The sequence below is a fragment of the Lactuca saligna genome, chromosome 7 (genome assembly GCF_052625555.1).
Source record: "Lactuca saligna cultivar CGN05327 chromosome 7, ASM5262555v1, whole genome shotgun sequence".
NCBI classification, from domain to species: Eukaryota; Viridiplantae; Streptophyta; class Magnoliopsida; order Asterales; family Asteraceae; genus Lactuca; species Lactuca saligna.
In genome coordinates, this window is record NC_136423.1 from 91652103 (window position 1) to 91724191 (window position 72089).

A 72089-nucleotide genomic window follows, 5' to 3' on the forward strand; every position below is an offset into this window, starting at 1 on the left:
GACCGAGTAGCATAAATTAGCCTGATTTGGAAGGAACGATAGGTATAGATCGGATCATTAAGGCCTACTCAAGATCATAGAGGCTTAAGACAACATGCAACAACATGCTTCTAGGGACCCTTAACTAGTTCATGTTGAAATTAAATCATATCTGCCTTAGATCCACAGTCGGTTGTCCTTGTTACCCATTTAGCCTAAGAAAAATAAAGGGAAACACCAAACAAACGATCGAGATAGATAAAGTAATATTAAAACAAAAAAATATAAAATGTTTTTGGATTTTTAAAATTTTCTGAAAAAGAATAAAAACAGAAAGATAAAATATTTTTGGATTTTTGAAATTTTCTGAAAAAGAGTAAAAACAGAAAAATAAAATAGTTTTGGATTTTTGAAATTTTCTGAAAAAGAGTAAAAACAGAAAAATAAAATATATAAAGTTCAAAGCAAACAAAAGATATGCACAAAATATACAACCGAAACCTTATCTGAGAGAAGCGAAATAGATCGACTACTCGGTTCATTTTTTTTACAGAAAATCACGGAGCAGAGATAGACAGAGCGTTCTATCCATTTCTGTTCCCTAAAATTCGATAGCAGAAATAGACCGAGCGGTCTGTCCATTTCGGTTGTCTAATTTTTAATGAGAGATTTGAAGATTCGGTACCGACTCTCCTTCCATCATTCCCAAGCCTTGTAAGATTTTGTTAAAGGTTGCTTCGAGTAAGGCTTTAGTAAAGATGTCAGCCAGTTGATCAGCAGATCGAACAAAGTGAACTTCCACGTTTCCGTCTTCTACATGATCCGTGATGAAATGATACCTAAGTGCAATGTTCTTAGTTTTTGAGTGTTGCACTGGATTATGACAAATCCTTGTTGCACTTTCAGATTCACAGTAAAGAGGAATCTTTTTCATACTTAATCCATAGTCCCTTAATTGACTTTGAATCCAAACCACTTGTGAGGTACAAGATGCAGAAGCGATGTATTCAGCTTCGGTTGTGGACAATGAAACAAAGGTTTGTTTCTTGGATTGCCAACTCACAAGTTTTCCATCAAGAAATTGGCATCCACCTGTAGTACTTTTTTTGTCCAGTCCACATCCTCCTAAATCAGCATCAGAAAAGGCTTGAATGATGAATCCTGATTTAGCAGGGTATCAGAGACTGAGAGATGAAGTTTTCTTCAGATATCGAAAAATGTTCTTCACAACGAGCATATGAGGTTCTCTTGGACTGGCTTGAAACCTGGCACAGTAACAAACAGAAAACATAATATCTGGTCTACTAGTTGTTAGATACATAAGAGACCCTATCATTTGTCGATAAAGTGTTATGTCCACATCAGGTTTCTCCAGAGATGGGGTTAGTTTAGTGCCGAATGCCATAGGAACCTTCACTTTTGAATCACCCTTCATTCCAAATTTAGTTAGTAAGTTCTTGGTGTATGCCACGTGGTTTATAAAAATACCTTTTGGTCCTTGTCTAATATTTAAACCAAGGAAAAAGTTAATTGGACCCATTGCGCTCATTTCAAATTTAGTCTCCATCAACTTCCTAAATTCAGCTGCTAAGCTAGGATTCGTGGAGCCGAAGATGATATCATCAACATAAATCTGAACAATCATCAAATGTTCGCCTTCCTTCTTACGAAATAAGGTTGGGTCAACCGAACCTTGTTTAAATTTTGACATTTTTAAGAAGCGAGTTAGTGTTTCATAGCAGGCTCTCGGTGCTTGTTTTAGCCCATAGACAGCTTTATCCAACACATAGCAGTGATCGAGGTGTCTTTCATTCACAAAACCAGGCGGTTGTTCAACATAGACAGTTTCTTCTAATTCTCCATTCAAGAAAGTGAATTTGACATCCATTTGGAAGACTTTGAAGTTCTTGTGAGCAACATATGCAAGAAAGATTCTAACAGATTCCAACCTTGCTACTGGAGCAAAGGTTTCTTCATAATCTATCCCTTCTTCTTGACAATAACCTTTTACTACCAACCAAGCCTTGTTACGAATGACATTCCCCTCCTTGTCCAACTGATTTCTAAACACCCATTTTAGGCCGACAACAGAGGCATCTTTCGGTATGGGAATCAACCTCCAAACTCTGTTGCGTTCGAACTCATTGAGCTCATCCTGCATTGCTTGAACCCAATCAGAATGATCAACTGCAACATTTACAGTTTTCGGCTCTATCTTGGAGATAAACGAATTAAACATACAAAATTCCATTTTAGAGAATAATGCAGTTTGTTTCGTCTTCAGTTGAGACCGAGTAAGAACATTTTGGGAAGTTTCACCAATAATTTGCTCTTTGGGATGGTCCTTTGTCCATTTTACTAATGGAGGATAGCTTGGATCATATTCTGGATGTAATTCAGCTTCTACTTCTATTTCAACATCTGATGGATCACCTTCGCCTTCGTCAGTAGAACTATCACTTACTTTTTCCTTCTCCCCCTCGACTGGCGAAGTGAAGTCTCTATCATCATCAGAGTTTGTATTGCTTGTTGAAGTGGGTGTCTCCCCCTCGATGGGATTTTCACTTGTGAGTTCTGGATCGGTTGTATCTTTATTATTGATACTTTTAGATGTTGGGGATGAACTTGGATTCTCCCCCTCAACAGAAACTTCAGTTGTCTTTGGAGTAGTTGAGCTCTCCCCTGGAACGTTGCAGCTTTAATTGGAGAGCCTTTGGGTGACTTAGGACTTGGTGGTTTGCTTTCCATCCCTTTAGTGTCTTCGTCTATAACCTTCTTGAGATTATCTACTTTGCTGTCTGCTGTTGTTGCCTCCGAATGAATTGCGTTTTCTGGTTCATCGAACAGCCAAATGTATTCCTCAAACAGGTTGGATATTGGAACTGAGACCTGCCTAGATTCTGGGAATATGTCTCCTGAAGCAATGTCAGTCCTTTGAACATTCTTCATATAATTGTCATCAAAAGTAACATAATAAGTTTCTTCAATTTTTCTTGACCTCTTATTCAGCACCCTATATGCTTTTGATGACAGAGACTAACCCAGAAATATGCCTTCATTAGCTTTAACATCAAACTTATTTTGGTTCTCTTTAGAGTTAAAAATAAAGCATCGTGAACCGAAAATATGGAAAATTTTGACGTTCGGTTTCCTGTTATTTAAGATCTCATAAGGAGTTATGGAGAATCTTTTGTTGAGCATAGACCGATTCTGAGTATAACAAGCAGCAACGATGGCATCAGCCCAAAAGTATAAGGGTAGAGAAGCGTAACTGAGCATGGTTCTGGCTGCTTCACATAGAGAACGGTTTCGTCTTTCAATGATCCCATTCTGCTGTGGTGTATAGGGGGCCGAAAAATTGTGAGTTATCCCCTTATCAGCCAGAAAGTCTTCAAATTCCTTGTTCTTGAATTCTAGTCCATTATCACTTCTGATGTTTCTGGCTATCTTCCTTAATTGCACTTCCACTTGCTTAATGAACACCTTCAGCTTGGGAGTTGCATCTGATTTCTGTTTAAGAAAGAAAACCCAAGTGAAGCGGGAAAAGTCATCTACAATAACAAGAATGTACTTACTTCCACCGATGCTCTCTATAGCAGAAGGTCCACACAAATCAATGTGTAACATTTCAAGTGCTTCCACTATCTTAGTATTGATGCATGTTGGGTGGCTTTTTCGGCTTTGCTTACCCATTTCACATACTGCGCATAAATGCTCCTTATCGAACCTGAGAAGAGGAAGACCTCGAACATGATCTCCAATCACCAATTTGTTGATATCTTTGAAATTCAAGTGTGATAGTCGTCGATGCCATAACCAGCTTTCATCAGTGTTTGCCTTTGACAGAAGACAGATAGCTGGTGTCCATCGTATTGGATTAATATTTAAAGGGTACATCTCTCCCTTTCGCGCAGATTTCAGCAGAACCTTCTTTGATTGTTTTTCAATTGTCTCCGATCCCTCATCATCGAATGATACCTTTAAACCTGTGCCCACCACTAATTGCGATACACTGATGAGATTGTGCTGCAATCCTTCCACATAAGTCACCTTTCTGATTGAGAAATCTCCATTAGTTATCATGTTGTATCCTTTGATTGTCCCATAGGAATTGTTTCCAAACTTCACAGACCCACCATCTTTCAGAGACCGAAACTCCCTTAGCTCCTCCTTCCTTCCTGTTATGTGACGCGAGCAGCCACTATCTATATACCATTCTTCGTCAAACTGCTCATCACTGATTACCTTTTTTATTTATCTTCTTTAAATTTTAGTGTATCATTTGGTGTTGCTTTTGATGGTTTAGTGTGTTTCGTTTGATTCCTAGGTTTAGTAGAGGGTATCTTATTTTCCTTCTCAGAATCTGATACCAACTTTCCTTTTCCTTTGATGTCCTTCAAAGAATTTGTTTTATCTTAGGACTTGGAGGTTCCATAACTTGGATTAGAATCGAATCTGGTTTTAGGACTGAATCTGGATCGAGGACCAAAAGTGGGTCGAGGACCGAAAGTGGGTTCAGGACCGAGACTAGACTTTCTTTTTTTGGATTTAGAATAATAGGAACTTGGACTAAAGTTTTCCTTCATCGTTTCCTTTCCCTTTTCCATGGATTCTTTCCTGGGAATCTCATAGTTGGGATTTTGAGAATTCCAATGTCTTTTACGTTCATTCAGATTCGTGGCGTATCTTCGATTTCTCAAGCGTTTCTGTTCAGCTAGCTCCTTCTGAGATTTGTGAATATTGAAGCTTGTCTTTTCTTTCTGTTTCTGGTGGGTTGCAGGTGACTTAGTTTGAACTTTCGGTGCTTCCTCTCTCTTGAGCAGAACTTTCGGTTCTTCCCTCTTGATAGGAACATCAGGTTCAACCATCGGTTCTTTAGGAACATCTTTGGTTCCACTTGTGCTTGGAATATCGAAACTGGAGGGTTTGTTGAGAGGTTCTGGTATGTATCGACCCTTGACTCTCCATGTGGTTTTCTCCGATAGTCCCACAGTTTCGTCTGCATTATCAATAGGAGCAGCCCAGAAATAGTCTTCGCAACCTAACATTATCTTCATCAACCATTGTTCTTAATTCTGCCATCTGCTTTTGAGTGACTCCAGTCGTAGCATAGACCTGATTTGGCACGGTCTGGACGTTTTGATAAACCAAAGCTTTTTCCTTGAGTTTTGGTTTCTGTTCTTTTGACAGACGAGCAAACTCAACCGAATTTTATGATATTAGAGGTTTTTCACTCTCGGTTTCATTTTTCATAAATTTAGAACAATCAACCTCATCTTCTACTGAGATTTCACTCATCTCGCTTTCCACATCAAATTCAGACGAATTATCTAAGTTTATTTTATTATCCTTAACAATTTTAGCATTTGACAAGTCGAATGTATGTATAGTTTCAGTTTTAATCTTTAGCCTATCATTTTCATCTAAGATATCTTTTAACATACTTTTATGTTCCTTAGAACCGATGAAAGTTTCTATCTTATCCAAACCTAGCCTATACGACATTAACGTTTCTTCAGAGGACACTTCTGATTCACATTCTGCTATAACTTCATCTTCTTTAAATTCAAGAAAGGGCAAAATCATCTTATGAATTTTCTTACCAATTTTACAATTTAAATGTAATTGAGCAATATTAGTATAAAGATGCTTAGCAATCAAACAAAAAACATTTCTTTGTTTTAATAACTTTAAGTTGTCTCTTTGCAAATAAATACTTTCATCTCTAGCCCTAACTAACTCTGCTTCCTTCAGCTCAATCCAGATTCTCCTCTCTTCACTTTTTGAAGACACCCTGCCGAGTTTGTTAGTTAGGTTAGAATTTGCTAAGCGGGTTTGCATGAGGCTACTACTTAGGTTAGAGAATTTAGAGTTTAATTCATTTAATTCTTCTGGATAATTAGTTTTTGAAATTTTAAGAGACTCGAGAATAGAATGTACCTTTTTGATCAATCGATCACAGTCGTTGATCTTCTCACTCACTGGCTTGGCCGCAAAATACTTATTTTCAGTCAGGCTCGGTTCCGAATCTGCACTCTCGGTTGATGGAACAGCAGTGATGATAAAACATTTTCCACCCGAACCTTCATTCTTTGCCACATTTGCCTTTCCATGAGTGGGTCTTCTAACCTCTTCGTCTTCAGAGTCGGTTGACCATACTTCTACGCCACCGAACTCATCTTCCTCAGCGTTCTCCTGTACGATTAAGGCATTCATTGAGCTGTTGGATGCCTTTTTCTTGTTGACTTCTTCTAATTTGCGCATATAATACGCTTCGTCATCTTCACCCTCTCTCTTCTCAACCATCTTTCTCAACATGCAATCTTTGGCAAAATGGTTTTTGCCATGACAACATTTGCAGTCGTATCCAGAGTCTCCTGCAAGTGTCTTCTCCTTTTTCTCTTCATCCTTTTAAGAGGAGACTTTCGGTTCATCCTTCATCTTCTCAGAACTGTAGCTCCCCTGCCAGTTTCGGTTCTTGTTGGTAGGAAATTTTCTCCTTGAGAATTTCTTTGGATTTGTGATCATCAAGGCATATTCCTCACTTGTGAGCTCACACTCTGACATGTCTGACTCTTCTTCTTCTTTTTTAGCAGTACTTTTTCCTTTAGGAACAAGAGCCAACGATCCGATACCAGATTCCACTTTCACTTCCTTAGTTACAAAACTTTCATGGGACTTCAGTATCCCTACTAGTTTTGCCAGCGAGTACGATTTGAACTGTTCATGCGCCTTCACAGTGGAAACCACCGCCATCCATTCTGGTCTCAGCCCATTCATGAACGTTACTTTCTGCTCGATCAGCTTCCTCTCTATCCCATGCTTGATCATCTTACTTAAGAGATGATTGAACCGATCAAAGGTCTGTACAAGCTTCTCTTCAGGTTTCTGTTCGAAACTCCAAATTCTGATAGCAACAGAGTTTGAATGGAGTGTTCCAGATCTTCATCAGTTGAGTAAAGTTCCTTCAGCCTATCCCAAATTTCTTTAGCAGTTGTGCATGAACCTACAAGCCGAAAGGTGTCAGATTGCAGGGTGAATCTTATCATCAGCATTGCTTTTACGTTACACAAGATTTTGTCCTTCTCATCCTGTGGCATCTTTTGAACATCTGTCACCAACTTGTTGTAATCTTTTTGCATCTTAACGATTGTGTTTGTCTCCGAATGTACAAACGGTCCAAGAGTGATAGCTTCTCAGATGAGATAGCCATTGTCTTCCGATCCAACCACGTAATCTTCAAAGTGATGAGCCCATACTTCGTAGTCTTGAGTATAGAGTATGGGTACTCTTGTTGTTGATCCAATGTTGTTTGAGATGTTAATTGGGTTTGTATGTGAATCTTCTTGAGACATGGTGAGCTGCTCAGAATCAAACCTGTAAACTTGAGATTAGGGTTTTATCAAAAATAGAGTTATCGTCGATATGAAGACGACGGATTCTATTTATATGATAAAAGCGGAAACCCTAAAGAACTACATATACAGAAGGAATGTGTATTGATCACACAGTCTCCTGCTCTGATACCAATTGTTAGAACAAAGTTCTATTAGGATCGTATGATTCTAAGCAAGATATAAAATAAGAACGTAATAAGAACACAAGTATTGCGTTGAATGTGTCGAATGATTAATGCAAATAACACCTCAGAAGAGCTCGATAAAGAACTTCAATCTGTAGAGGCGTTTAGGGTTACAAAAATCAACGTAATGAAAAGCTTATCAATATACACATACATGCATGCAGATATATACTATAACCCTAGCAATCAATCTAGATAAATACGTAACTAATCTAGATAGACACGGATTGACAGGCCCAATCCGGATGACAAAACACTTAGCCCAAGACACAACACAAATATACGCTACATAAATGCTTTATGGGGGGGGGGGAATACAAGTTGAATCATGCTAGTAATTATATCAATCACATGTGATTAATAACTAGCATACAGATGGATTTACTATACTGTTACCTGTTTTACGAAACAGATTACTTCAAACGACTTTCTAAAACGTATTCACATGTTAAAACTCTTTACCAAACTGCTTTACATATTGTATGTTTCCTTTCAAACTCTGTTACAATTATGTTTCAAACAAAGGTTTTCCTTATACTTAAAACTATCTTATCAAACAAACTACTTTCAAATCGTTTTATAAACTGACATCAAGTCATCATTTCTTAGTTATTAAACTTTTCAAAGGTTTTACAAACTTCTTTTATACTTTTATATTTTCCAATGCATGCCTAGATATGTATAGTTATATAAGTAATGTTTAAAAGACTTAGGATGACTAGCTCACTTTATTTCCTTTTCCTCGTTGGGATGTGGCCTTAGGGCATCGGTTACTCGTCCGAATGTTGTCTAAATATTAGTTATATGTCATGTATACATATACAGACATAAAAGTTCCAGCAGTCATGTCACACCCTAAAACCGGAACGGCGGAAACGTTCTGAGGTGGATGACGTCATGTTAAGTATCATAACATATGTAGTATAGTAATTAAAGTACAACAACCATTGCATTAATAGTAATAGTTTTACATAGTTTACATTTCATAGCAATATCAAAGTAATACAAGAAATAATATAGATGCAGCTCTGTTCTTGGCTGACTTCGCAAAAGCTCCCGAGATGTACCTGTCTATTGTTGACCTGAGAATACAAGTTATTTTGAAAGCGAGTATCAGCATTTTATAATGCTGGTGAGTTCATAAGTATTTAGTGTCATTTGTATAAATACGGATTTTTATTCAAAATAACTTTATGTAAAATAGTAGTTTAGAATCTACGGTGTATTAGCGTCTTTTCCAGAAAGTCCTATATTTTCTAAATAAAAGCAGTCTACTACCAAGACCCGACGGATTTACGTTTTAAGGAGTAATTTTCCCCAAAAATACTATCATTATCAGAATACAGTATTTACTTTAAAGAAATAATGAGAAAATCACAAGTAAATATACCAGGGGAAAAATAACATAAGCCTCAGCAGTAATACTGCTGACTAAGGCAAAAGAAATCATAGACTCCAGGAGAATATCGAATGAATGATATGCCTGGCTCAGTCTAACAAAAGGAAGCACAGACTCCAGATAGTATCGAATGAACGATACAGCTAGCAAATTCTAAAACAAGAGAATACAGACTCCAGACAGTATCAAATGAACGATACAGCTACCAAAGTCTAAAACAAGAGAATACAGACTCCAGACAGTATCAAATGAACGATACAGCTAGCAAAGTCTAAAACAAGGAAATACAGTGAAAATTCTTGTTACCTTAAGGCCATGAATTATAAAGTAAACATGGAGATACTCGTAACCATACTGATTCACAATAGAGTATTCGACGCCCTGCAAGCGTCGGAATGAATGTGACATTTTTCACCACTTGGCTTGGTTGGCCGTGGATTGTAGCTAGCAGTCAGGGTGCGGGAGTGTCAGTCTCGTATAGATCTATACACATAATGCCCGCTCTCCCTCCAGGAGACTTTGGTTACCAACTTGACAACGGGGAAATCCGTGTCCAGAGGATGCATCTCGTGATTTTGAATTCTATTTTTAAGTATTGGAATAATGATATAGACTCGCGTATGAACTGAATCTTTTGGAATTCTCGTACAAGAAAGAGTAAATAGAATCTCCTAACTATTCTTATAATAGTTACTAGTGTTTCTAGTCTATGAATGATGACTGGAAGGATGCCCTTGCTATCCTAAGGGTGATGAACTGGTCGATGGAAACCTTTATGTCTATATGTGTATACACGATATATAATTAATGTTTAAATGACCTTCAGACGGATAACCGATACCCACCAGACCACATCCCAATGAGGAAAAGGAAATAAGGCGAACTAGCCTTCCTAAGTCTTTTAAACATTGTTTATATAACTATACAAATACAGGCATGCGTTTAACGAAAGATCTATGAATGATGAATGGAAGGTTGCCCTTGTTACCCAAGGGAGATGAACTGGTCGATGGAAACCTTTATGTCTATATATGTATACATAATATATAACTGATGTTTAAACGACCTTCGGACGGATAACCGATACCCACCAGACCACATCCCAACAAGGAAAAGGAAATAGGGCGAGCGTGTCACAAATAGAAATTTTATGTCTTGTAATCACTATACTCAAGTAAATGTTGAAATCAAAAACTCAAAAGCATGTATGATGCTTACTCAATGGAAAACTAAACCCCAATTCACTACATCAAGCAATTGGAAAACCCTAGAAGTTCTTGTTAAGTCCATTTTGGACTAGAACTTCCTTATTGGATCCAAATGGACCAATAAGCTTCCAATTGGACTATCATGGGCTTAGAACCCTAATTGGGCTCTAATTGGACCCACATTCATTTATTTCAATATTATGGGCCATATTGGGCCTAGAATGAAATAAATTGAAAGCTTTGATCCATGATTAACCCAATCTAGCTTATTAAAACATAAAACTCACAATTTTATTTTATAAGGCCAATAAATACCTAAGACTAACTCTAATATTGGGCTTAGGAGCAAAAAGCCCAAACTTTTCCTTTCTCCTTCCATGTCCTCGGCCCAAAGCAAGCCCAAGAGAAGGTTTTGACTTTCTTGTGCCACATCATTATTACCTAATGGACATCCATGCAACATCTCATACTTCCATGTATGCACATCACTTCAAAAATCACTCTCTCCTCTCCTCCCTCTCACTCTCGGCCGAACACAACACACACACACTCACAAAATCCATCCCATTCTCTCTAGATCATTCAAGACCACTCCTTCCTCCTCACTCCAAAAATCTCGAAAATTAGGAGCTTTCAAGAGGATCTTGCAAGTTAGTCATCATCTTAGGTAAGTTTTTACTCAATTCTATGATCTAGCTTCCTTGATCTATCAAATATCTCTTCTTAATTCATGAGAAATCATGATCTTGTATCTTAGAAACACCTCAAGGCCGAGATCTTCATCAAGGGGTGCTAAGGCCGAAAATCACCAAACTTTCTTCCATCTTTTCTTCCAAAAACCGAAAGCTTCAAACAAGGTGAGTTTCATACCCCCTTATTTTCGGTTTTTATAAGTTTTTGTGGGGGAGAATACAAGCAAAGGTGTAGATCCATCATTATGTGTATGTTGTGGTTGATTTCTATGCTTATATGTATGTTTTGTATGATTTTGATGCTAGATCTAGTTATGAAATGCTAAAAACCGAGATATGTATTTCATTATAGCATAAAATATACTACTACATGCAAAGTATACTAAGAAAAATAGCCAAATGGCTTGACAACACTTAATTTGGACTAAAAACTCATTTTTTTGACATAAAATGTTGAAAATACAAAGTTGAAGGGCCTAAAATGAAATATTTCGAAATCTGATGGGTGAGATGAGTCAAAACAGTTTACATAATGTGTTTTCTGAAAATATACTATTTGGAGGGTTAAAAACATAAATTCCAAGCTTATTGGGCTAAAGATGACATTTTCGGCCCAATGAGGCCCAATATGCGAAATTCTCTATTTTGGAGGACCAAAACTGCATTTCTCTGTAAAACAGTGGACTATAAGTGTTCCATGTACTTTTCAAAGGTTTAAAATGCTTTTCAAATTTAAAAAGGACCAAAGTTGCAAAAATTTCCCAAATTGGGCCAAAAATGTAAAAATTGCGAAAAAGAGGGGTTATAACCGAGAAAACTGCAATTTCAAGGACTTAAGCTGTTTTCTATGAAAAATATGCTGGAAAATACTTATTTCAATAATTTTTGGTATTAAAATGTCAAGAAAATTGATTTAAGGACCAAACCGGAAAGTTTTTAAATAAAGGGGTGAAAAGGGTAAATTTTACAAACAAGGAGGGACTGAAAACAGAAAATTCTCAAGGCTAGTTCAATACATGCAATTTGACCAAATGATGGTACCACGCCTATCGACGAAATACAATACATTACAATACCAAAAGTCGTTGTCAAACGAATTGGTTCGGTCTCGAACCAATAAAAATCCGAAACTACTAACACGACGACACTATGACATTACGACATTACGATTCATAACTAATAACGATTGGGAAGTCACTATAGATGCGAGTGTGCACAAACGTCTACGCACCATCTTTGGGCCCCAAAAGTGTAAAATCTTGTTTGTTGAGCCTAGCTAGCCCAATGACCTGATCTTAAGGCCCGAAGACCTCTCTCTTACGAAGTGTTGGGTTTTACCGATCCGACATAACGTAAAAGGACTTTCAATGGCAAACATGCTGCTGGTCCCCAAGGGTCCTTCAGTGCTGCTAGTAAAGTCTGTAACTCACGATTGCGGGTTGGGCTTCGGGCCCTTCGCAATTGCAATGGTCTTGAACGACGCGGGGAAATACCGAGGGTTTCGCACCTTCTCTTCTTCCCTCCGGTCGTGGGACTACACAAGTCCGGGAGGATTGAGTTGTGTGAAGGATTACAAGTGACGCCTAAGGGATCGCTTGTAAGGTTGTCGATTGGACGTTTTCATTAACGCACGTCACAACACTTCACCACCCACTGTATTCTCAATGCCTCCGGAGCTCAACGGTTTCCTCTAACGCAATGAAACAACGGTACACAAACTAAGTAAAGCAAAGTGATAGGAAAACATCGGGTTTTCCTAGGGTTTTCAACAAGTACAATTATGAATTACCGGTCGAATTTCACAACTCTTACGCTTGCATCTATAGAATTCAAACAAGCATACTCATGGATCATCACATATTTTTACACTATTCTATTTTTAGAAAATATCGGATTTTCTGATGGTTTTCAAACAATACATTGGATTTCAAACACTACTTATGAACTCACCAACATTTCATATGTTGACGTTTTCAAAATACTTGTATTCTCAGATAACAGATAAGGTGAAGGATGATTTGTACTCTATGACGCTTTGCTGTGGTTTAAGTAGTATCAAACAGTTATTTTTTTTGAGAATGTAATGTTTTGAACAATGTAATGAATGTAAACGCTACCAGTTGTATCATTCCAAATGTTGGTGATGTATAATGTTATGTTTCATGTATATGCATTGTGATGGTATTCAATGAGTCACGATAGCCCTCGGACGTTTCCGCCGTCTGGTTCGGGGGTGTGACAGAGCGAGCCTTCCTAAGTCTTTTAAACATTATTTATATAACTATAAAAATACAGGCATGCATTTAATGAAATAAAAGCATAGAAGAAAACTATGATGAAAACTTTGGAAAAACCTTTACACATAAGAAATTTACGACTTGATGTCAGTTCGTAAAACAAGTTTTGAAAACCTTTGGGATCCTTTGAAAAACCTTTCATAACAGCTTTGAAAGTGATTCTTAGAAAACAAATTAAGTGAAGAAGAGCTTTGGAAAACCTTTCGAATACTTATGATAATCTAAAAGAGAAATTTATACTTTAACAAGAGTTGAAAGCGAGATTGGAACATCTTAAGCTGGATAAAACAGTTATCATGCAAAAATCTATTTTGCTATACTGTTATTAATCACATGTTATTTAACTAATAACTGTACAATTCAACTTGTATCCCTCCCCCCTATAAAAGCAGTTAAAATCATTTAAAAGGTCAATTCAGGGGTATGAACTCACCTGTTGTAAGTGGATCGGATGGAGGTGCCGTTTGGGTGCTCAGTGTCAAGTAAAGACTTGAACACACTTAGTGACTTATTAACATATGATGGCATATGTTTACATACAATTAGTAATTATAATACTAATTAAACACGTATAAGCATCCTAATGTGCGGAAAACACTTTGTTCAAGTTCTAAGAGGCTATTGGGTTGCAATAAGGGAGTGTATGGCCTAGTTAGGGAGTTTACTCTTCAAGAGTAAACTCTTAGAGGAGATTTTGGCCCAATGGCCATATCCCCATGAGTTTATGGCCGTAAACTCATGGGTGGTGTGTTTTTGGATGCTAAAAGGTCTTATATCACTTGTAGAGTTAGGCTAGGTTCAAATCTAGGGCATAGGAAAGGATTAAGGCTCCAAATGCACCCTTTAAGGGAGTTCACGGCTGTAACCCTAGAGTTTATGGCCGTAAACTCTCACTTGGTCATTCCCTTCATGAATTAAGGTCTTAAATGAAAGGGTATAAGGTTCTAAGCATTTTTCCAAGTCAAATGGGGAAGTTAGGGCATCATTTGGCTTCATTAAGGGAGTTTACAGCCCATGGACCAATCCTTGGGGGGTTTACGGCTGTAAACTCCTAGGTCCTTGGTTTCTTTGATGTTTAAAGGCCCTACTTCAATTGTGGTTGATTCTAGACATTTACCGAAGCCTTAGGAGGTGTTTAAGGGAAAATTTAACACCTTAAATGGTGTTCACGGTCCATGAAGAGGGGTTTACGGTCCAAGAGTGTTCTTGGGCCATAAACTCATGTTTACTCTCCATATGACATGATTTTGGGGTTCTAAGCTCATACATGCAAGTCTACAAGTCATATCTAAGCCTTAGGAGTGATTTAGAAGGGTTTTGGGGCTTCAAAATCCCACTTATGGGTGTTTGCGGTCCAAGAGTGTTCTTGGGCCGTAAACACATGATATTGCCACTTTTGGATGTCTTAAACATGAATTTGCATGTTAAATGAGCTAAACAACAAGTTAGGGTGGATTACTTACGATTATGGAGCTCGAAAGAGGCGTTTTTGGATCAAAATCGGATTTGTAGAGAGAGAGAGTAGAGAGATGGTGGAAAGGTTTCAAATGAGGCTCTCTCACCCTTATATAGGGTTTGAGCTTGTGGCTCGATGGAAATCTACCCGATACTGACGTTAAACGAGGCTTTTGGTCGCACCCGATTAAATGGTCGTAATTGACTTGGTTGTAACTAAAATTTTTCAAGGTAATAATGAGGGTGTTTCTAATTTGTTCCAACCCTTATGAAGTCATATTAAAAGTTCCATTTTAATTAACCTAATCCAAAAGGTTAACGGACAACTTAATAACGCGAGTTTTATCAACGGAAGAAGAGGTTAAAATGACGGCATAAATTTTGGGTTGTCACAAGTCAGTTCAGTACCTTTGGATAGCAAAGGCATACTTTCGGTTATACATGTACATTACTAGTAACTATAATAGGTATAGTTAGGAGATATTACTTACTATTCCGAGTACAAGGAATCACACAAGAGTCAGTTCATTCATGAGTCTATACTAATACATTACAAACTATATGAATAGATATGTTTACATAGATACGTTTACATGAATACGTTTACATAGATACGCTTACATGAATATGTTTACATAGATACGTTTACAGAGATACGATTACATGAATACGTTTACATGAATACGCTTATAGAAATACGTTTACATAGATACGCTTACATGAATACGCTTACATGAATACGTTTACATCGATACGCTTACATGAACACGTTTATATTAATACGTTTAATAGATACTATTACATAGAATCTGTTACAAACGTTTCGGGACTTACCATTCCACCCCCAAGGCTGTTAGCTACAGTAGGGAAAATGATCATCGACGGGTGTCTATGGTTGTACTTTTCGGCGAGTTTCCACGCCGTGAATATCCTAGTGGAAATGGATACAATTTTAGTTATTATATTATTTTCCTTCCTTTACTTTGTGACACATTCACATGAGCGACGAGGTATGATATATTTGATATAGATAGACTATTTTCCTTAGTACCTTTATATTGTGACACATACACATAAGCGATGAGGTAGACTATAGTGTTATAATAATAGTTACACAGGAGAAAAACTGTCACATTTACAGTGATGCTTACTTATAAAACAGTTGGGTCTTGGTAGAGGGATACTTTCAAACAATCAGGTCTTGGTAGAAGGCTTCTTTCAAAATAGTCGAGTCTTGATAGAAGACTACTTTTTATACTAGTAGGAAATATGGGATTTTCTAGGGTTTTTCAAATGATTACAATTACTTACAAACATGTTCATTGACACAAACTTATCTTCAAACATTTACAAGTCTTTCTTTATAGTTTACAAATTAAAGACACATAAATACTTATGAATTCACCAGCTTTATTGCTGATACTCGCTTTCAAAAGAACTTGTATTCTCAGGTCACAAATAGATAGGTATGATGACCAGGTTTTGTGAAGAGGGAGTAGTCAAGACTAGTCTTTTATTTTGAGTATTCATTATGTTGTTTTATACCATGAAAGAACACACTTGTATTTAAAATTATACTATTAATGCAATGGATGATGTTGTTTCTTGTTTGCTACTTTGCATTGTTGTGATACATTACATGACGTCCTCCGCCCCAGAACGTTTCCACCGTTCTCGGTTTTGGGGTGTGACAATAAACACCTTAAATCAGCCTCCCTTGTCCCTAACACTCCCCTAAAGATGCATATTGAAACCCTAGCCGTTTGTGTGTGTGTGTTAAGGCCATTTTGGTGTTCTTGGTTGGTTTGTGGAGCTTGGAAGGAAGGAGGAAGCTTGGGATTTCGAGTTGGGACGTGTAGATCCAGAGATCTTACCCCATTTTCAGCTTCATCAAGGGAGTGAGGAGTCGAGGAGAGTCGATCTTCACGTAGAATACAGTTCAGACACTATGCGACATCGAGGTGAGTTACATTCCAGTAGGGGTGGGTCTACGGCCATAATGTCGGCCCGCCAACAGGGGTATTTGGTAGATGATTGTCTTTGTGATAATTATCTTGGTATGGTTACATGTTTTGGTCATGAGATATGCATGCGTGATATGCTATGTGGGACTATGCACTCACCTGATAATGCGGTGACTCGGTACTCAGACGGTACTTCGTTTACTTTAAACAACTCCTTTGACAGAACCTAGTACCATCACCACTAGAGTTTAGTCTAATGCTCGACGAGACTAATTAATAGTCTAACTATTATTACTATTATATAAGCATTAACATAATATTTTTCACCCATTACGTACAGACAGGGGCCAGACATGGAACATTGGAGGGCAGGATCATTTTGGCATATAGCACTTCTGAAATCTAACAATCCAAGCGGTCCTCCAAACCAGATTACCCGTACTGCTAGTGGTTAAAAAGATATTATAACGAAACTTATATAACTTATAATAATAGTCCAAATATTTATTATAAGGTTCTAATAACATTATTATATTTAAATAAAAACTATATTTAAAATAGCGTAGGTGTATCTTACCTGCGAGGGGGTTTGGCTAAAAGCCGGACTCTGCAGGGGCAGAACTTCTGAGCCGATAGCTCTTCTTCTTGGAGCCGTCGAGCGCTCAGGGGCTTTCTTCTAGCGCTAGGGGAGTTTTGGGAGGTTTAGAGAGAGTGTAGAAAGAAGAAAGAATGGGAAATGTGTGAACAAAATGAGGGTGGGAGAGGTTCTATTTATAGGGTGAAATATGGCTGAACTTGGTGCCACATGTCACCATATGGTGGCAAGACTTGGGGAGAAAGCAATGGCCAAGATTGTGCCACGTCACCCATTTTCGCACTGCACACTTCCGACTTCTAAAATCTTGAACTTTCGCATACAAGCTCCATTTTTGACATTCTTTATATCCACGCGTAGGTAAAAATAAGGTCTACAACTTTCATTTTGACTCTGTTGGCTAATTCTCGACCGATCTTAAATTTAATAGTAGGAAGAGATTATACTGTTAACTGACTGCGAAAAATTCGTAACTCTTTCATACGGACTCCGTTTTCGTCTGTCTTTTTATCATTGACTTCCTATTAATGAGATCTTCAACTCTCATTTAGATCGCGTAGGCCAAAAACCGCTCGATCTACAATTCGAGTTTCAAGCTGTGCACCGCTATGCTAAACCTTAGAAAATTCATAACTTCCTCATACGAAGTCATATTCAGGCGTTATTTTTATGCACGTTATCAGTTTAACGATTACTAAAACTTTTTTTTAGATCACTATGGCCAAAAATTCCTCTGTCGTAAATTCACTATTTACGTCTCCTGGTGTTGTGCCGGTTTTGCCATAAAACTTTGACGAGCCATAACTTCTTCGTTATAACTCGGATTTCGGTGTTCTTTATATGTACGGAACCCTTGTAACACATACTACCACTTGTTTAAGATTAGTCATTCTAAATAATATTTCATCAATAACTCATTTTTTATGCTTATTGTCTCTAAATTGACTTGCCCAAATCTGCGGGCATTACAGATTACCTAATTCGATCACTCCACGCTCCTTTATTGGATGTTTATCTTCTTTCTCCAGCCGTAGTGTATTCATCATGAAGATCTTTGTATCTCTCCTACATCGATCTAGTTTGATGACCACTTCTTCTCCTTCCTCCACATCGAATGTCTATAAGAGTTTATCTTAAATTTGTATATGTTTTCAACTTTTTTGTTTCAAAACAGATTTTAGTTAGTTTAGCCTGTATTTTTCGTAGCTAAGGTATTTGTTTATTGATTTCTGATTTCTATTTGTTTTGAGTTTTTGATCTCATTAAGGTATGTGTTCATGAGTCTATTATAGAATATATTGCCATGTATTAAAGTATTCCAGAAGTTATTTCATCACAATATTGTTATTCTAGTTTCTAAATCTAATGAATGATTAAAGATGTCAACTATTCAAAATGTGTAATGTAATCAAACTATTCTTGTTTCCTTTTTCAGTTTGTTTTCATCTACTAGGGTAAAAAATCTAGTTAACAATGTCAAAGCAACTTCAAATTCCACCTCGGTGGCCAATCTCAAAGACAAATTTCCCAAATTCTGATCCTAGCAATCAGCCACGGCTGCTATAAACTGTATCATAAAGCTTGTTTTTGGGAGAACATCTAGGCTGGCTAGATGATTTGTTAGGTGATTGTGAACCAGGTTTAAAATTTAAGTCTCATCGTAGGGCCTCTAGTGATTCTAGAACTATTTTGGATGGACTTGTTGAGTTTAAAAAAGATGATAATAATGGAAGTCCTTCTTTTTCTTCTTCTTCATTAGAATCTGGTTGCATATATAGACCTAACTCACCTAGGAGCAAAGACAAGGTATCATCCATTCAAGAAACTGATGAACTTAATATGGAGGCTAAACCATTTAAAAGGTTAGAATCATTACTTTGTGAATTCTTTTTTCATTGTCTTAGCAAATTATTTATATTGTTAAGCTAAGTTTCTAGTATTGATTATTTTAGGCACTCTGCGCAAAGGTCATGAGTACGTAAACTTTTGTAAAAGTAAAACCATCATTTAGAATCTCTTTTCTTTCAACATTTTTATATTTATCTTATAATATGTTATGCTACAGAACATCGTGTCAGAATTGGGTATTAGAGTTGATTCTCTTGTAAAACAACAAGCCTATTGTCAGGGAGAACAAGCAACTAAAGCACAAGTTTTCCAGAGTGCAAAAAGAAAATTTTCCCATGGAACATAAGTTGTTCATCTTTCATAATTCATGCTTCATCAGTTCATCCTTCATATTTTGTTATGTACATTTTGTCCCTATATCTTGTACTATTTGGCTTTTCTTCAGTGGACTTTCCATCCTTTCATATTCAAAAGCAAAAAAGTCTACACATTTCGAATTTGGGTTAGAGTCCTCACGTTTCTAGTTGTTAGTGGCATTATGTACATTCATATTATCACATTTTACTCTACTATACGGGATGACCCAAACAACCATTTTTGTGAAGTATTTATTATTTAACTTGTATTTTATTTACTTTATTTGTTACGAAATAATAATCATCCAAATATCTAAAAATACAGTCAAATTAAGTATTAATTTCACTCATATGGTCGAAATTTTCTTGCACAATTCCAGGGCTCATGTCATGAGGTACTGCCTCGTCCAAATAATCTTCTTGAAGTTTTCGTAATTAGTAAGTTTTATTATTTCTCTTTTTTTTTTTTTTTTTTTTTTTTTTGCAAAAGTATATATAATTTTTTTTATAAATATCATCTAAACTTGTAGTTCTTCGGGGTGTTCTTTTATGGTTGTTGTGATTTGATATTCTCATCTTACATGATCTATTCTCATGTATTTATTAGAACATAAAGACTTACCACTTCTTTGTTATGTATAACGGTTAACTTGAATTACATTGGTTCACACCATAACAACTTTCTAGCATTTGAATTACATGTGATTCACATGTAAATCACAAGTTAATCACATATAAATTCCATGTGATATTCTAGTTTTTTTATAAACAGTTCAACGTTGTAATTACATGTGATTCACATGTAAATCACATATTATATGTGAATCACATGTGATACACATGTAATTCATATATATATATATATATATATATATATATATATATATATATATATATATATATATATATATATATATATATATATATATATATATATATATATATATGAAGTACATGTAATTCACATGTAAATCACATATGAATTACATGTGATTCACATATGTATTTTTGTAAGTGTTTTTGCATCAATGAATTTCTTTTTAATTTTTTTTGTAATTTTAAAGAAATTGTGGTGAATAATGAAGAGCTGAAAATTAATAAATTGAAGAAAATATGGAAATATTGACGCAAAGAAAACGTTTTAAATTTTGTAGCATTTTTTTGTTTTATATTTTATTTTGTATCGAATAAAGGACTTATTGTATTGTATTTTATAGATTAGTAAATAAAATGAGTTTTCTTATGATTTCTTTACAAATATTATAGTATAAAAAATATGCATATACGCATTTGAAAAAATATACATATATGCAATTAAAATGTTGATTTTCTTAGTTAAAAAAATTAGAGTTTTTTTTTTTAAATATTCTAGTTTTTTTTTTTTTATTTTTTTTTTTTAAATTATTGATTTTTAAATATTTACTTTTTTTTAAATGCAGTTTTTTTAAAAAAAAAAGTTGCGGTTTTTTATGAAAAATTTGCAGTTTTTTTTTTTTTTTAAATTGCAGTTTTTTTTTTAAATGTTGTTTCTTTTTTCAAGTTGCAGTTTTTTTTTAAAAAAAAAATCAATTTTTTTAAAAAATTCATGTTTTCTGCAAAAAGTAAAAAAAATCTTCTTTTTTTTTTTTTTTTAAATATGATATTTGATTTATTATGTTTATTTATAGAACATTTTCTTAATATTTCCAATAAAAAAAATTAAACATTGAATGAGATCGGTAATATGACGATCATGTCCTTAATTAGTTAATTTTGATCTAACGTTCCACCTTTAGTTTTCGGGTTCTCATGAAACTATGAATTCTCAACCGATCTCGCCCATATATATATATATATATATATATATATATATATATATATATATATATATATATATATATATATATATATATATATATATATATATATATATATATATATATATGAGAGAGAGAGAGAGAGTTTATTTGAGATGAATATAATTTTGTAAGATTATAAGACCAATTTTTTTTAGTGAAATACTATAATATTCTAGTTTTCATAAAAATATAATATATATATAATATTCTAACATTATATGTTTCTAGAATATTTCAATTTAAAAATATTGTCTTAGAATTATATTTTTTTTTAAATAACAGAATAATACAATATTTCACTACAGAAAATGATTTCAGTCTCCTAACAGAATAGTATAATATTTCACCAGAGAAAATGATTTCAAGATCCCAAAATTAGATCCGTACATATCATTAAATTAAATTCTATCACTCTCCTTTTGGTCCCAACTCCCAATCTGTGTCTTGGTTCCATACTCTTTATTCACATTAACTTATAACTTACATGAATCATGAATGTGCACATTAAATCGAACACATTCCACTAAAACACCCAAAGGATTACACGACTACAACGGTGAGGATAACGAGGTTGAATTTTATTTTATTTTTTTGTAAAGGATGTTAAAAATACAGAGATGAATCACAATATCTTCTTAATATTAGGACAAAAAAAAAAAAAAAACAACTAAAATTAATTTTTTGGTAAGTTATTTTTTCTCCGGGAGCTTCTCGATCAACTCAGGTATTATTTCAAAAAGATCACCTACAAGTCCATAATCAGCAACCTACACTTGAAAAATAAATTATCATCAGTATTACAAATTTACAATTCAATAACAAACAAAAATAGAAAAACATAATAACAAAAACAATTAAAAAAATAGTAAAACATAAATAGTATATATTTTTTGTTTTCAGGAAAAATAACTAATCCCAGTGTCTTCAACTTGCCAACAAACCGATTTATCAGCAACTTGAAAACATGGCTCAAAAGCGTAAAATTGAAAAACGATCCATTTTTTTTAAGTTGCCAACGAAATCAGTTTGTTGGCAAGACACCAGGATTAATTACTTTTCGGAAAAAAAAAAAAAAAAGTTGAGTTGAGGGGTGACCTGAAATATTGGGGCATCAGCATCTTTGTTTACTGCAACAATGACTTTGGAATCTCTCATTCCAGCAATGTGTTGGATGGCTCCAGACACACCAAAAGCCATATAAAGTTCTGGAGCAACAATCTTCCCCGTTTGCCCAACCTATACAACACAATAAACATCCCACATAAACTAACTACTTAACATCATTCATCCAGATTAATGACACGTGACTTTTTTACCTGAAGCTCATTTGGAACATATCCCGCATCAACAGCAGCTCGAGTAGCACCAACTACGCAACCAACACAACACAACACAAGAGATGACACCAAAAACTACAATAACAGAGTAACAAATTTCATAACATATAACATTAACAATTTAACATACCTGCTGCACCAAGTTTTTCAGCAAGTTTTTCAACCATTTTAAAATTTTCAGCACTTTTAAGTGCTCTCCCCCCTGTGATCACAACACGTGCGCTTCCAAGATCCGGCCTTTCCGATTCCTGGCTGCTTTGCTTCACATATCTACAACTCCCCTCTATCAAAATAATATCAATTACATTCTTTGCAAAATAAAATGAATCACTTGGATTAAAGTTAAACAACAAACCTTCACCAAAACTTGATAGATCAACCTGGTGTATTGGTGCAGCATTGGGTTTAGAATCAGCTGAAGCGGAAGCTGGAAACGAGGTGGATCTGATGGTCAACATGCAGGGATTTGACCCAGTGTAGCGGATAGTACATAGAGCATTGCCAGCATATATCGGCCTACATATATATGAAAAGAAAAAAAAATAAATAAATAAAAATAAGGAAAGAGAATACTACTGAAGAAAAGAAAAGTACCTGACAAATGTTCGAGGCTCTGATATTTCAATAACATCGGTGATCGGTGAGACATCAAGAAGGGCAGCTGCCCGAGGTAATATATTTTTCCCAAAAGAACTTGAAGCAGTAATTATATGCGAGTATTCATGTTTTTGTTGCACCAAATGGATTAATTTGGCCCATGGTTCTGCTAAAGTGTGTTTGAATTTATCGGAATCGGCCACAAGCACCTAAAAACATTAAGACAATTACATCATTAAAACAATGAATTTAATTTAATAAATAATAATATTTCAGTACCTGAGAAATAGAAGGATGACATGAAGCAGCATTTGTAGCAGCCTGTTGTAAGGATGGACCTGTCCCAGCCAATAGCAAAGATAAAGAGTTGTTGTCTTTACATAACAACTTGCTAGCAGCCTCTATTGAACTCAAGGAAGTGCCACTCAGGGAGCCACCTTCATGTTCTGCTATAACTAATGTTCCAAGCTTTTGCAAAATTTTCAGAACAGATCAGAGACCATGTATACATATATGAAAATGGAGTATTTAAGTAGTTTTATAAACCAACAAGAACATCTATGAAAATGGAAATAGTTATAGAATTAAACTACTCAGCTTCTAAAAACCAGATTGCAAAGTGTTTTGGATGTGCACTTCCAAAGTAATTATATTGTGATTTAATCAGTAAGGCTAAGGATAGTATGATAGATTTTAGTTTACCCTTATAATCGCAACTCAAAGTTATCTTTGCCCTAAAAAATCAGCAGAATTAGATGCGGATTTGCTTTTGCACCACATCCAAACACTTCATTAATCAACCATTAGCATGCTAGGGCAAAAAAAATTAACAACTATAACTATCGCGAATTTGTCAAAAGCTAAGCATATGAATCAACGATCAAGTGATTTGAGTGGTTTGGTAACATTAATTGACAGTATAAATCAAAGATATGGAATTAGATGAGATTCACAATAGCAATGAAAACGTAAGTTAAAATCGACAACCGAATAAACAAACAATTAATCGTTAATTCGGAAAACAAAATCAAGGCTTACATGTCTACAAGAGGAGATTGAACGAGGAGCGTGAGCGATTAAGTGTCTGAGACTAATAGGTCGGAGCATTGTGATGCGTGTAGCTGTCTACTCTGGATTCTGGAGACGTAGAAAACACATCCATTGTGAAACTCGGTCTACTATTTTTTTTCTTTATCTTTTCGATGTGTTTATTATTTTAACAAAGTCAAACGTTTTACATTTGCCAATATTTTTTACTTCTAAGATCAATGTTTAAAAGGTTATTACGATAGAAGTTATTTTTTTTTTATTCATTCACCATTATTTGTGATATGATTTTGGAATTAAACCTCGTAGTGGGTTTCATCGTTTCTCATGTTAATAAATGAGAAGGTTAAATGTAAAGGTCTAAAGGGTAATTGAACATTGCAGTTCAAAATTACTAAAAAATAGGTTTTTCCTTCAAGGTCTTAATGTCTTTAGTTCGTGCTGTGGGAAAACAAAAGACAGAATGGTTTTCGGTAAAAAAAAATCATTTCGTATAAAAAATAAGTTTTGTTGACATTAAAGTTTTTAAGTTAGTCAAATTTTGTGGTTGTTATTATTATGATGAATTTTTGTTTGTTTATGGTCAAAGTTTGTTAAGTTTCTGATATTTGTCCTTGTTATCTATGCTAGGTCCTTGGTTTTAACAAACAAACAGAAGATGAGAGAAAAGAAAATAGAATTTTGTGTTGCGTTTGAAAGAACTTGAAAGAAAGAAAAGTTAGGTGAAAAAGTTTTATTTCATTTTCATCAATTTTTTTTATTTTTATTTTTATTTTTATTTTTATTTTTATTGTTACATTGAACTCAGGAAGAATGATCATAACTATCATCCAGGTTATAGGTTGCCATGAAATCAAATTTGCGAAAAAACTTTTAAATTTACAAATTTTTTATATTTTTAACCAATATATTTTTATTATTATTATTATACATATTCATACAAAAAAAGTATTAATACAAGAACTTTTTTTAACTAAATATGGTAGAAATACACATTTTCAACAACAATTTAAGCAATACAGAGACACATTTTCAACTACATCAATAAAACAAATGTACAATTCAGTAAAACTAATGCATATTTCATGATAATGGCAAGAACATATATGATTTCACTATAACATCAAACACAAATATGATTTCAGCAACATTTCAGCATAATAATCGAACATAAAAACATTGAACATAAAAAATTGAGTATAAAAAATCAAGCATATCATCAAATATTCAACATCAATATTTCATCATATCCATTGAACACATTCAGATTCGATCATATAACATCAAAATCGAGCATAACATCAAATATTGATTTCGATTGAACAAATCAGAAACTAATAGCATAACATCAAGACTTGATTTCGATTTTTGATTTTCAAGTTTGGGGGAAAAGAAGGAAGAAACAGAAGAAGAGCAACGAACACATCCTTATTTGGATTTTCGATTTTCAGAAGAAGAGAAACGAACCTGCTTTAGGGCACAATCCGAAAAAAACGAGTTGGAGACGGAGCGGGTGCGGCAGCATCGGCGTTACAGGGGTGCAGCGGCGTCGTTTCAGGTGGTGGCGTCGGAGATTTGGTGGTGAAGAGAAGCAGACGTAAAAGGAAGAAGAAAAGAGGAGGCGTGTTGTTCGATGTGGTTTAGGCTAACCATTGGCAACTAAATCTTTAGTCGTTGTCATAAGACGGTTTTGCTCCACCAAACCTTTAGTCGCCCATTTTCTTTTTATTTTCTTTTCATTTTTGTTTATTACTCTTTTTAATAAACACCATTTTATAATTAATTTTATTTTATTTTTATTATAAAAATAAACAAAATACACTAAAATATTTAAAATAATTTTGTCTATAAACACATATCAATATTGATATATTTTAAGATTTTTGTAATAATTTTTTTATAACATCTATATAATCTTAAATATAATAACAAAATTAGGTTATAAATTTAATAAAACATAATGTGAAGTTGGTATAATATAATAAAAATAATCATAATTAATATAATAGTTTGGTTTGAGTTCGTTTGCTATTAGGTGTGAAAATTTGGGTTTAGTTGGGTTGTATAGGTGGAAGAGAGAGAAATTACTTTTTTAATAGATAGTTGAGTTGGTTTTGGTTGCGAATGAAAATAGTCCAAGAAATGCGTCCATTTTTTAATGAAGTTTTAAGACATTAAGGTCTAAGGTTTTGAATTGACGGGTGTTATAAATTATAACCCTCCATATTCACTGTTTTGAATTGACGGGTGTTATAAATTATAACTCTTCATGTTCACTATAATTTTTAATATACCTTATTTTATTTTATTTTACAAACTATATCTTTAGTCATTGGCGTTTTGTTCGATGTAGTTTAGGCTAATCATTGGCAATTAAATCTTTAGTCGTTGTCATAATTGAATTAGAAGAAACTATAAATTTCTTCAAAACCCATGACAGTTTTGCTCCATCAAACCGTTTGCTCCACCAAACCTTTAGTCGCCCATTTTCTTTTTATTTTCTTTTCATTTTTGTTTATTAGTCTTTTTAGATAAACACCCTTTTATAATTAATTTTTTTTTATTTTTACTATAAAAATAAACAAAATACACTAAAATACTTAAAATAATTTTGTCTATAAGCACAGATCAATATTGATATATTTTAAGATTTTTTTAATAATTATTTTGTATCATCTATATAATCTTAAATAGAATAACAAAATTTGGTTATAAATTTAATAAAACATAATATGTAACTCGTATAATCTAATAAAAAATAATCATAATTAATATAATAGTTTGGTTTGGGTTCGTTTGCTAATGAGTGTGAAAATTTGGGTTTAGTTGGGTTGTATAGGTGGAAGAGAGAGAAATTAATTTTTTTCATAGATAGTTGGATTGGTTTTGATTGTAAATAGAAGTAGTCCAAGAAACGCATCCCTTTTTTATTGAATTTTTAAGCCATTAAGGTCTAAAGTTTTGAATTAACGCGTGTTATAAATTATAACCCTCCATGTTCACTTTTTGAATTGATGGGTGTTATAAATTATAAACCTCCATGTTCACTATAATTTTTAATATACCTTATTTTATTTTATTTTACAAGCTATACTTGTTCTTCTATAAGAATATTAAAAAGAACATTGAACTATATACAGATTGGAGCAAAGATTTATTGCAAATATTCGAATATTTATAAAAAAGCCATTTATCATATTGACATTTTAAATTAGAGGATATATTGGAAAGTTTTTTTTTAATCACATTTTTTTCTGTACCTAGACCAAATACAATAAAAAAAACATGTTTAAAAGTGGTTAAGAATGAAAATTGTATAAGTTTATTAGAATGAAACTTATATGATTTGAACTTGACAAACTGTAATTAGAATGTTAAATCTCAAGTGATCATCTAAATCATCATGTGACTTTTAAATTTTATTATTTTCTCATAGTCTGATTAATTTTCTCTAAAATATCAAAAACTTAAAAACATACTTGTAACATGTCGGAATAATTATTACAATGAACTACAAAGTTAGATGTATTCGTCCAATGACGATTTGCAACACATTTTACTGACGATTATTTACATATATACGCACATTAAGCAAAATTAAAAAGTGATTAACCGATACTTATTATGAAAATGCACATTATATTTCAACATGGTTTTGGATTACTTGCTATTTGTTTCGAGTTCATTATCAGAGATGAATCATTTAAGGAGTGATAAATTTCATCAATCTCATATATAGATTTTTTGGATTTCTTTTGAAAAAATGATCCACTTTCAAAGAGTCGTTCATCAAAGTGAAAAAAAATTCAAGAAAGATAGTTGGCCAACGAAGATAACGGTACTACTAAACAAAGCCATCATTTCTTCAACTCCATATTTGGATTAACCTTTCTCTTGTTCCCTTCTTCACAAAACCCAACTTTCTCCTACAAAATCCAATCCACATTTACAAACAACTAATTAACCTTTTGTTCCATCATACGTAATTTTTTTAATTCAAGATGTTGTGAAAATGGAAAAAAGCACCACCCTTTATACAAAGAAAAATGTCAAAAATTCTAATGTTCTTTTTTTTTTTTTCATTTAGGTAAAATGAGTAGAAGAGGCTAGGATTCTTTTAACTAACCTGATCATAGATGTTTACGACTTTATTGTTCTTATTTTCGTTCTTGATTTTCACTTGATGAAAATAAGCAACCTACTTGATATAATAAAAACATGTGTCAATGATATTTGTGTAACAGCCCGATCTTCAGGTAACTGAATTACATAATAATTTTCTTGATTTCGAGATTTACTCGACGAGTTGGTAGCCCTACTTGTCGAGTAGCAGCGGATTGATCCGCATGTTTAGTGAACTACTCGACGAGTCCAAGTAGGGAATCGACGAGTAGGAGTTGGCAGATGAAACCCTAAATCCCGGGGTTTTGGCACCCTATTTAAGGATTACATATTCTCCTTGGCCTCACTAACTCCCTCTTTTGAATCTAGAAAATCCTAATTCGTGTTTGCCCTCTTTTGTGTGTGTTCTTGACCTTGAAAGAAGATCCTTTGGAGTTAAGACCTTGGAATGCAAGAAGTTGGAGCTAGTGGCTGTTGTAGATCCGGATTCTTCTTTGGGATGGCATCATTTTGAAGGTAAAAAGTTGTTACCTTGATTCTCCTTTGATTAGAACCCCTCATGGTTGGGTTTAGAGCCCTTTTTAGGGTTTTCTGGTGATTCTCTATGTTGGGTCAAGATCTGAGGTTGCAAACTCAGATATGGGCTCCTTTAGCCTCTCTTTATCATAAACTTCAGTATTTGCCAAGCTATGACCTATCCCATTGCCTTAAGCCACTCATTTTAGGTTGTTTTGGGTCATACCATCTTGCATGCATGTAAAGTTTGCAACTTTACATGATAATCATGCCCTAGAAGCTTAGATCTGCAGTTTGGAGCCTTTGCATGAGTTAAAAAGCTTCTGTATGGATGAGGGATATAAGGTACTCGGTGAGTCGCATGGTCGACTCGACGAGTCATTTGAAGATGGTCATGGACTCGACGAGTTGGATGAACAACTCGGCGAGTGTGATGACGATTTCCTTAGACTCGGCGAGCCTGTAGAGCAGCTCGGTGAGTTGGTTAGGGTTTTACCAAATCATTAGATGTGTATAAACTTGTCGGGTTGCACGCGGGAAACCTCGACGAGTGGCCTTAGAGCTTTGATCACGAGCCATAGGAACTCGACGAGTCACTCCGGTGACTCGGTGAGTGGACGGGTATTAAAGAAACTCGGAGAGTAGCTGAGGGTACTCGACGAGTTAAGGTCAAAATGGACTGTTGACCTTGACTTTGACCATGAGATGACCCATTGACTTTTGAGAGCAGTTTTGGAAAGATTCGACATTTACGTGTATGGTTCATAACAACTACAGGTGGTGGTGTTCGTGATAGTGATCCGAGAGTTTGAGCTTATTCCTGCAAGTCGGCATTGCAAGTTGAGTTATCCTCATTATACTTAAGGGTCTAAGGCACCAAGGTCGGCCCTTTGGAATGTATCTGGTTATGTTATGCTAGTATGATCTGCTAGATCGGTATCCTAGAGGGTAGGATAATATTATATGATACGTAGTATTAATTGTTAGATCGGTATCCTGGTAGATAGGATGATATGATGAGCTATATGGTATGATATGTTAAATCAGTTTTGTGTGTAGACTGTTATGTGATTATTTGTTATATGTGCACATGTCTGTTTAGTGGTTGAGGTTTATCTGCTTCGTGCGGAGGCCAATAGATCGGGGCATTCCAACCTATTGGTTGAGGGCTTGGGGTATTCCATCCCGATGATGATTGGACCCATAGTGTGTTAGCATTCCAACCTGCTGGTTAAGGGCCTGGGATATTCCAACCCGATGGTTGACTGGACCCATTGTATACTGTGTTTATGATAATATGTATATTTGTGAGTATGGGTATTTTGGGGGAACTCACTAAGCTTTCGGGCTTACAGTTTCAGTTTATTGTTTCAGGTACATCAAGGGATCGAGGCAAGGCAAAGGCGTGATCGTACCGCTCCTCAAATTTTGATATGTATTATGGGAAAACTATGATAAAGACTATTTTGGAAACAAACTTGTAGTAACTATTGGTTTTTAAATGTTTTGGAAAGTTTAAATTTGTCTTAAATTTTATCGGTGTTATAAGTTGGTATTAGAGCCTTGGTTTGAGCGAATTGGAGGAACACTCGTGTGAATCCAGTCTCAAATCAAGGAAAGATTTTCAAATAAATAAATAAATAAATAAAATTCTAAATGGTTTTCAAAATAGCTAAGGAGGAGGCAGAGTGTACGGTCACTCGGGGACAGTAAGTAAACCCCAAATTACCATACCAATTATTTGATTATGTGATAAGTTAGCACAACATGCTAGTACTAGGCTAAGGATCTTCAAGAATTGCATGATAGGATTTCTTGATATCATGATGCCTGCTAGCCTAGGGTTTTCTTTATATGAGATTGACATCATTACTATAGTTACTTGTGTATGCATCACGGTCATATATAATTAAGATCTTATAGCCTGAGAATGTTTGATCTGGCCTTATGTTCTCTTCTTATTGATTAGGGACTAGGGTAGGATTGGATATTCGAAATTCTATAGGGTCCAACATTATGTATGGCTAGCATGCATTAGTGCTACAGGGTTGGTGGAAGTTTCATGGTCGGGTTATTGCGTGAGACGGGTAGGTCAGTTATGAGACATTTAGCCTTCTTCTAGGGGTAAGGTTGAGTGACCGCCATGTGTATGTTTAGTGTTAGGGTGTTGTGGTAATACTTGAGAAAAATATGGGTAGGTGTGGAAGGTAGTATGGGCCCGCACTACTGAAAGCACAGGACCCATACGCATAGCAAGGAAGTCACAACCCCAAGGATTTTGTAGGGAGTTGGTTCCCAGTCATTTCGCAGATTGGCTGATATCTTTATGTTATATTTTCAGTATGGTGGTTACTAGGTGTTTCTGTTGGATTAATGTCTAAGTCCATAACTATAATTGGTAATACTTGACCCGACCCGGCATGGTCCATTTGGGTTGCATGACATCATGCATTTGGATAGACTAAAATGAGATAAATAACACTTACGGTTTGTTAATATATTATAAGTTCTAATATATTAATAAGGTTATTTAATTAGTATTGATCAAGAATTAATTTGGAATTAATTAAGTGATCAAAAGAAGACTAATTAAATATATGGGTTGATTGTGTAAATCATTAATTCTTATATATGTGGGCTTGTGATCCAAGATTCCTTATGTTGGACTAAGTCCATGGGGTGACCCATGGATACTCCATGGAGGTTAAAATCCATGGAGCATAAGGAATGGGTAAAGTCATGAGTTACATGGTGTAACCCTAATAACCACCATATAAAAGAATCCCATGGCTCAAGAAATCATGCACTATGTGTGAGTGTGAGGGCTAAACGATTTCAAGGAGTGTTCAAGTTTCTCTCAAGTTATTCCAAGTGTATTTGGTGTTGTGTGAACCATTTGAGGTGTCACACTTGGGGCACAAGGCACTCAAGCTTCATGAAGACTTTCTACATCAAAGAGGTATGTAATTCTAACTTGATATATTCATATGAATCATGTTATTATGCTAGTTAGGATGAATACCTTGGAAAGTTCATATTTGTATGTATAATAGAGAAAACATAGATCCAAGGTATTTAGGGTTGCATGTACACTTACGAGTGTTAGAATGCTCAAAACCCAACAGTGGTATCAGAGCCTGGTTTGTTTTCTGTTATATTCATGCAAATATTTTATTTTCAAAGTTGAAAAAAAAAAGGAAAAAAAAACATGAAGTTTGTCAAATTTTAAGATAATTACTTGTTCTTGTGAAAAACTAATTATTTGTAAAATTTGAATAATTTGCTATATGAGTTGAATTATGTCAAATTTAGTAAAAGATAAAATGATATGATTATTTTATTAGTTTTAAAAGTTTGATATAAAGAGTTTTATTTTTTAAAACCTCCATAAGTTATGGATATGAAAATGTTTTAAAAAAAATTGATTCAAAGTTTTTATGGAGTTACAAAATTTGGTGTTAATGTTTTAAAGAATTCCATAACTTAAGAATAAGTTATGGATCACCAAAAGTTTTTTGTGTTACGTTGTTTTATGAGTGAATTTATCTTAATGAAAAAAATTATGTGATAGTTGGTTTTAATCCAAATTAATCCAAAAGAAGTTCATAAAATGTGTTTATGTAACTTAAAAGTCACATTTATAAATCTTAAAACTCATAAAAGTTAACATAGGTTACAAAAATGAAGAGTCTTGTTTTCATTGAATGCTTTGATGACTCCATAACTTGTCCTCAAGTTATGGAGGTTCAAGAGTCACTTCATTAAATCATTAAAATGTGTAACCTTAATTAATTCCATATGTTACAAATATAGAAAAAGTTACATTCTTTTATTAGTTTAAAGTCTTCCATAACTTGTTCTCAAGTTATGGGAATTGAAGAGTTTTTGGATTAAAACTACTTTAAACACATAAGTTATGGAATTAATTAGTTTTGAATATTTTCAAAACATGCCCTCAAGTTTTGGAATTTGAAAAGTTTTCTCTTATGAATACTTTAATTCCAAGTTAGCCCTTTAGAATTTTAAAAGTTAAAATTCAACCCTTATACTTTATAATATTATAAGTTAATAATATTTTTATATATGTATAAGAGTAAAGTCAGTCTTACCGTTAGTAGGCCTCATTCACGAAGCCGGTCTATAGGGGGAGGGGGGTATAAGGTTACTGCCTATAAAATAGCAGTTTAAAGGGTGTCCACTCTCACCCACCGCTTCCTTGACTGGTGGAGGGTCGTTAGCCGAACGGGTAGGACAAGGACTATAATTCTCCCTTCATTTAAAGTATTAATGATAAATACTATGTAACTAAACCTTTTATAAATACCCAATCTTAGTTACTTAGGAAAATGTGAATAAGGTGCTAATCCATGAAATTACACTTTGCACTTTGTTCAAGTCGGTTAGTAGAGCGTGTGTGGTTAACCGGCACACTAACTCGTATTTAACTAGGTATGAAAAGGGTAACTTAATGTTTATTATAGTATTGATGGAGCGTGTGTGGTTAACCGGCACATCGATTGAGGGGTAAACACTTAAGGGTACCAAGTAATTTGCATGGTTACTTCACACCTTGTTTTGTGATCCTCGGCATCCCAGTCACAAAACCTGAAGGGCACACTCGAGATTGAAACATGCCATTGAACAGTTCAATGAATCTCAAAGATCTAGGAGTTTCAAATCCAATTAAAACCTAATAATACATTTCGTTTATCTTGGTGGAAATTGGTGAATCGTCATTCACCTACCTTCAAATATTTTATAGCTTGGATTACGGCATCCCTCTTCTAAGTTATAAAATATTTTGTAGGGTCCTAGCCTTAATATTTCATATTGGGTGTCATATTAAGGACTTAAAATCAACTATCTTGAATACTCCCAAAAGATGTTTGGTTTAGACATTTATGATCTTCCCAAATCTCTTGAAACAAGCTTGCCTAAATGAAGATGATGTCCCATGGAAATCATACTTCTTACACCTCCTCCAATTATTCTCCCTTACCCACAAGTTTAAGGTCACTCAAGCTCTATTGGGAAGGCAAGATCTAGGTGTGATCACATCTTGGAGATGTAGTCACATATTGACAAGCGGGGAGAGTTGGGTGTCAAAGTCTTGAGAAAGTTGGTGGCTCAATCGCTTTCTAAGTCACATAGTGAGTTTCTTTGGAACTCCTATGAAACAGACTATGACAAGACCCTTAATGATCTTATCCATTTGCTAAGATCAACATCCTAAAACTTTATGGACATTGATAATGATGACATTGGATATCTAGTAAAGCTCTCTCTTCCCAGTGGAAAGGGATCGGCCATAGTCAACTCGATTGACCAAATGGTAAAGAGAAAAGCTAAGTCTGTGATAGTCCCGTGTTCCATTACCAAAGCATCCATATGTTAAACTGCCAAAGTAAGGGGCATTGGTTGCGAAGCTGCCAATATTACCTAAGGAGGTTAAAGTCAATAAGTTTGACTCTACTTTAGGTAAAGTCCACTATCTAACTCTGCTAAGTTTCTATTATGAGATTCTTGATACATGATGTGACTGGGTCACATGTTGATGTTTTAAGAATCAAAGAAACGTAAAGAAACTTAAAGAAAGAATATGTCGAATCTGATCGCGTAGATGAATTTCTATCGCATAGTTTGAAGATTGGATTCTTGAGCTACTTCTTAGGAGTTATGAGATATTGCTTAGGAATAGATAACAACAAGTTTTCATATGGATTGTAAGGACAAGTTCTTCCGCAAAGTTTTTTTAAAATAAAAGGAAAATTTTGATTTTATTTATTTTAAACTATCCTTACAATGGCATTTGTGGAAATTTTTGTTGCTTATAAAGATTCCATTAAGAGCAAGAATGGAAATATGAATTTGATTCTTTTCATTTGTGGTAATGTCTAAATTTACCAAATAAGGAAAGATCGTCATTCCCTAAGTTTCAATTGGATAGAAACTTGGAATCATGCAAGTTGTATAGCATGATGAATGAGAACTTTCAAGCATTGGAAAAATTAAGACTCATTACTTGTTTACATGAATGTGTGAGTCAAGTGAAGGACTAAGGGATCGAGTACACATTCTTGTGCACTGGTCAAGTCCACTACAAAAGATCGATAAGATTATTCATCATAATTTAGTGAAGCTCAATATATATATGGTTATACTTACAAGCTTAAGTGTAACTCTGAGACATTGGAAAAGGTTCCAAAGTATGGCAAAGCGAATAAGAAGAATCAAATTAGGCAGAAGGATACAAGTTACTCAAATTTGAAAAGATGGGAGAGTACTTTAGTATCAGTTTTTATGATCATCTTAATGATTAAGAAACCATGTCAAAATTAGTTCTCTAAGGAAATCTTAGTGCATTCTTATGACTAAGAAGAGGAATCTTGAATTATTGAAATGGTTAAATCAAGAAGATGAGTCATACTTCATTCCAATACAAGTCTTAGAGTCATACTCCAAGATTGTAACTTGAGTGACATGTCTTAAAGAAGGTTTAAAAACACTTGTCAAATGTAAGAGTAAAAGTTTTCTACTCTTGTACATTTGAAATTGGTAAGTTGTGATGTTTTGGATAAAACAAAGACCAACTAAGGCCAATTATGTGAAGTGTTTGTCTTGATTAGAATCCACACTATCTCTTGAATATCTGACAAGAAAGTCTTATAGGTCAAGAGGACAGTGGGAGTCTTTAAGGTCTTGAAAGTCTCAAGAACTAATCAAGAATAAAACCTGAAGTTCTTCACTAGCACACGACTTGAGGTTTATAACCTATCGTGTTGACATATTCTGTGCCCATTCCAATTAAAGTTGGCATTGCATATGAGTTCTTAGAGTTCTCAATTGGCTGCACAAAAACTTGGAAGCAATGGCAGACCCTTGAGCTGCCAAATGGCAAGAAATTAAGATTGAGTTCAGTCCATATGAGTTTGTATTTGTCATTATCCTTGTCTTGTGACTATGGTTTTGACAATTTACATGGATAAGAACACATACACCATTAAATCTAAGTGTCATAAGGTTTCTCTCCGATTCATGAAAATGATGGTGAGGAAACACTTTCACTAAGTAGATTTTAGCTAGATAGCAATTGTGATATTTGCATTCTCAAAGTCGTTAGTGGAGCGTGTGTGGTTTACCGGCACACTAACCTGGACTTGTGAGAAGTGGCAAAAAGGTCTAACCATTATGATTACGACATCCCTCTTCATAATTGTTTAGACACAAAAGTGTGCTATCTAAGGGAAGGTGTATGATTTTGATAAAGTTTTATCAAAACAATCTAGTATCAGAAATCTGAACTTTGGTAAGAAAGTCAATAAAGTATTGATTTCTAGAAGTCCAGCTGATTTTTGAGTACATGTCAAAGCTAGTGGGAGCATAAGTGTTATGCTAATAATCATAAAGTTAGTGGGAGCATGATAATTATGATGAAGTATTGCAAGTTAGCAATATTAGTTATAGAAAACAAAAGGTTTGAATTGGGAAAAAGTTGTTTTGCTATAATTAAGGGAGAGGAAATTATACTTCATCTCAAATCTAAAAGCTTAGATTGAGGTTTTAATCGTATTTAGTCAAGGAAATATATATGAATTTCATGTTGGAATGGCTCAACATAAGGAAATTTTGTATATGGGTCCATTATTTGCGTTCTAAAATTCGATTATGATTACGACATCCCTTTTCATAATCTGAATTATGAGAACTTGGCAAATTGAAATGGAAATAGTATAGAAAAAGACTGGTTTAGTCTTTATGTGGGACATCATGAATCGTGTCCCATATGCTTTGGATATAGGATCGATTACATGTGCTATATATTCATCCTTTCTAACATTTTCCAAATGCCCGGGGCATTAAGAAGGGAAAAGGTCTAGTATTGGATATGACTAAAAGGATTAAACAATTGTCGAGGACAATCTAAGGTTTACCAAAGATTGGTTGCTCAAGGACAGTTGGAAGTATAGTGATAATTCTGGAAGGACCATATTGACATAATCTATAAGGAGGAAACTCTTGTTCAGAAGTGATACTCAAAATGGAATCTGGAAATGTTTCAATGTTAGAATTTTCAATCTGTGTAAGATTAAGGAAAATTAATGCAAGAAGGATGTTTCCAAGGAGTTGATCTCCTTTGGAATACTTTGTAATGTTTGTTGCCAAGTCCTTATGACTTTGTGCATAATCATTACAAGAGGATCAATGCATATAAGTTTAGAATCTAACAGATTTCAGTAAATCACATGAATTTGGAATTTTTGCATTTGCAGTAAGGATTTGGGACTGTGAAAAGAGGATCATTGGAGTTATGTTCAATTGATCTATTTCACAAAGTAAAGATCATAGACAAACATAGTATGCGTACTTGGTGTATGGCATGACTAGTGTTTAGAAAACATAGTGTACATGCTTGGAGCATGGGACAACTATTGTTTTAAATTCAAGAATAAAGTTGATAGTTGAAACAATATACAATGAATAATGTGTAATCATATGGTGATAAATAAAAGGTGTTTTATTTATGTTCATAGGTTTTGATACCATATTGGATTCAATTATTCTTGTGTTTCATTTTGCATGTTTTGACTTCCAGAGTAAACTAGGTTATTCTTCTGGAATGACTAAGTTGTTCAAACCATCCACAGTCGGTTATATGTTGGAAGTAGATATGAATCAAGACTATCATGGGTTGGCTTGTAGAGGTCTAAGATGTTGGACAAAGGGCTACAAAACTCATAAGTGCTCATAAGTTCTGAGTATTGGATTCAACCCGCGCTCATTGGAATCACTTCATGGATTTTATCACGAGTGATCATGAGACGATAATATCTTATATTCTTCAAACCTAGAGATATGAGTTGTTACTATGAGTTGGTTGTACATTGATTGCACGAAAACGCATTCGGTAACTCGGTGTTATAAAACGTGCCTTTGTGTATGAGTCAACAAGTAGTAGAACAAGCCATATGACTCGAAGTTTATCCATTCCTTTTACCTTCGGGATAAAAGCGATATCTGTGGGCCCCTCGATGATTTGATGATGACAAACAGAAGTGCTCGGCCGGGCCAGGACTGATTTGATTTGTTCAATTAATCAGTCGTCATAAATCGGAAATCGGGAAACAACAAATGGATAGAGAGAATGATTATAATCCATGTCTCAGTCCATATGATATCTAAAATGGAGGAATATATGATCCCTTATCTAATGGACAAGTCGTTGACAAGGTGAGAGTTCATCTACAAGGTTAGAGTTTGTCACACCCCGCTAAAGCGGAAACGCAAGGTATGACAGCGATAACGGTTTCATTGCAAAAGATAAAGATACATCACCATAGCAGTATTTAAAAGTTTACAACCCATAGCTTCAAAAGAACAAAATACAAGTTTTTCAAAATAACATTGTTCAAAATATAGCTTCATAATAGCTTCAACACGATGCAGCATGCTCTATGATGATGAATCTTTACATCCACTTACTAATTATTTCCTGAAAAAGCATGTAAAACGAGCGTCAACTATGAAAATAGTTGGTGAGTATCACAAGTTTATAAAATCGAGCGTACAATAAGGCTTTTCGTAAATACAAGTACATTGCTTCAATGATAAACAAGTTGATTGCTATTAATGAATACAAGTTTATTGCTATAACGAGAAACGCGTTTGTATGTGTATGAGCAAACAATGAGTCTCAACCAAACCTATGACTGAAGCCCTATCGAGATCTATGCTTATCGTTCCATAGATGAATATGGTATCATGCACTCCAGCGATTCGGGCGAGTGAGGAGTTGTCAATTCCTAATAGCGCTATCCATAACGACCATTGGCTCAAAGAGTTAATGGTTAGAGATAAGGGAAGGGCCTTTGTACGATAAGTTCTCATGTTCCGTGTTGCATAGACATACATAAAGAAACATAGCAATACAATAGCAATCATGTTTGATACAATTCAATTTAAGTACAACATGCAAACAATAGTTTTTCTGGACATGCTTTTCCACCCCAAAACATAAAAAACGAAAATAGGGGAGTGCGTGAATACTCACGATGTTTTGTGTAGACACAAGCGGTACTTCGGGATGCACCAACGTCTTACTACCGGGATCCTACGACACCAAACACACGCACTAGTGAGTTTCCATGTCGATATCTAATGCTAATATACTAAACTCTACATATAGGGAAATGCCAATTTACGTTTTAGTATTGGATTTATATCATTTTGTTACACTTTTTCTGATGTATTGAAATTTTACAAGTCGTGCGATTAATTACAACCTTGGAAGGTTAATTTTCCAAATTTTAAGTCTCAATAACAACATAAATTCACGAAAAATAGCATTCGAGGGATAAAAATTCTCAAACTTTTTATTTAACTGTTATTACACAATACTAAGCTGGGAAAATTATAAAAATGGATTTCCAAGCTGTTTAATTATATTTTATAATTTTTGAGCATTTATTTCAATAAAAATTGAAATAAATAGAAAACAGTTTCCAAAATTACCCAAACTTTTTATTTAATTGTTATTATACATAAATAAGCTGGGAAAAATATAAAATATATTTTTCAGTGGTTATTTGTATTTTTCCTTGTTTTATTTCTTTAAATAGTCATTAATTAAAGAAATATTATTAAACAGTTAAAATAAATTACCATAAATTTTTGTAACATCATTTACAGTATAAATATCTTGGGAAAAATATCAAAAGTGGTTTTCATAATGTATAAACTGGTTTTGGGTATTTATGTATATTTAAGTGAATTTTAGTGCAATTAACTTTAGAAAATAAGGGAAAAATAGTTTACAGTGGAGAAAAATATTCAAAATTTTTATGTAACCTCCTACAATATAATATGATATCCTGGCAAATTTTCATGAATTTTGGATAATCAGAACTATTTTTCCCATTTTTAAGCCATTATAATTACCAAAAATTGGGAAAAATAGCTAGACATGATGAAAAATCTTGAAATTATTTTCTTGAGTCACCCATCACAAGTAAGGTATGCGAAAATTGTTAGATACAATTTTCACATCCTAAAAAGTGGTTTTGTAATTTATCATGTCCTAAATAAAAGAAAATTAGAAATCATATGAAACAGTAACAAAAATTGCTGAAATTTGGTGAGGGGTCATTATTCCCCATAAGTATCATCCATGAATTTATTTAGGATTTATTGACCTCTGGAAGTATTTTATATGATTTATGCCCTTGGTTTTAGCAATAATTCTAATAAATCAAATAAATAACAAAAGCTCTTGAAATTTTCCAGATTATCTCATGCATGCAAGGGCTTTCAAAAGTAAAAATGTTAAGAATGTATTCAGAAGAGAAATGAGGGTAATGATTCCAAACAATTTAAGAAAAATTGCATGCAATAATGCATGAAGTGTAGATGTGGCTGAGGTTCATGAATTTTTGTAGCCCATTCAGTGAGGTTTTAAGCCACGAAATTTCAACCATAACTCACTAGATATGTTAAGTTTCTAAGGTATTTTTCCTAAGATTTATGGTTGGGTTTAAGACCGTTGTTTAAGCAAGATAAAAATAGTGATCACAGAAAAAGAGCTGTATGCGCAACCTTTTTGTAAAATCTGCCAAAAATCGGATATTTAATATTTTACAGTAAGACCAGTTGGGTTTGAAAGTTAACTCGTGGAACTAACCAATACAAAAAGAATATCATGATTTGGTTAAAAAATGACTGAGTTATGACTGTTCAAAGTCGAACAAAATAATCTGGCAGATTGCATGTTTGCTTGTGTGCATTTTTAGGGTATTTCAATAAGAACATCATGCATGTCCTTGGTAAGGCCCGATTTCTAACACATGCATGGAATGAATGAGCATCCAAGATGTACTAGAAATGGTTTAATGCTTTCGTTCATGCATGAACACACAAGAAATGGAGAAGAACATGAAATATTATGTTTTGATGTCACATGATCATATGTGCATCTTTTTCACTCCTTGCATGGGTTTGATCCCGTATTTTCACCATTTCAAACACATGCATTGTGTTATGGTGAGAATCTACAAACCACAAGGGGAGAATAAAGATTTCTAGCCATGGAAAGGCATAGAATCCTAAAAGAAGAGAAAACTAAGAAGGAAAAGAAGTAGAATCATCAAACTATGGAAGAAGATGATGTTGTTTACCTTGGTTATGATCTTGAGAGAAGTAAGAACACTTCAAGGTCTTCAAAGTCTTGAAATTTGGCAGAGAAATGAGAGAAATTTCGTGAGTTTAGAGAGAGAGAGGAAGAGGGTGAAGTGTGTGAAGAGAGTGAAGTGAGAAGAGTGAAGAGAGAAGAGGTGGAGTGTGGGTTTGAGTTTAATCATGAGTTTTGGGAAGAGAGTGCATGGGGAGAGGGGAGATGGCCAGATTTTTGAGGCATTAAAGCCTCCTCTCTCCTAAATTCAAATTTTTATAAAAAATCCCTCCTTAATTTTTATAAAAATCTAATTTTTATAAAAATCTAATTTTTATAAAAGTGATTCTTTAAGCAATTTTTGATTTATTTAAAAATCTTGTTTTTAACTAATAAATTATGATTAATACTTGTAATTTATATTTCTATTTCATTGGTATAATCCATAATTTGATTAATAAAATTTGATATTAGAAAGTTTATAGCCAAATTTTATAAAGTTTTTAAGCTTTAAGATTTATAAATTTGGATTTTTGGCTGTTTAGAGTTTTTGGAACATTGATTGATATTCAACAACATGTTGAAGTATAATTAGAGTGTTTTAATTTATTTTTAGAGTTTTATACCCTATTTCAATTATAACAAAGTTTGAAGCTTATTCTAATTATAGTATTGGCATTTCCTATTGTAGCTAAGCAACTTACTAGAATTGTAAGTATCAAGTATATTAGTCCTAGACCTTAGTTGGATCCTAGTTTATGCAAGATTTTTGACCTAATTTATACTACTAGGTCATGGCATGTTGTGCATGAATGGTTATTATAAATATGCATGAGTCCAAGAATGACCTGAATTGACAGTTGTCACAGTATCCCCCACTTAAAAAGAATTTCGTCCCGAAATTCATTCTATATCATCGCTTGTCATCGCATGGGAATAGTTGCGGATACTTTTCCTTTATGTAATCCTCGCGCTCCCAGGTGTACTCCGGCCCGCGTTTTGAGTTCCATCGAACTTTCACAATCGGGATCTTACTCCGCTTAAGTTGTTTTACCTCCCTGTCAAGGATTTCTATCGGTTCCTCAACGAAGCTCAGCTTATCATTGATCTTAATTTCCTCCAGGGGTACTATTAATGTTTCGTCGGCTAGACATTTCTTAAGGTTGGAGACGTGGAATGTGTCGTGAATGGCGCTTAACTCTTGGGGCAATTGGAGTTTATACGCTACCGGACCAATCCTTTCAAGGATTTCAAAGGGTCCAACATATCTCGGGCTTAGTTTTCCTTTCTTACCAAAACGCACAAGCCCTTTCCAAGGCGACACTTTTAAAAGTACCTTGTCTCCTACTTGGAATTCTAATGGTTTTCGACGATTATCCGCATAACTTTTCTGACGATCTCTAGCAGCTTTAAGCTTATCTTTGATGATAGTAATCTTGTCAGATGTTTCCTGGATAAGTTCGACTCTAGTCAACTGTCTGTCACCGATTTCTGTCCAGCATAAGGGCGAACGACACTTGCGTCCATACAATGCTTCATATGGAGCACATTGGATACTCGTGTGGTAACTGTTATTGTAGGAAAACTCAATTAGGGGCAAATGAGTATCCCAATTTCCTTTGAACTCAATGACACACGCTCGTAGCATGTCTTCCAATGTTTGTATTGTTCTCTCTGTTTGCCCATCTGTCTGAGGGTGGTAAGCTGTGCTCAAATCTATCTTGGTTCCTAGTGCCCTCTGTAACATCCACCAAAATCGAGATGTAAAACGACTATCTCTATCAGAAATGATAGATAGGGGTACACCATGCAGAGAAACAATTTTGTCGATGTAGATTTGGGCCAATTTTTCCATCTTGAAATCTTCTCGAATAGGGAGAAAGTGAGCGGATTTCGTCAGTCGATCCACTATGACCCAAATTGAGTCGTGACCTCTAGCAGTTCTAGGGAGTTTGGTAACGAAATCCATAGATATTTGCTCCCATTTCCATTGGGGAATTTCAGGTTGTTGCAACAACCCGGAAGGTTTCTGATGTTCAGCTTTGACTATTGAGCATGTCAAACACTTCCCGACGTACAAGGCAATATCCTTTTTCATTCCAGGCCACCAATAGTACTCTTTAAGATCCTTGTACATCTTATCTGCTCCAGGGTGGATGGAGTATTTAGATCGATGAGACTCTTCTAATACCATGTCTCTCAGGTTGTTAACCCTTGGAATCCAGACCCTGTCTTTAAAATAACGAACTCCATCAGGTTTGGTTTCAAATCTTTCTTCCAAACCATGTAAAGTTTCGCCTGGAAGATTTTCCTTGCATAACGCTTTCTCCTGGGCATTAATGATTTGAGATTTCAAGCTTGTCTGAATTACCATTCCCAAAGCTCTCACACGGGAAGGTTTCACTCTTACTTTCCTACTAAGAGCGTCGGCTACTACGTTAGCCTTTCCTGGGTGGTATCGTATCTCACAATCATAATCACTAAACAACTCTACCCATCTTCTCTGCCGCATGTTTAACATTTTCTGATCCAGGATATGCTGAAGGCTTTTGTGATCGGTATAAATGGTGCATTTGGTTCCGTACAAATAATGCCTCCATATCTTAAGGGCGAAAACTATTGCTCCTAGTTCTAGATCATGGGTGGTATAATTCTTCTCGTGCGGTTTGAGTTGTCTGGAAGCATATGCAATGACCCTATCTTTTTGCATTAGCACACATCCTAATCCTTGATGAGACGCATCACAATACACCACAAAGTTCTCTGATCCTTCTGGTAAAGCCAGAATTGGTGCATTGCACAGCTTGTTTTTCAGGATTTGAAACGCCTCTTCGTGTTTCTCTTCCCAGAGAAATTTTCTATCCTTTTGGGTCAAAGATGTTAATGGTTGAGCAATCCTAGAGAAATTCTCAATGAAGCGTCTGTAGTACCCAGCTAATCCTAGGAATTGTCGTATTTCTGTCGGGGTTTTGGGGGCCTCCCATTTCTTGATTGCCTCTATCTTAGCTGGATCTACATGGATTCCTCTTTCACCGATCACATGACCAAGAAAATGTACTTCCCGAATCCAAAATTCACACTTAGTGAACTTGGCATACAATTTTTGTTCCTTCAACAGCTCCAACACTAGCTTTAGATGTCTATTGTGATCTTCTTTGGTCCGCGAGTAAACAAGTATGTCATCGATAAAGATAATTATAAACCTGTCTAGGTATGGTCTACAGACCCTATTCATCAAATCCATGAATACAGCGGGTGCGTTCGTTAGTCCAAAAGGCATGACTAAGAATTCATAATGTCCATAACGGGTTCTAAACGCTGTCTTGTGAATGTCCTCTTCGTGAATTCTTAGCTGATGATACCCTGACCGAAGGTCGATTTTTGAGAAGTAGGAAGCGCCCTGCAACTGATCGAACAAGTCATCTATTCTAGGGAGGGGATATCGATTCTTGATTGTCAACTTGTTCAATTCTCTGTAATCAATGCACATTCGGAACGAACCATCTTTCTTTTTGACGAATAACACTGGGGCTCCCCAAGGTGAAGAACTTGGTCGAATAAACCCTTTGTCTAGAAGTTCTTGAAGTTGTCCGGATAGTTCTTGCATCTCGGATGGTGCAAGGCGATATGGTGCTTTTGCTACCGGTGCCGCTCCGGGAACTAAGTCTATCCGAAATTCGACCTGTCTATAAGGGGGTAGACCGGGCAATTCCTCCGGAAATACTTCGGGATAGTTTTGAACCACTGGAATCTCCTTGAGTTGCTTAGCTTCAGGTTCTCTTTCTAGCACATGGGCCATGCATGCAATACAATTCTTCTTCAGGTACTTGTGAACCTTCACGCTTGATACTATGTTTAAACTTCTTCCTGGCTTCTCACCGTGTATGATAAGGGTTTCTCCATTAGGGAGAGGCACTCTGATGACTTTCTCATAACAACCAATGTCTGCTCTATTTTTGGATAACCAATCCATCCCTACTATCACATCAAAACTACCTAGCTCTATAGGAATTAGGTCAATGCTAAAGAGTTTATCAGCTAAATTCAGAGTACAACCAGGAATTATATCACTAGCCCTAATTTCATACCCATCAGCAAGTTCAATAGCATATGCAATCCTCATCTTTACCGATTTCAAGCCAATTAACGGTCTAAATGCTAAAGAAACAAAACTCCTATCTGCTCCCGCATCGAATATTACTGATGCAAAGTGGTTGTTCAGGAGGAACGTACCTGTTATCACTTCAGGGTTCTGACGAGCTTCTTCTGCACCAATCACAAAGGCTACACCTCTTGGTTGTCTAACTTGATTTCCTTGAAAGTTTTGCCTGGCTTGGCCTTGTCCATGGTTACCAGGTCCATTGTTCAGTTTAGGACATGCTCTACGGAGATGATCAATACTCCCGCACTCGTAACATGTCCTTTTTCCCTCCTTATTCACCTTACAATACTTCGAGTAATGGCCTGTTTGCTTACAGTTTTGGCACACCGGGCAAGCTCCCTTGTGATGGAAGTTACACTTATTGCACTTCGGAAGCGGCCCTGAGTACTGCTTTCGCTCCTGCACTTCTTGTCCTTGAGTTTTCACTGGTTCTTGCTCCTGGGCTCTTACCATAAAGTTTCTTGAGACTTTCTGCTCCCTCCCTGACTTGCCTCCATACTTCTTCTCTCCCTGATTTATTGGCTTCCTCTTGCTACTAGAGCTTTCCTTTGCTGATGCTCCCATCCTTATCACATCATTGGTTAGTCGATTTGCTAGGCTTACTGCACTTTGAATGGTAGTTGGGTTTGCTGAGGTAACCATTCCCCGAATCTCTGGTGCCAGACCCCAGATGTAACGATCTATCCGTTTCTCCTCAGGAGTAACCATGTGAGGTACTAGTTTTGCTAGTTCATGAAATCGGACTGTGTACTTCTCTATTTGTGTTCCAACCATAGAATGGTTCCAGAATTCATATTCAAGTTTCTGAAGTTCATCCTTGGGACAATACTCCTCTATCAGCAGCTTCTTTAGGTCTTCCCAAGTTAGCTGATATGCTGCTGTACGGCCTCGGGTTTGCACTAGAGTATTCCACCAGGTTAATGCCCTATCTTGGAATAGGCAAGATGCATACTCAACTTTGTTGCGCTCGAGGCATTTGCTAATATGAAGGACCGACTCCATGCTGTCAATCCATTTCAGTAACCCAACCGCACCTTCCTTTCCATGGAACTCCTTAGGTTTACAGGCCATAAAGGACTTGTAGTTGCATTCTCTTTCATTGTTTCCCCGGTTTCCTCCACTACTTCCTTGGTTAGCATTAAGTCCTGCAGTTACTTGAGTGACAATGTTTGGGATTGCTTGCATGAGTTGTTGTGCTACCATTTGAGCAACATCGGGCGTTTCGTTCTGTGGGCGCCCGCGATTAGGCCTTCCTGACATGGTTCTATGACACAGGAGAAGAAATACGTATAAATACATAAAATAATGTATAATGTGTATTTCACTACCATTTTGAAAACCGTAAGTGTTGTCAAATTAATGGGTTGCATTAATACTATGCATATAGATTTGAGAAAGGAGAGAAAAGAAAAATCTCTTTTATTCAACCATTTACCAAATAAATTTTAGGGTTTGACCTCATAGTAAAAGTTTTCAAACATAAAATAAAAATTTTCATTACCATTTGAAATAATCTTAAAGCCAAACCAATACGTCAATCTCAAAATAAAGTTTTAAATATTTTTCCCAAAAGACACCCAACATGGGTTTTCATTTCAAAACAAAATAAAACAAAATACTGAAATCAGAACCAAAAGCCAATCGCTATCCCAACAAGAAGCATCAACACCACAATCAGGAACAGCCCACCAAACACATAATATGCTGTCATCGCATGACCTGCCTCTCGTCTAGCAGCACTAGCAGTGTTAGCAGTCTCCATCGAATGCTGATACAGGATTTCCATTCCTGCTAAAACTTCATCCAAAACTTCTCGATGCCCAGCTATCGCAGCGAGACTGTGACGTAGGCCTGCTGCTATCGACTGCAATCTCCGGGACTCCTCCGGGGTCATACCTGGCTGTCGGACAGGTATCCCTATGACTTGCTGAGGTGAGGATGCTCTTGGTCCTGCATCGCTGGGTCCTACCCCGCTAGGTCCTGCCGTGCCATGTCCTGCTGTGCTGGCGGGTATCCTTCCTGGAATGGGGACACTCTTCCTCGCTGTCCTCCGAATGCGAAGTCCATAGAGCGGTGGCTGTGGCAACACCGATGTCGGTGATGCCTCGCGTCGTTGACTCGGGGCGTTGTCATTGCTGATCTCCACCGAGTTCCCAGTATCTTCCGTATCCTCTGATGGGTCTTCTTCTATCGAGGCGGGGGGATTACGTCGAGGGATAACAGTGACGTAGCCGGATTCATCGGCTGAGGCGGTAGCGCGGGAAGATGACGATCTTGACATAGTGGACTGTGACATAGTTTCAATGAGATATGAAATAAATGACAATGCATGCCTATAATATGCAATGCTTACACACACCAAAATTAACCTTTTGAAATTTTTAAATAAGGTTTTCTCAAATATTTTTGTTGAACATATTCCCATTATAATTAGCTCAAGCTTTGTATAAATCTTTTCTTAATTAAACATAGGTGATCAGGCTATGTTTAATCAAGGTCCAATAATACAACTCCCAACCTAATTATACTTGTAATATGTTTGATGTAAAAGGAATTTCTTTGTAAGTTTTAGTTATAGGTTGTGTTTTCTTAAAGAAAAACCGATGTTCTCTATAACTTTAGCTCTGATACCACTTCTTTCACACCCCGCTAAAGCGGAAACGCAAGGTATGACAGCGATAACGGTTTCATTGCAAAAGATAAAGATACATCACCATAGCAGTATTTAAAAGTTTACAACCCATAGCTTCAAAAGAACAAAATACAAGTTTTTTCAAAATAACATTGTTCAAAATATAGCTTCATAATAGCTTCAACACGATGCAGCATGCTCTATGATGATGAATCTTTACATCCACTTACTAATTATTTCCTGAAAAAGCATGTAAAACGAGCGTCAACTATGAAAATAGTTGGTGAGTATCACAAGTTTATAAAATCGAGCGTACAATAAGGCTTTTCGCAAATACAAGTACATTGCTTCAATGATAAACAAGTTGATTGCTATTAATGAATACAAGTTTATTACTATAACGAGAAACGCGTTTGTATGTGTATGAGCAAACAATGAGTCTCAACCAAACCTATGACTGAAGCCCTATCGAGATCTATGCTTATCGTTCCATAGATGAATATGGTATCATGCACTCCAGCGATTCGGGCGAGTGAGGAGTTGTCAATTCCTAATAGCGCTATCCATAACGACCATTGGCTCAAAGAGTTAATGGTTAGAGATAAGGGAAGGGCCTTTGTACGATAAGTTCTCATGTTCCGTGTTGCATAGACATACATAAAGAAACATAGCAATACAATAGCAATCATGTTTGATACAATTCAATTTAAGTACAACATGCAAACAATAGTTTTTCTGGACATGCTTTTCCACCCCAAAACATAAAAAATGAAAATAGGGGAGTGCGTGAATACTCACGATGTTTTGTGTAGACACAAGCGGTACTTCGGGATGCACCAACGTCTTACTACCGGGATCCTACGACACCAAACACACGCACTAGTGAGTTTCCATGTCGATATCTAATGCTAATATACTAAACTCTACATATAGGGAAATGCCAATTTACGTTTTAGTATTGGATTTATATCATTTTGTTACACTTTTTCTGATGTATTGAAATTTTACAAGTCGTGCGATTAATTACAACCTTGGAAGGTTAATTTTCCAAATTTTAAGTCTCAATAACAACATAAATTCACGAAAAATAGCATTCGAGGGATAAAAATTCTCAAACTTTTTATTTAACTGTTATTACACAATACTAAGCTGGGAAAATTATAAAAATGGATTTCCAAGCTGTTTAATTATATTTTATAATTTTTGAGCATTTATTTCAATAAAAATTGAAATAAATAGAAAACAGTTTCCAAAATTACCCAAACTTTTTATTTAATTGTTATTATACATAAATAGGCTGGGAAAAATATAAAATATATTTTTCAGTGGTTATTTGTATTTTTCCTTGTTTTATTTCTTTAAATAGTCATTAATTAAAGAAATATTATTAAACAGTTAAAATAAATTACCATAAATTTTTGTAACATCATTTACAGTATAAATATCTTGGGAAAAATATCAAAAGTGGTTTTCATAATGTATAAACTGGTTTTGGGTATTTATGTATATTTAAGTGAATTTTAGTGCAATTAACTTTAGAAAATAAGGGAAAAATAGTTTACAGTGGAGAAAAATATTCAAAGTTTTTATGTAACCTCCTACTATATAATATGATATCCTGGCAAATTTTCATGAATTTTGGATAATCAGAACTATTTTTCCCATTTTTAAGCCATTATAATTACCAAAAATTGGGAAAAATAGCTAGACATGATGAAAAATCTTGAAATTATTTTCTTGAGTCACCCATCACAAGTAAGGTATGCGAAAATTGTTAGATACAATTTTCACATCCTAAAAAGTGGTTTTGTAATTTATCATGTCCTAAATAAAAGAAAATTAGAAATCATATGAAACAGTAACAAAAATTGCTGAAATTTGGTGAGGGGTCATTATTCCCCATAAGTATCATCCATGAATTTATTTAGGATTTATTGACCTCTGGAAGTATTTTATATGATTTATGCCCTTGGTTTTAGCAATAATTCTAATAAATCAAATAAATAACAAAAGCTCTTGAAATTTTCCAGATTATCTCATGCATGCAAGGGCTTTCAAAAGTAAAAATGTTAAGAATGTATTCAGAAGAGAAATGAGGGTAATGATTCCAAACAATTTAAGAAAAGTTGCATGCAATAATGCATGAAGTGTAGATGTGGCTGAGGTTCATGAATTTTTGTAGCCCATTCAGTGAGGTTTTAAGCCACGAAATTTCAACCATAACTCACTAGATATGTTAAGTTTCTAAGGTATTTTTCCTAAGATTTATGGTTGGGTTTAAGACCGTTGTTTAAGCAAGATAAAAATAGTGATCACAGAAAAAGAGCTGTATGCGCAACCTTTTTGTAAAATCTGCCAAAAATCGGATATTTAATATTTTACAGTAAGACCAGTTGGGTTTGAAAGTTAACTCGTGGAACTAACCAATACAAAAAGAATATCATGATTTGGTTAAAAAATGACTGAGTTATGACTGTTCAAAGTCGAACAAAATAATCTGGCAGATTGCATGTTTGCTTGTGTGCATTTTTAGGGTATTTCAATAAGAACATCATGCATGTCCTTGGTAAGGCCCGATTTCTAACACATGCATGGAATGAATGAGCATCCAAGATGTACTAGAAATGGTTTAATGCTTTCGTTCATGCATGAACACACAAGAAATGGAGAAGAACATGAAATATTATGTTTTGATGTCACATGATCATATGTGCATCTTTTTCACTCCTTGCATGGGTTTGATCCCGGATTTTCACCATTTCAAACACATGCATTGTGTTATGGTGAGAATCTACAAACCACAAGGGGAGAATAAAGATTTCTAGCCATGGAAAGGCATAGAATCCTAAAAGAAGAGAAAACTAAGAAGGAAAAGAAGTAGAATCATCAAACTATGGAAGAAGATGATGTTGTTTACCTTGGTTATGATCTTGAGAGAAGTAAGAACACTTCAAGGTCTTCAAAGTCTTGAAATTTGGCAGAGAAATGAGAGAAATTTCGTGAGTTTAGAGAGAGAGAGGAAGAGGGTGAAGTGTGTGAAGAGAGTGAAGTGAGAAGAGTGAAGAGAGAAGAGGTGGAGTGTGGGTTTGAGTTTAATCATGAGTTTTGGGAAGAGAGTGCATGGGGAGAGGGGAGATGGCCAGATTTTTGAGGCATTAAAGCCTCCTCTCTCCTAAATTCAAATTTTTATAAAAAATCCCTCCTTAATTTTTATAAAAATCTAATTTTTATAAAAATCTAATTTTTATAAAAGTGATTCTTTAAGCAATTTTTGATTTATTTAAAAATCTTGTTTTTAACTAATAAATTATGATTAATACTTGTAATTTATATTTCTATTTCATTGGTATAATCCATAATTTGATTAATAAAATTTGATATTAGAAAGTTTATAGCCAAATTTTATAAAGTTTTTAAGCTTTAAGATTTATAAATTTGGATTTTTGGCTGTTTAGAGTTTTTGGAACATTGATTGATATTCAACAACATGTTGAAGTATAATTAGAGTGTTTTAATTTATTTTTAGAGTTTTATACCCTATTTCAATTATAACAAAGTTTGAAGCTTATTCTAATTATAGTATTGGCATTTCCTATTGTAGCTAAGCAACTTACTAGAATTGTAAGTATCAAGTATATTAGTCCTAGACCTTAGTTGGATCCTAGTTTATGCAAGATTTTTGACCTAATTTATACTACTAGGTCATGGCATGTTGTGCATGAATGGTTATTATAAATATGCATGAGTCCAAGAATGACCTGAATTGACAGTTGTCACAGAGTTCGACAGAGGCTTTTGAGAGCTCCGATTGCCAGTCGGTTCTTGAAGTCATACGCAATAATAGTTTTAGACTTATCCAAGTGGGAGACTGTTGGATTAATGTCTAAATCCATAACTATAAGTGGTAAGACTTGACCCGACCCGGTATGGTCCATTTGGGTTGCATGGCATCATGCATTTGGATAGACTAAAATGAGAGAAATAACACTTAAGGTTTGTTAATATATTATAAGTTCTAATATATTAATAAGGTATTTAATTAGTATTTATCAAGAATTAATTTGGAATTAATTAAGTGATCAAAAGAAGACTAATTAAATATATGGGTTGATTGTGTAAATCATTCTTTCTTATATATGTAGGCTTGTGATCCAAGATTCCTTATATTGGACTAAGTCCATGGGGGTGACCCATGGATACTCCATGGAGGTTAAAATCCATGGAGCATAAGGAATGGGTAAAGTCATGAGTTACATGGTGTAACCCTAATAGCCACCATGTAAAAGAATCCCATGGCTCATGAAATCATGCACTATGTGTGAGTGTAAGGGCTAAACGATTTCAAGGAGTGTTCAAGTTTCTCTCAAGTTATTCCAAGTGTATTTGGTATTGTGTGAACCATTTGAGGTGTCACACTTGGGGCACTAGGAACTCAAGCTTCATGAAGACTTTCTACATCAAAGAGGTATGTAATTCTAACTTGATATATTCATATGAATCATGTTATTATGCTAGTTAGGATGAATACCTTGGAAAGTTCATATTTGTATGTATAATAGAGAAAACATAGATCCAAGGTATTTAGGGTTGCATGTACACTTACGAGTGTTAGAATGCTCAAAACCCAACAGTTTCGTGACTGGATCCGGATCGGGATCGGGTGAGTGTGATTAGGATGCGCCAGTGGCACCCGAGATTATCGGCAAGGGAGAGACAGTGATGACAGAGGATCAGGTCAGGGAGATCATCCGAGATGAGGTGGTCGAGATTGTCCGGAGCTAGATTCTGGAACAATTTGGGACTATTAAGTCTGCTATGATGGAGTACTTTGACGACAGATATTCAACCCTTGCTGACACGGCTGTCGCGACAGCTGCATCAACTGTATCAGTGGTAGGAGGAGGAGTAGGAGCCGGTCGGGGCTTCCAGTATAGGGACTTCGATAACACGAATCCCCCTATTTTTGATGGGACTAAGGACCCTATCAATGCGATGAGGTAGATCTCTGATGTAGAGGGGTGTTTTTTCAATTGTTCACGCCCTATTGACCAGAAGGTAAAGTGTACCCTAAACCTGCTGAGGTTTGGAGCCAAGGATTGGTGGAGATTGACGACTGGCTGGTACACTGATGACCATAGAACTGCTGTTACTTGGGAGAAGTTCAGACATATATTCTGAGCTCGTTACGTTCCTCAGGTCGAGAGGGAACGATTGACTCAGGAGTTGTTGAGTTTGAGACAGGATGGGGAATCGGTGATGGAGATCACCCGCATGTTTACTGAGAGGATGATGTTCTTCCCAAAGTTTGCTTCCGAGCAGGCTCAGACGACTTGTTATCTGAGCATGATTTAAACTGATATCCGACAGTTTGTGTCTTCCCAGTGGTGTGGTACTCTTCTGGAGTTATAGGAGGCCGCAAGGCGGTGTGAGTTGGAGATCGAGCTACAGTTGAAGGAGAAGCGGTAGGCCCCGACACAATCGCAGTCGGCACCGAAGCGGTCCAAGACCGCCGATACCAAGATTGGAGGACAGTCAGGCCGTACTTTCTTGAAAGTGCGGAAAGGTTCATTCAGGGTGTGTCGATCAGGGAGTAGGTGTCACTGATGTGACAAACAGGGCCATTTAGCTAGGGATTACAGATAACAGACACCAACTTTGGGAGTCAGGATTTGTTACCATTATGAGCAGGTGGGCCACATGAAGGCCCAATGTCTATTATTAGCCGCCAAGACCATGCAGACTCCGATGCCGGCCACTTTGAGGATCGAAGATGGGAGGCTAGTAAATGTGGAGCCTCCGAAGGCTCAGGGGGGGTGCATTTTAGCTTACGACCGCGGTAACCAAGGCAACACCGGATGTGGTTGCTAGTATGTTTCTATCCTTTGCCTTATTTATCATGCCTGTATTATACTTATTTGTTGTACCTATGGTAGGTACGTTCTTAGTGAAATTATTACCCGTTTTGGTTCTTTTTGACTCGGGAGTGAGTCGGTCTTTCGTATCCCAGACTTTTAGTAGGGAGTTTAGTGCACCAGTCGGTGAGCTGGAGTGTCTGTTGCGAGTCTCTATCACCAACGAACACGGGATTTCTGCTTCTTCAGTCTTCCGAGGATGTAAGATGGAGATCTTCGGAGTGTCCTTCCCGATAGATTTGATTCCGATTCCCATGAGGGAAGTATGTGTGATCGTGGGGATGGACTGGCTTAGTCGTTTTGGTGCCATGATAGATTATGAGGGCCAGAGAGTGGTAGTTCGAACCCCAAGTGTGGGAGAACTGATTGTATATGGGGAGGGCACCAGAGTGGGTTCGGGGTTCTGTTCGGCTGCTAGGGCTTAGCAATATATTCAGCATAGGTGTGCGGGTTTTCTGGCGTACGTGGTAGATACACGATCCAGGGATCAAATTTCAGTTTTCGAGGTTCCAGTAGTCAGGGAGTTTGCAGATGTGTTTCCGGAGGAGTTGCCAGGGATACCTCCGGAGAGGTAGGTCGAGTTTAGGATTAACCGGGTGCCTGGTGCGGCCCTTATCGCCAATGCATCGTACCGGTTGGCACCACCTTATATGCAAGAGCTGTCATCACAGCTGCAGGAACCGCTAAGCAAGCAGTTCATTCGATCTAGACGTTCTCTACGGGGAGCACCGATTCTCTTTGTCAGGAAGAAGGACAGATCACACTGGATGTGTATTGACTATAGGGAGTTGAACAAGTTGACAGTAAAGAACCATTATCTACTTCCGAGGATAGACGTTCTCTTTTATCAGTTACAAGGTGCATTTTGGTTCTCCAAGATTGACTTGAGGTCAGGGTATCACCAGGTCCAGGTTAGAGACGAGGACGTGGAGAAGACCGTGTTTCGAACTCGTTATGGCCATTACAAGTTCATGGTGATGCTGTTTGGGCTCACCAACGCACCGACAGTGTTCATGGATCTGATGAATTGGGTCTGCAGACCGATGCTTGATCGCTCGGTCAAAGTGTGTATAGATGATATCTTGATATATTCCAAGACCAAAGAGCAACATGAGGAGCACCTCACGGAGTTGTTGGGAGTTATGAGGCTAGAACAATTGTATGCTTAGTTCTCGATGTGTGAGTTTTGGTTATGAGAGGTCCAGTTCCTCGAACATCTTGTTAACCACGAGGGGATTTTGGTCAATCCAGACAAAATCGATGCAGTTATGCAATGGGAGGTTTCGAGGTCCCCTTCGTATATTAGGAGTTTTCTGGGGTTAGTAGGGTACTACCGGAGATTCATTCAAGACTTCTCCAAGATTGCAGTACCCCTCACTCGTCTGACGAGGAAGGGGTGGATTTCTGGTGCGGCCCTGAGTAGCAGAAGGCGTTCGAGACCCTTCAATAGTGTTTGTGCAGGGCTCCAATTTTGACACTCCCCGAAGGAGTTGAGGATTTTGTGGTATTATGTGATGCATCCATCACAGGATTGGGGGCGGTCCTTATGTAGAGAAAATGAGTGATAGCTTATTCATCACAGTAGCTGAAGTCACATGAGACGAGATACCCTACATATGATCTGGAGTTGGGAGCGGTAGTTTTCGCTCTCAAAATATGGAGGCATTACCTGTATGGGGTCCGTTGTACCATATATACGGACCAAAAGAGCTTGAGACACATCATGGACCAGCCGAATCTGAATATGAGGTAGTGCAGGTGGCTGGATGTAGTTAAGGACTACGATTGCGAGATCCTTTACCACCCCGGTAAAGCGAATGTGGTTACGGATGCTTTAAGCAAAATGTCAGTTGAGTCTTCCACCCCAGCAACATGTATGAGGATAGCGGTGGATTCTCCACTTGTGGGATTAATCAGAGATGCCCAGGTTGAGGGCATACGACCGGAGAACTGGAAGATGGAAAGGATCAAGGGCGAGAACACCCGATTTGTGAAGGATAGTAAGGGATTATTGACCCGATGCGGTCGTGTTTGGGTTCCGATGTCTGGTGGGGTCAGACAGACAGTTATGGATGAGGCTCATAAGTCTCATTTCTCTATACACCCGGGGGCCACCAAGATGTACCGAGACGTGAGTTTGATTTATTGGTGGCCATGTATGAAGCGAGAGATCACTTGGTATGTCGAGAGGTGCTTGACATGTAGGATGGTCAAGGCAGAGCATTAGAGGCCGCGTGGTTTGTTGCATCCTCTTGAGATTCCCATGTGGAAATAGGAGCAGAATCACGATAGATTTCATTACCAAACTACCAAAGACGACGAAGGGGTTTGCTGCCATATGGGTCATTATAGATCGATTGACCAAGAGTTCCCATTTCTTGGCAATACGGGAGATTTCTTCGGCCGAAAAGCTGGCCGACTTGTATGTTCATGAGGTAGCTGCTCTCCATGGGGTTTCGATCTCTATTGTTTCAGACAGAGATCTTAGATTTACCTCCCATTTCTAGCAGAAGTTCCACGAGGAACTGGGAACATGACTACACTTTAGCAAATCGTTTCATCTGGAGACCGATGGTCAAAGCGAGCAGACCATCCAGACCCCCAAAGATATGTTGAGGGCGTGCGTTATTGATTTTGGTGGGAGCTGGGATTCCCACCTACCTCTCGCTGAGTTCGCCTACAACAATAGCTATCATTCTAGCATCAGCGCCCCACCTTTCGAGCTGTTGTATGGGCGGAGATGTTGCACTCTAGTTTTTTGGGGCGAGGTCGGACACAAGGTGATGGGGTGGACGGAGGTAGTGTTGCAAACTACCGAAAGGATCCAGCAGATCAGGAATCGATTGTAGACCGCCCAAATCCGACAGAAGAGTTATGCCGACAGATGTCGTTCTGAGTTAGAATTTCAAGTGGGTGATATGGTACTCCTGAAGGTCTCACCCTGTAAGGGTGTTATTCACTTCAGGAAGAAAGGAAAATTGGGTCCCTGTTACATTGGGCCATTCAGGATCATTGCCAGGGTCGAAAAGGTGGCTTATAAGTTAGAGCTACCGGAGGAGCTCAGTCGTGTACGTAGCACTTTCCACATCTCGCAGCTACGAAAATGCATCATGGATCAGGATGCAGTGGTGTCATTGGATGATATCCAGGTTTATGAGTGCTTAAATTATGTGGAGAGGCCTATATCCATTCTGGAAAAGAAGTTGAAAGTATTGCGGAATAAGGAGATACCATTGGTGAAGGTGCAGTGGGAGCATCGGTGAGGATCCGAGTGGATGTGGGAGCCGAAGGCCGAGATGCGGGAGCATTACCCGACATTGTTTGCTTCGAAACACTTCGAGGACGAAGTATAGTTCAAGGGGGGGGGGGAGAATTGTAATGCCCCAACCTTCAGGTAATTGAATTACATAAGAATTTTCTTGATTTTGAGATTTAATTGACGAGTTCGTAGCCCTACTCGTCGAGTAGCAGCGGATTGATGCCCATGTTTTTAGAGATCTACTCGACAAGTCCAAGTAGGGACTCGACGAGTAGGAGCTAACATATAAAACCCTAAATCTCGGGGTTTTGGCACCCTATTTAAGGATCACATATTCTCTTTAGCCTCAATCACTGCCTCTCTTGAATCTAGAAAACCCTAATTCATGTTTGCCCTCTTTTGTGTGTGTTCTTGACCTTGAAAGAAGATCCTTTTGTAGTTAAGAGCTTGGAATGCAAGAAGTTGGAGCTAGTGGTTATTGTAGATCCGAATTCTTCTTTGGGTTGGCATCATTTTGAAGGTAAAAAGTTGTTACCTTGATTCTCCTTTGATTAGAACCCTTCATGGTTGGGTTTAGAGCCCTTTTTAGGGTTTTGTGGTGATTCTCTGTGTTGGGTCAAGATCTGATGTTGCAACCTCAGATTTGGGATCCTTTAGCCTCTTTTTATCATAAAGTTCAGTATTTTCCATGCTATGACCTATCCTATTGCCTTAAGCCACTCCTTTAAGCTTGTTTTGGGTCACACCATCTTGCATGCACGTAAAGTTTGCAACTTTACATGATAATCATGCCCTAGAATCTTAGATCTGTAGTTTGGAGCCTTTGCATGACTTAAAAAGCTTATGTATGGATGAGGGATTTAAGGTAATCGACGAGTCGCATGGTTGACTCGGTGAGTCATTTGAATATGGTCATGGATTCGACGAGTTGGATGAAAAACTCGGCGAGTCTGATGAAGATTGCCTTAGACTCGACGAGCCTGTAGAGCGACTCGGTGAGTTGGTTAGTGTTTTCCCAAATCCTTAGATGTGTATAAACTTGTCGGGTTGCACGCGGGAACCTCAACGAGTGGCATTAGAGCTTCGATCACGAGTCGTAGGAACTCGACGAGTCACTTCGGTGACTCAGCGAGTGGACGAGTATTAAAGAAACTCGGTGAGTAGCTGAGGGTACTCAACAAGTTAAGGTCAACATGGACTATTGATCTTGACTGTTGACCTTGACTTTGACCATGAGATGACTCGTTGACTTTTGAGAACAATTTTGGAAAGATTGGAGATTTACGTGTATGGTTCGTAACAACTACAGGTGGTGGTGGTGTTCGTGGTAGTGATCAGAGAGTTTGAGCTTATTCCTACGAGTCGGCATTGCAAGGTGAGTTATCCTCACTATACTTAAGGGTCTAAGGCACCAAGGCCGACCCTTTGTTATGTATCTATTTATGTTATGCTAGTATGATCTGTTAGATTGGTATCCTAGAGGGTAGGATAATATATTATGATACGTAGTAGGAATTGTTAGATCGATATCTTGGTAAATAGGATGATATGATGAGCTATGTGGTATGATCTGTTAGATAAGTTTTGTGTGTAGACTATTATGTGATTACCTGTTATATGTGCACATGTCTGTTTGGTGGTTGAGGTTTATCTGCTTCGTGCGGAGGCCAATAGACCGGAGCATTCCAACATATTGGTTGAGGGTCTGGGGTATTCCATCCCGAGGATGATTGGACCCATAGTGTGTTGGCATTCCAACCTGCTGGTTGAGGGCCTAGGGTATTCCAACCCGATGGTTGATTGGACCCATTGTATACTGTGTTTATGATAATATGTAAATTTGTGAGTATCGGTGTTTTAGGGGAACTCACTAAGCTTTCGGGCTTACAGTTTCACTTTATTGTTTCAGGTACATCAGGGGATCGAGGCAAGGCAAAGGCATGGTCTTACAACTCCTCACATTTTGATATGTGTTGTGGGAAAACTCTGATAAAGACTATTTTGGAAACAAACTTGTAGTAACTATTGGTTTTTAAATGTTTTGGAAAGTTTAAATTTGGCTTAAATTTTATGGGTGTTATACTTTGTATATAAAGTGATAATCATATATAAAGACCCGAGAAAATGTAAATTAATTCTCGAAAACCCTAATTATATCAGTGAACCTGGAACTAAGCATATGTGATTTTTCATATTGAGTGTGGGTCAAATTACTACATTAAATCCTATGAATGAGTTTTAATGTTTGATGCTAACACATGAAGTCTAACCTTGGGACTACATACAGGAGAACTAGCGGTATCTTCTTAAGAATCATCAACCATTACTCTAATGATTTTTGTAACATCCCAAAAATATAGTCCAAAATTTTTATTTTTATTTATAATAAAACCATAGTAATACATTCATCTCATAAAAACATAAGTCGTGTATCTTAAAATATCATAAATATATGTCAAACGTGTCAGAGTATAAACATCATAGGCTAAACAAATGGTGTGTGCACTGTAGTCATCCCGAGCTCTTCCCTTTGCTACCGGAAGTACCTGAAACCAAAACTGAAAAATGTAAGCACAAAGCTTAGTGAGTCTCCCTAAACTACCACATACCATGCACATATCATATAACATGCAGCTAGGAGATATGGGCCTTGCCCACACTCAATGAGATACGGGCCCTCACCCAGACTTGGCTAACTATGAGATACCGACCTCGCCCAAACTCAGCTGGCTAGGAGGTACAGGCCTCACCCACGCTCTGCTATCCGTTAGATATAGGCCCCCGCCCACACTCCGCTAACTAAACATGAATACAAGTATCACGCACACAATAAGTATACCCATAATCTACCAATTCATATTTATACTCAGATAATACTAAGATACGGGCACTACCTATACTTAGCTACTAATCATAAACAAGGCTAAGATACAGACCCTACCTACACTCAGCTACTAATCATCACACATATCGAGCCTCGCCCACACTCTATGAGATACGGGCCCCGCCCACACCCATCTATGATGAAATACGTGCCTCACCCATACTAACATTCCTAACAACACATACAGGTATCACACAGACAACAAGTATAACAATCCAACAATCTGACTGATATCTATCCTCAGGTAATAATGAGATATGGGCCCCGCCCACACTCTGTGTTCCTATCAAGAACATACAAACTACATGGGCCGGCATTGTTGCCTTCGACCCATTCAAACCAGGAAGAAACTCACCTTGCACTGTTAAAGTCTCGCAGATAATTCTCTGGCTGCTGGCTGAGAAGTCCCCGAACTATCAATCGTCAAAACAAAACCTAATTAACCATTAGGGTTTCAATGCATCACCATAAATACACACTTAGGGTAAAAGGACCATTTTACCCCTAACATAGCTTGGTCCAAGTCCAAGGCCCAACTCGTACTCTGAAAGCCCAAAAGTATATTACTCAACCAAGGCCCAACATATGGCCTAATTTTCCAAATCGGTCCCAAATTCTACATGGTCTTACCTTAAGTCCCAACCATTTATTCTATTCCAAACACTTGGAATTCCGATGGTCCAATATCTCATAATCATTAAGGCCCAATTATGGCCCATCTATGGCCTAATTTCCCGAATTGGGCCCAAGCCTTTCTAATGGGCCTTAACCTAAAGTCCAATCCAAATATTCTAGTGCATAGACTTGTTCTTGGATGGACCATCAATAGCCCAATCCCCAAAGCCCAACAAAAAGGCCCAACTCAAGGCCCAACCAATATTAGGGTTTCTTACATCAAATGACAATTAGGATTAAGTTTTCTTACTTAACCCATTAAGGACTTAATCGATTAAGTTTATCACTCCACTAGGCCATTCATAAAATGTAGTCGGACATAATTCAAATTTCCAATCTAACAATCCAAACATGGGTCCCAGTAAACCAAAACTAACATCTCCCAAAATTAGGGTTTTCTAAACCCCAATTAGGGTTTCTAACCCAATCACAAGCTATTGGGCCGATTAGGGTCCACTATGTCAAGCACCACCCCCTGCCACCTTTAGTGGTGGTGGTCGACAGCGGCACGCAATGGCAGCCACCACCTCATGGCGGTGGTGGTGGTTTTCCCGTCGACTTTCAACCAAGAATTCTCCAACCAACGACACACCATAACAATACATGTGTTTCCATAATTTCACACACACACACACACACATCCAACTCCCACGGTGGCTGGAGGCGGCAGAAGGAGGCTATATGTAGGCAGCCACCATGGTTAGCTTCCATGGTGGTTTGTAAGGTCCTGAAACGGATCTTACCAGTGATCAAACAATCAAGACAATCAATAATAACAAGAACGATGTAGAAACAGAAATCTAAACAAGCTTGCACGACACGCTTCTATTAGCAAAAACATCTGGTAGAACTTGTGGAATAGAAGCCAAAAACTCTGTGGCATCAACAACCATAAAATGACCTAGCTAGCATCTATATATAGTGGACCTAGGCCGGCCTTGGGTTTACGGCCGTAAACAGGATTACGGCCATAAACTCATAATCTGGCCATAAACACCTTTACAAGCTACCAAAACTGCATAATGACACAAAAGAACCTATTACAACGAAAGCCTAGACCAAACCATTAATTAGACCCTTCAATCTCCCCCTTGGTTTGGTGCTAGCTTGAAGTTAATATTTGTCAACAATCATCATATCTTCTTTCCCCATTGCCCCATTCCACATGTGCTTGTTTATTATCTCAGCAACCATGGATATGTATTCTTTTGCGGCTAACTCAAATATCTCCTCAGCAAATTTAATCTGATGAAGGCTTAGATGATGAATGTCCCATTTCCTATAATGGAACAAATCCCTTCTGTCATACAGACGGATGCATCCCTCCTTTAGTTTGAAAGCAGCATATGTTGTGGTTTCATCAAATACCCAATAAAGCATAGAGCTTAGGGATCCATCCGGGTAACTTTGAAGCATGAGAATTTGTTTGACCTGATTTGTTGCAGGCCACATCATCACCTGAAGTGGATGACCAGTTTTGGGATCAATGACATCGGGATAATGCTTTATTATAGATTTAGCAGTCTTCATAGATGGAAAGCCCTTCTTCACTTGATCTTCAAGAAAGTGTTTGAACTTAGTTACTTGTTAATTATCTGACGGGTTTGAAAAAGGAGATTGAGACAGCTTTGAAAGATCCACCTTGGTCCAAGAATTAAAATCATGACAATCATTATAGAGCTCTGTGTTGCCTCTCTTTCTCTGCACAATCCATATATTTAGGGTATCATGAAAACCTCAAGAGATGATTCTTGACCGATAACCATACGTGTCTCTAAACCTTACGGCCTCGAGATCCGTAATAGTGATTGTGGATTCATTCCCTGGTGCGTTTTTGTCGGAACTACTCTTGAACAAGAGTTGTCCATTCTGAGTAGCTTTGGCTTGTCTATCACGAATAATCTCTGCAACATGAGGAGCATGAGCAGGCTCTTCTTCAAAATGGTCTATGAGCCGTGAAGTCTGAGCAGTTGGCACGACAATAGGATGAGCCTGAGAATGAAGATTGATTCTATACTCATTTGCAGATGTTTTATACTTTGCACCGGGATCTTCTTCAAGCTTCTTCTTTAGATCAAAATAATTGGAGGTCAGAAGTTTGAAAAGGGATTGGAGCTCAGATATTTGCTTGGTCTTTGTTGCCCTATCTTCTTGAAGATCAGAAACTTGAATCTTCAAATTTGTATTCTCAGTCAAAAGATCTTCAACTCGAATGCTGAGCTCGACATTCTTTTGGTCCAGCACATTCACTCTCCTGTAAAGCTCATCAGTCACAGAATCATCTTCTCTTGAATGACCTTCTCTAAAAGCAATTCCTTTGGCTTTAGAAGAAGGTGCAGTAGTTTGTTCCTGAACAAGATGCAAGGCCAAACGCACAGAGGCCTCATAATGATTTGCCCTTGGAGGAGAAAATCCTGGTGGAGCAGAGGAGCCACCGACTTCAAAAATAGGGCTAGGGCCTTCACGTAAAGGTTCTGTAGATACAATAGCAGGAGTATTCATTGGCGTAATTAGCAAGCAGTGAGACAGGCTAGAATCCAGAGGCCCAAACCTAGGATCACGTCTTCTTCTTTTGGATGGAGGCTGCAAGGTCTGGTCTGTTGAGCGATCACCCTGAAGTGGTTCAGATGTAGGCGAGGCACTATCAAGGGGAGGAATCCCTGACACTGTCACCATAGGAGCCATAGAACCAACCACTTGCTCTTTAGATATAGGTGTTAAGTCAAGAACGTCTTCAGTATCCTTTATCTCCGTTGCTAGGAGAGCAACATCACTGATATTATCCAACAAAGTGTTGAGGTTGACATTTGACAAGAAGTCATCATTGCTTCCAAAATTTGTAGGAATTTCATCTCGACAAAAACCAGTAAGATCAAGGTCTTCATATTGATTAGTCTCAGTCGCATTCATGGAAGACCCTTCATTGTAGTCGCTTTCAATTCGCACTGATCTCAGGTCATGCTCCTCAGCTACAACCACATTAGGAGCAGCTGTTTCCTCCCCTTCTTGATCCAGTATAGTGATCACATCTCCTTCTGAGATCACTTTTTCTGACGAAGTGTGTTCTGAAGATATTTTATCATAGGATCCGTGGGACTCGGATGCCTAATTCGGCTCAGCAAATCGTCCGAATTTGGCTAATGGATAAAGTCCTTGAAAAGTGACATTTCCTTTGCGATTTTGTTTAATTAGCCCAATAGTGTGTGGGCCCAAGGACTTCATGTCAAGTGTATCACCCTCCTTTATCATGTATGGGAATTGTTTGTCTATGAAAAGCTTAATGAACCTAGGATACATCAAGACAGTATCCTGAGTGTTGGTATTGATATTGACCACAAATTCATCTAGAATAAACCTTGAAAAATTGAAACAATTCCCGCAGCGAGAGAAACTATAGCTCCGGTGTTTCTCAGTGATATTTCATCTGCACCAGATCTCCTGCCAAAGATGCATCTCACGAACACATGTGCTAGAAATCTCCAGTAGGGTGACAAAAGCTTTTTCATCGTATGTGGAGAATTGCCCTCATACCCCATCTTTCTCAAAATCTTCTGAGCGTCTTCAATACCGATTTCGGTGGGAAAGCTTGGAAGGTCATTGATCAATAATGTTTCTCTGATGAACTGCTCATTGATCACAATTTTGCACCCTTGAACAATTGCATCTACAGTCACAACTCCATTGTCATCTCTCACCATTTTGGCAGTCTGCCAGAACTCTCTTATGATTTTCTAATAGACAACAATGTTCACGGTGATGGCAGAGGCCAAATAGCATTCTCGTAGTCCATGAATCATTGATTTGCAATCCACATGAGCCACCAGAGGACTAGCGAGAACCATTGCCAGATTGTGCATGTCTGCAAACTTTAATGCTACCATTTTATCTGCACTAAAACATACCAAGTAAGCCAAGAGAGAAATTTGAGCAAGTAATATTTTAAATGATTTAATTTCGAGCCCAAATATGAATTATTAAAATTTTAAAATTAAATTTCAAGTCAAAAAGAAGTTTACGGTCAACGGGGGTTTACGATCGTAAACCCGTGACCGTAAGCCTATGGTCACAAACAGAGTTTACAGCCGTAAACTCTTCACAGCCGTAAGCTTGGGTTGTAAACCCTGACAATCCCTTTTTCATCGATTTTAGGCTCAAAACTCGTCGAATCTCTGAAATAAATGCATATCCTTGGTCGAAAACATGATACATTTGAAGTGATCAGAACAATTTCACAAAAAAACGAGAAAATTTTTCGAAGAGAGAGAGAGAGAGAGAGAGAGAGAGAGAGAGAGAGAGAGAGAGAGAAAGAGAGAGAGAGAGAGAGAGAGATAGAGAGAGAAAGAGAGAGAGAGAGAGAAGGAGAGTTTGTGGCCGGAAATGGAATAGTGAAGGTGATTCCGGCTGTAAAGTCCTTATATACACTTGATCTTTTTACCTGCTGACTACACAGTGTAAGGCACAGTCCAATATTTTCAAAAATTTTCAAAAACAAAACTTTTGAGGATTAAAATTAAAATTAAATTAAATTAAATTAAATTAAATTAAATTAAATTAAATTGCAAAAATTTAAAAATTAACAATTAAATAAATAAATAAAAATAAAAATAAAATAAAATAAAATTAAATTAAAATTAAATAAGACAAACAAGGTAAAATTTTAATTACTGAAAAGATTTCGTGACACTAGGATCAAAGTTGTTGGACAACCCTATTTCACTTGTCGGTACCTTTATTTCCATGTCTCCGTCTGATCGATCGCCAATATTGTGGTCCACTTAAGTATGAAACATTTGTGATAGAATTTGGACAATTTACAAATGACATGACATTTTTTCGCCCTTATTCTTAAATAAATTTATGTGGGACCATTTAGCTGACTACAATCAGGGATATTGTTGTCCACCTAAATTGAGCAGCGAGATCTACAAACAATCTGTATGTGTTCAATTTATAATTGTACTAGAACATGTTTCTCGATTCCTGATATGCTCCAGGCATCAAGAACTTCCATAATACTCCTTACACCAGGTGAGCAGACTATTATTGAGAGAGAAAATAGATTTAGAATGCATATACTGTACATCCAGGTCGGATCCCTTCCAATCACGCAGAGGATGAAACATATGACTAACTGATGTTTTAGAGGGATTGAGAAGAGAATGTTGCATATACTGTGTACCAGGTTGGATTATGAGTCACGCAGAGGAGACAGAATGTGGCTAACAGATAGAAAGAATTGCATAGAGAGAAGGTGCAGAGAGATAGAATTCCATATGTTACACTCTAGGTCGCATCTCTCGATCAAGCAGAGGAGGCAACATATGAATAACAGACAGCAAGCAAGAAAATAACCTTCTACATACCTAGTTTATCGGAATTCCCCAGTCACCCCATCAAAACCGGAATTAAGGAAAAAATCCGCACATCGAGGAAAAGTTAATCTACAGTTCTAGATATGGGTTCTTGTAATGTGACCGGTAGATTCTCATGTATATCTCCCTGCTCAACCTATCCGAGCGTTGTATTGTCAAGCTAAACGGATCTAACTAGTTCAATGTTTGTCAGGTCCTTGAATTCCTCAAGTTCAACTTTTCCTAGTCAAGTCCATTTAAAATCTTTCGTGCCTACCAGCGTATCGAGCACAGAGCGTAGACAATTCAATTTTTGTACGTTATGCAGATTCAGATTGCTCATTATCACTTGATAATATCATTTCCCGTCACATCACCTACAAACAAGACTGTTAGCAACATTTTTAATTTTCTGGATTTTTATTGTTTTTGGATTTTTGAAGTTTTTATTGTTTTTGAATTTTTGATTATTTCTCCCCCTAAATTTGTGCATGGGCGAGAATGAAAATAAAAAGGAAATAAGATGCGCAAATTTAAACTAACCTACCTACAAAAATAGAAAATAAATTAAAAAATTAAGAAAAATAAAGAAAAACTTAAAAAATTAAAAATAAGACAAAAAAAACCTAATCCTCAAAACGAATCATTTTTAAAAATCCCACAAGCACATCGAATCGAGCTTTGTTAAAAGGCTTAGTGAATAGAGTTGCCATGTTATTAGCAGTGGGAACCTGTTCCAGCTGGATGAGTGAACATTCATAACAATCTCTGATGAAATGAATTTTAATATCGATATGCTTGGTTTTAGAATGTTGTACATGATTTTTGCAATTTGAATTACGGCCTCATTATCACAGTAAATGGGGGTTTCTAAGTTATTCAAACCGTAGTCCAATAGCTGATGTTGGATCCAGATAACTTGAGAACAACAAGCAGATGCAACAACGTATTCCACCTCTGCTGTTGAGGTTGAGACAGTGTGTTGTTTCTTGCACTGCCACAATACTAGCCTATCACCAAGATATTGACACCCTCCTGAAGTAGATTTCCTATCAAGCTCACATCCTCCATAATTACTATCAACAAAAGCATATAAATGAAATTCAGAATTCTTCGGATACCAAAGACCTAACTTTGGGTTGCCTTTGATATATCGAAAAATTCTTTTGACAACAATAAGATGTGAAAGTTTAGGATTAGCCTAATAACGTGCGCATTGACAAACTGCAAACATGATGTCTGGATGGCTTGTAGTAAGATACATCAACGATCCGATCATCGATCTGTAGAGAGTCTCTACGGAATCGCCATTAGTATCTGGAGTCAGAAGAGGTCTTTCAACCTTTGGCATCGATGGAGATTTAGCGTCTTGAAACCCGAACTTCTCAAGAATATCCTCCACATTATTGGCTTGATGTAGCAGGATTCCGGTTGAATTTTGTTTGACTTGAAGCCCTAGAAACATGGTCATTTCCCCCAACTAACTCATCTCAAACCGCTTTTTCATAACAGCTTCGAATTCCTTGCAAAGTTGCGGACTGGTCGACCCAAAAATAATGTCGTCAACATAGATTTGAACCAGAATCTGATCATTACCGACATGCTTAAGAAACAAAGTTTGATCGATAGTGCCACGAGAGTATCCATGCTCGAGCAAGTGCTTTTTTAGAGTTGCATACCACGCTCGAGGAGCTTGATGTAACCCATACAATGCCTTGTCCAACTTGTAGACATGATTAGGAAACTTCGAGTCAATGAACCCAGGAGGCTGATCAACGTAGATTTCTTCTTTCACCTTGCCATACAAGAAGGCTGTCTTGACGTCCATTTCGTAAACAATTAAGTTCATGTAAGAGTCATATGCAAGGAAGATACGAATAGCCTCCAAGCAAGCTACTGGAGCATAAACCTCAGTGTAATCAAGACCCTCGACTTGTCGAAACCCGCAAACCACCAATCTAGCTTTATTTCGCACTATAATCCCTGAATTATCCTGCTTGTTTCGATAGACCCATCGTGTGTCAAGAGACTTTTTTCCCTTTGGCAACTCAACCAACTTCCAAACCTCGAGTTTTTTTTTTTAAATTGATGCAACTCTTCATGCATTATATCTACCCAGCTGGGCTCATTTAGAGCCATTTCAACATTCTTGGGCTCTATTTGAGAGATAAAACAAGAGTAAAGACAGGTATTGACATCTCCACTCTAACTTTTGGTTTTAACGCCTTTTCCCAGCTGACCAATGATGTTCTCGATCGGATGATTACATTGAATCCTTGAGGGTATCTCTTGGCTGATATCATTAAGCGAGACATGACGATTGTGAATATTGACACCTCCTTCATTTACTGATTGTGCCACACCAGACGACTCTGCTATAAACTCATTAGAGATGTTTTCAGGAAAGAGTAGTTCCGTGAAGGTTGAAGTGACAGCGGAAGCATCTTTAGACATGAACTCTCTTTCTATAGGAGTAAATGGTGTAGATTCAGCATCAGGAGTATCATTTTGAACTGGAGATTTTGGACTATCAGGTTGTACATATGACTCCCCCTTAGGTGAAGCAGAGGACTCCCCCTCAGGCGGTGAAGATGATACTGTTGGGGGTCTGTAGATAACTTCTTTGTCTTCGTCTTCAGAAACATTCTTTGAACCAAAGACATATCCTGATGAGCTACCCGAAGACACATTTATGGATTTTAAAAGCGATGTGTAATCAAACAACCAATCCGGACCCACTCAACCACCCGTCTCATTCTCCTCCAACCATCACGCGTCATAAGATTCCACAACCTACTTTGTCTTCTTATTGTAGAGCCTATAAGCGGTGCGTGTGACATACCCTACGAAGTAACAATCTAGGTGAAGAAGGGTGAAAGGGCAGCCAAATACACGAAAATGACTGATTGAAGGCTTATGGCCATATAGAATCTCATACAGGGTCTTCACCTGAGCTTTATTGATCAACACGTGATTCTGAACGTAGCAAGCAGTGTTAATCGTCTCGGCCCAAAAGAAAACTGGTAGCTTGGAGTCACATAGCATCATCCTTGCAGCGTCTTTTAAAGTTCTATTTCTCCTCTCAATAACACCATTTTGTTGAGGAGTGTGAGCGGAGGTGTATTGACGCATAATACCCTTTTCTGCAAAAAAATGATCCAGAATAGAATTCTTGAACTCTATTTTGTTGTCGGTACGAAGCGCCTTCACCCGGTTGTTAGTTTGGTTCTCAATCAACACAAAGAATTGCTTAATTAGATCAGCAACTCCAGGTTTGTTGTATAGAAATAAAACCCACGTAAAACGAGAGAAATCATCATTCACAACCAGATAGTATGAATTTCTGTTAATACTAAGAACGTTGACTGGTCCAGATAGATCCATATGTAGCAATTGAAGCACTTGACTGATTGAGTTAACCTGTTTTGGCAGGTGTGGTTTTCAGTGACGCTTACCCTGGGCACATGACACACACTTTTCAAAAGTTATAAAGTCTTTGACAGGAAAACCACGAACCATCTCATTCTTCGGAAGACGATTCAAGTTTTTGGGATTTGCATGACCGAGTCTTCGGTGCCACAACATTGCATTTTTTTCTGAGATTTATGAGAAGAGGCATGTAACTTGTTCTGGAAGATTGCTATTCATATCAATGATGTAAGCATTCCCATACCTTTTAGATTTTACAAGAATCCACTCTTCTAGGATGACAAAGTCTGGCTTGAGAATTATGCATTCCTTATCAGTGAAATGTGTAGAATCGCCTTTTTCGCATACACACTCAATAAACTATGTTTTAATTCGGGAGCAAGGTTGACATTCTCGAAACTTAACACCCCATTTGTGATGGTTCCTCTCTGAGTGATCTTGCCACCTTCACCCGCAAAGGAAACATATCCCCCATTAAAAGATTGAATGTTGTTCAGTTGGGAGATATCTCTTGTAATATGCTGGGAGCAACCGCTGTCGACGAACCAAGGTCTGAAAACATTCCCCCGTAACAGTCCTTGCAAAATGTGCGGGTTTATTTAGATTTGGGAACCCAGATCATTACTTTCCTGGATTGTCCCGATGCCTTTTCAGATGTACCATTATTTACTAATTTTTTAGAAGATACAGATGATGGATTGGAACTGATTTTGGGTAGCCATTGATAATTAGGTTTTCTAACAGTCACCGATGGTTTTGAAACATGATTTTTATTAGTTTGCTTTGAGCATCTGGGTTTTCTTCTAGAATTGGTTGATGACTGAGAGCTACTCCTTGACGAAACCAATCTTGGCTGAGCCATTTTTGGTTTTGGAAAACTGTTCGAGACTTTGTTATGAAAGACCTTTTTATTAATTATAAAAACTTCTCGTTTTCTACTACGATCATCCTTCCAATCATTATTTCGAGAACAAGTTTTAGAGGACTTTCTAGTAAAAAATTTCCTCTGAATTCATTCTCTCCTCTTGGTGACTCAAAATGTACAAACATTATATTAGGACAATTCCTAGCTATATGACCACTAGTACCACAATTGAAACAAATATGTTTGTTATGGTTAAAACTTGTACTGCATTTTTCAGATTTGTTTTCCATACCAACACCCTTTCTCGTCTCACATGAACATGAATAAGAATTAGGTTGTGAGACAAATGAGGGTGCATCAGATGGAGAAACTTGTGAAGCTAGTGGTTTTTCATTAGTATTGTCACAAACATTAGAATTGCCAACCACATCACCAAACACTTTAAACACATTTAAATTAGTATCAGAAGGTGCCGAAACATCACAAAAAACATTGTCACTTGCAACATCAGAAAATTAAAGTCTTTATTTAAAACTAAAACTTCAGGTTCAAACTCAGTTTTATTTTCAAAAACAAATCCTTCAACTTCATGCTTTGACTGATTTAAGGATTGATCTGCAGGAGAAGTAGAAATGTTAGTACTTTCAACATTAATAAATCCTCCCGAAACAAAACCAGATGGCTTGCCATAAACCATGGATGGTTCATTGGCAAATCTCCTCCTTGGACAAAGGTTGAAACTGATATGAATGATTGAAAATAGGAGGCACTTTATTATACCCTAGACCCTTTGACTGATTATGTTTAAATTGCATGCAGTGGTCTATCATGTTGGCAACTACCTCACTTGATAGATCAAATTTTCTAAAATCAAAATTAGCAATTTCAAATTTGCCCTTTAATGTTTCAAGTTCAGTAACTAACTCAGCATTCTGTCTCTTTATGTAGTCATAAATTTCACATTTATTACTAGACTCTTCCTGAAGTCTTCTAAAGTCCTTTATTTTAGTTTCTAGCTGGGCCTTAAGAGGTTTTTTTCCCTTTTCTAAGTTAATAACCCTCATATCTAAGGTCCTCTACTTCTCTACGTAGTGTTTCAATTTCCCCATGAAGAATTTTAACATAATCAATACAAGCTTGAGAGCATGAAGGCAGACTTACCTCGTTTTTCTTTCGTTCAGGAGAAGAAGAGACCATCAACGCAAATTGCAACTCCATCATTTGATCTTTAGCTGCAACACTTTCTATGGAAGCATCATCACCAACCTGAGCTAAATGAGCATTTTCTGGTCTTGATATGTTCAGGGCCTACATCTGATCCTCATAGTCAAATGATTGCGCAACCATAGCCTTCTCGCTATTGACTTGAGCACTGCTCCGATTGTTTCCTACTGCAAACATTGTCCGATCATTGTTTACTCTTCTATTCGGCTTCGGGCACTCACGAGCAAAATGACCTGGCTCATGCCAGTTGAAACAACGCAGATTTCCCTTGCTGAACCCTACCTTTTTATCAGCACTCATTGCCCAGTTATTCTTCCCGATCTTCTTTGCAAACTGCTTTGCCCTGAAAACTACCATGGCAATTTGCCATGTGATATCCATTTCTTCTATGTCTTCAGGATGAATTTGATCGAGATCAACAATTGAAAATCGGGACGGAAGGCCTCTAGCTACAAGAGCATTGTAGCAGTTAACGAGCCGTAAAGCAAGAGCAAGACTTTCATCACCCTCCTAGCCGTTTGAGGAGGAAGCCACATTAGAAGGAGAAGCCGTTTGATTAGCAACGAATGATTGGTTCTGAGAGAATGGCATGGTTGATGCAGCAGGAAATGAAGTAGCTGATAGAGTGGAAAAGGACTGAATCTGAGCTTGCTGAGCAGCAAAGGGTTGACTTGCAGAAGAAAAGGTGAGAGATGAAAGAGCAT

The 72089-nt window shown here is 36.8% G+C and overlaps 1 protein-coding gene across 1 annotated transcript; it reads right to left on the reverse strand.

The window, feature by feature from the left end:
• Positions 1–21770: 21770 nt before the first annotated feature.
• On the reverse strand, positions 21771–24334 carry LOC145006254 (electron transfer flavoprotein subunit alpha, mitochondrial-like). Its single transcript, XM_078965343.1, has 8 exons — positions 24186–24334; positions 23427–23615; positions 23145–23356; positions 22906–23066; positions 22681–22833; positions 22530–22582; positions 22309–22449; positions 21771–21980 (listed from the first exon to the last, which is right to left on the reverse strand). The coding sequence occupies exons 1-8, from the start codon at positions 24252–24254 to the stop codon at positions 21903–21905; spliced, it is 1056 nt and encodes a 351-aa protein (XP_078821469.1). The 5' UTR covers positions 24255–24334; the 3' UTR covers positions 21771–21902.
• Between the last annotated feature and the right edge of the window lie 47755 nt (positions 24335–72089).

Excerpts from the sequence above, each read along its gene's own strand:
- LOC145006254 (XM_078965343.1), bottom strand. The coding sequence starts at position 24,254 with ATGCTCCGACCTATTAGTCTCAGACACTTAATCGCTCACGCTCCTCGT. Across the intron at positions 23,067-23,144 it reads GAGCCTCGAACATTTGTCAG|GCCGATATATGCTGGCAATG; the intron begins GTACTTTTCTTT and ends ATATATATGTAG. Across the intron at positions 22,450-22,529 it reads ATGTTCCAAATGAGCTTCAG|GTTGGGCAAACGGGGAAGAT; the intron begins GTAAAAAAGTCA and ends TGTGTTGTATAG.